The following is a 55,375-nucleotide window of genomic DNA, read 5'->3' on the forward strand; positions in this document are numbered from 1 at the left end:
TTCTCCCACAGTATCCTGTTAAGAATACAGACTACACCATCATAACATTATGTAGCACAAAATAATTGGCAAGTTTGAGAGAACGAGGTCCACGGTCACTTATTTCTTTCTGGCAAGAAATCACAGGCATAGGTTAGATATTTGATAGTTTTCACTCAAGTCTCCTAGAAACACAGCAATTGATATTTGAGCAATGAAAAGGTTCAAGTCAACCTACTGCAAATTTTTGAACTATGGAGCAAGGCAGTTGTCTTCCTCAGTAGGCTCAGAAATTTGAGACAACAGAAAACACCATCAATCACCTTTCCAGGCGAAAAAATGCAGCTACCCTCAAAATATCCTATTCAGTCTTGTAGTGAAATTAAACAAAAACAACACTATATCCTTCTCACAAGAGCATTCAATTTAAACTTGAAGCTCTTCACAGATGTAGAGTGCTACTTACATATCTCAATTATGCTCACTTTAGAGAGCCTAGATCCAATGCTCCCAAATTACATGTACCTAAACACTCTAATGTTACCACTCAAGAAACTGATTCTTCTTTACCCTTCCATGCATGCAATTTACTTATTTAGGATTAATACTAGCTTATTAGGAAGTGTCAAAGCTATTATAAATGTTACTCATCTTAGGGATTATGATACAGAACAGAAATGGTTTAAAGAAACTTAATTTGAGCTTACTTTAATTGATAAATAAAGATGACTACTGAAGTAGTAAATCTGAAAACAGGTAAAGATTACTATATTCTATGAATAGCCCTATGAAGCCAACTCATCTTGCTCTACAGTCCTGCTGAATGAGGGCAGGCAACCAGTTTACACCAGAATCCACAGAAACCAGCATACAAACAGCCTAACGGTGCTCCCACCTTCAATGCCCATCCTCACTAATGACCAATACTGAAGGCATAGTATCATTAGATGGCCTGAGATACAGATACCTGCCATGTAACTAAGTAGATAAAGACTCAGAAGCTAATGTAATGCCTTTCTGGTATTAACTAATGCACTACTTACAACATTTCTTATGACATGTGCAAGAAAGTGTTTAAGTCTACCTATGCGTGTAGAAGTACTTACTCAGAGGCAGACCAAAAAGCCTAATTCAACTAAAGCTTCATCACCAGTGAGTGACTAAACTTGCTTTCAAGGAATTTAAAGACCAACAAACCAATACACACCTGCCTTTAAGTTTAAAGAGCTACACAGTCCTGTTAAGATCCCAAAGGACTGAAAATTAACAGCACCACAATACTGACTTGCTTTATGCTCTACTTTTATACAGAAATGGGTTCTAGTATTGTACTCAAAATGAGCACTGAACTTGGTGGCCTTCTCCAAAATTTTCCCCCAATCCCATACATCAAACTAACCTGTAGCTGTCACAGGAACTTTCAGACCAAAATTTTGTTCCACAGTAAAACATGCATAATAGACTGTCTAGTTCCTCACACATTTGTTTCGTTGCCATTTCTCTACTGCTCTTATTTCACACAGCAATTAAACACTTAAAGCAGAACCATTCACTTCAGTGCTTCTACTGTAATTGCCACCTCAAACTAGATGGCCTCTTAAGTACCTTCAAATTTCCTGGTATGCACCAAAGTCAAAAAAGAAACTGTGCAAACCATGATCAGTTAGAACAACCACTAAGAGAAAACAGCAGCCACATCAATATAATGTCACTTGCATTTAGGGTGCTATCTAATGATTTATTAGAACTTTCAATAAACCATAGCTCCAGACTCATCTTTCTTGGAAGACACTACAACAGAAGCCACAGCAGAGACTGCCTTGTCACAAGAAGTACAAATACTTGCTGTGCAGATGGAGAAATAAAAGGACAAATCTAGTTGTCTAAAAGACAATTCACTGTACACATTTTATTTACAGTTTTGTACACTGTCTTAATATGAATGGGACCGCTTTTCTACTTGAGCCATTTTAACCAAAGCAAAATAACCTAAGTAATACAAAGTGTTAAAATACAGCATAAGATACAAAAACAGACATACTATTTCTAGTAAGGAATGTAAATTATGGTGTTACATTAAAAAAATCCACAATTATGTTTGGGAAGTCACACAAACAGATCACCAAATTTGACTGAAATGCATAAACCTGTATCAAAGCTTTGATGTTACAAAAAACAAAAAATTACCAAAGAATGCACAAAATTAATGTTTATTCCACCTTTGTCATATTCCCAGATTCTTCACCAATGTTACATGAGCAAAAACAACTGAAATCAATATATCACTAATGTTATCAAATAGGGAAAACAAATAAATTAATCTAGCAGCCATCAGCATAGGTTACAGCAAAGGTGATGCTGTATAAAAAAATTGCTAGAAAACTGTATGCACCATACTCTTTTCCAAACCAGCAAAATGTTACTGCATACAATGCAAATGTGAAACAGAGTAATTTCCTGCAGGTACAGAAATGCAACTTTTCTGAATACTGTGGATAAACAAATGTTTTTTTGTAATAGTAATGTTTCTACCAAGCTATTACAGAGTGGGCCAGGAAAACATTTATGACTCAGGGGGGTGTACTAAAATTCTGATTGGTAATGGTTACTTCAGCCAAAATAGGGAAAAAAAATGAACACAGAAGTACAAGACAAAGGCGAATCAGACTTCTCACAAATCTTAGCAACATTTAGATGGAAATTAAATTTAAATGTAGTCCACTCTGCTTTTGAAGAGGCTTTGGTTCAGCTCCCAATCTCGATTGCTTGACGCAGTCTCCTATGAAAGAATACTCAGAAGGTGTCTTCTTAAACAACAAACCTATTTTTAGTGGTGGAGCCGCTCTTAGTAGCTGTGTCTGCATGGGACTGATAACCAATCACTATCTTTGGAGGAAGTCCTAATCTTTCCTTGTATACTCTCCTGGAGAAGAGAAACAGAAAAATAATTTAAGCAAAGCCCTTCAAAAGGAGTAAGTAACAAGATAGTTGCATTTAAGATCTTCTTACATTTCCACAAAAATAGCTGCCTGTCTAGAAAGTTTCTCAGGTACAAGTAAGGGACTTTAAACACAAATTTTTCTAGCTTGTTGTACCAAAAAAAATCTGTGTAAAATTCTTGCTGTAAAAATAACATACACAACTGTAAAACACTGATTCTACTGCATTAACATGAATATCATCAACATCAAGCTGCATTCCCACATACAGAAGCAAAGAACTATCAAGAAGCCATCATCCACAGTTCCAGAACTGCAGAGATGGTAAAGTAACCTACATCAAATGAAAAAGTAGTCCCCTGGAATACAGCCAGCTTACTACCACACTTACCAGCTGAATTGACTTGCAGTTCCTTCTTTAAGAGCTCACAGAAAAAAGGACCCCACCACCCCCAGTTCATTACAGTACTGTCATGGACAGCTACCAAACCAAAGCTTTAGGAAAATCTCAGCTTGGATCTTTTGACATCAGAGATCAAGTCATTATTATCCCTCCCCTACACATACTACGCTGCTTAGTTAACAGTATAGGATGTAAGTTAGTGGCTCTACATTGCATTCTCTGACTAAGCCACAGTACAAGTCTTCTCAGCACTGCTAACATCATGAAGTTCATTATTCTAGTTTACCCTGATCATAATGGGACAGTTTACAGGATTATAGCTTACTCCAACTTTAACTGTTAGATAAAAGCTTGACATAGCGTATCTGAAATTAAGGTAACATGATGACAGGTAGTTTACTCTAGCTTTTGTCAGTTTCCAAAATCTCAACTTTTACAGGTAGTTCTTTAACAGAGGCACTTTAATCTGTAGCTAACTAAACAGCTAAAGTGCACTCAAATAACTTTACATCAAACCTAGCAGATATTTTCCACCCGCAGAAGATGTGTACCACAGTTATTTGTCTATTGTTAATCACCTTTCAAGTCTCAACAAGATCATACAGTAATTAGTCACTGTAAGTCTGACCTCACCAGATTCATAGAGGTCCAAGTGAGGCACACACTAAGAGCCATCCTGAAAGTTGCTATGCCTGACAGCTGAATATTGGCTTAAGACCAAAACTGGGACCAACCCATGTAAACCACTGTAAATATTCAAGAGGCCTTCAGTGACTGAATGAAACACCAGGTAACTCTGAAGCATAAACATGACAGCAAAAAGAATCCAGTGGCTTTAGCAATACTTGTTAAATATACTACATGTATTCTCCTTACTAGAAATAGCTACTGTCTTTTACCAAAAGAGAGGACTAGAATACACTATTATGTCAGATCCGCGAAATCCAGAATTCTATATATAAATAGATAAAAAGTAGAAAAATCATCTGTAGTTTGGCAATGCTTTACTATACAGCTCTTATCAAATACAAGGACATACTGGGGAGCTTCATCTCCCATTTCTAAGCATCCCTTCCCAAGAACAAGCTTAGCAATGCTCTATTGTTAGTAACTAACCAGCTTTACAAACTGGCAAGCTGCAACAGAATTTACACTATTTACAGAAACTACTTACAATACCTCATTATGAAACTAAAAGCTCCTGTCAAGGTCTGTGTTCAACTCTTGATTATTCCTATACTACAGCAAATACAGTACAGTAGTTCGATGAAGCCGCTGATGCGAGCCCACAAAAAGTACACAGCAAAGCAAACTACTTTATACTTTGTTACCTGAACTTGGGATGCAGCTCTGCTAAGGTTACATTTGCCAAAAGTGTTTTTTTTTAAATTAACTGGCTTTAAATGCATTGTTACACTTCACACTCATTTGAGAAACAAATCACATTACTCACCCTATATGCGTAACAGCATCCCTGTTTTCACATTCAGTTGTCCATATTGCTATTTTATCACCTTTAGTTCTAACATTAACAACAGCACCACATACATCATCGCTGTAGTCATCAAATGACTCCCCAATAAGGCACAGCAGCTACAAAATAAACATTAACAATTAAAGTAGCAGTTCAAAGTCAGTGTTTTGTCTGGATCAGGATTCTAAGAGCACAAAGGACTTTGAGGAATATTATGTTTTACTGCTAACAGCCACTAGCCATACACTAACAGTATTCTGACTATAGTAGTATCTCAAAGTTCCTAATGTTACATGTGATCATAAACTCAGTTGGCAGTAGCATCTTCCTCAAGTTTGTCTCTTCTATTTTGACAGATGCAAGCTCTGACAGATGATCACTTACATCTCCTTCTCAGTCCTCAATCCAAGTATGTACAAGAATTAAATAAATCTGTTATTCTTCATTAAGCACACTTAACACAGACAAATGGGAAATCTTAGTTTACATTCATTAACTGAAGGAACCTGTTAAAAACTATTTGAGCATCACCTCATAAGATGTAACTGACTCTGAAACGCATCAATTCAACAGCAAATCAAGTACTGCTTTCTAAGGTGCAATCCAATTAAGCACTTCCTATCAATATACTTAAACTTCAAAGTTCTTAAAAACTCTGAACTGGGAATCAATATTCTCAGCTGTTTGTAATGAGTACGAATAACACAAAGTTATCTCCCCAGATCTGTAATGGTGACATTTGGAAATGGCAAAGATAAATTCATCTGACGTTTCGAAGGAGTTACATCAATAACTGAAAGTGATACTCAAAATCTTCAACTTTGAACTTTGATAAGTTCAGCGTGGAGAATGATAACTACAAGAAGTATTCATCTCTAAATAGACCTTTTTTTTTTTGCTTCACTAACCACATTAAATTTTAAATATACTGGCCATTGTATTGGTTTTCTGGAGTCACTCAGAACGTTTGGAAATTCAACACATGCAAAATATTAAACAAAGCAGATCTTTCAGTGCTCCTGAGAGCTGCTGATTTCATCAATTAAATTAAAAGGACCAAGTGAGCTACTGAATACACTGGGTATAACTACACATAAACAAAATTACATCCAGCAGCAGGGTACACACACATCCACCAAGTTATGAAAGGGATAAAGATTTAAGGCTAAACCACACAAACATTCAAAAACACTGATGAACAGCAAATAAATAAGCAAAGATAACTACAATGCTCAATAAGAACCAGTCAAGCAAATTTTTCATGAATGCTACACAAGAGGAAAGTCTTCTCAAATTAAGTTTAATTTCCAGTTAAGAATAGTATTTTTAATAAAAACTTGTTCCAAAGGAGAGTGATAGACTGATTTTTAATGGAGATAGTAGGTTATAAATGATTAAGGGAATTGGATAGACAGAATCATTTTATAGCATGTCTAGGTCACCTGGCTATTTGGGCTGTGCCATCACTTGTTAGGAAACAGAAAGCAGAGTTTTCTATAGTCTTAAGCCTATATTGACTATGTGTTTTTAATCCACATGAAATGTCTCTCTGAGTCAGAAGGACCTACACATACGTTTAGATGGAGTGGTCAAACACACATATCAAGAGTTTTGTCTCCTTATGTAAAGCTATACTGCACAGCAGCATGATGTCTAGCCAGCCTTTCTTCAAATCACAGTTAGAGTGACCAGAATAATCTTAAATATTTTAGACACCTTAACTTTGATTCCAAAGGCCATTCTTATAAGAAGCAGAATACTTTCTTTTCAAACAGACAGAAAAGCTAGTTTGATTGATTTTGATGAAATTGCTTTGCATTATATTGCATATAATAGCTGCCCCTAAAAACTAGATCATATCATTTAGACTACTTCACTGGTTCCTACACAGCACAATAGTACTCTTTTCCACAATATACCTACTGCAACCCATAGTACCTCTAGAAGTACACTTCATGTTTAAAAAAATATATATCCCAAAACAGGTAACAGCAATGGGAAAAAAGCATTTGTTATAGTACACAGGAAGATTCTGCTATTCTATCCTTATTCTACTGTTAGGACAAGTATAGAAAGAAGAAAAACAGTTCTGAAACTTGTTTCAGTAAGATTGAAACCTAGGAACTATTCACCTCTAAGAGTATTTGTAAACAAATAATTACTGGTGAGCAGTTAAAATAAATTTGAAAGCTACATTCAAAACCAAGTATTACTCTGATAGCTGTGCAAATATGCCTAGAATGTCCTATGGGAAAAGGTTTGTATAACAGACAGCGATCAGGAAAATTCTAAGAAAATATTCAGTAGCATATAACTATGTCAAGCATCATTTTGAAAGTTTCAAATGCAGCTTGTCAATAAAACACAGCTGTGTGGGAACAGTATGTTTGTAGGAAACTAAGTCCAGAGTGGCACAAAGGAATAACACAGCAGTTCAAGTATTAAACACAAGTTTCTTCAGGTGCGACTTATGAGGCCATATTACTTACTGTCTCTAGCCAGAAGCGATCAAGGTCACTTCGTCTCTGCTGTTTGGTTAGTGTAATTAGCCATCGGCCTCCTCGCTTGTTTTTTTCATCTTCCCACATGGGTTCAATCCCATCCTGAAAAGAACAGTCAGAAGTTACACCAGACTTGGCTTGTATTTCTCCTTGGGTATAACCAAAAGACCAATGATAACTGAAACAGCACCAAGAAGTATAGCTTGAGATACATACTTATCTAAAAAACATGTCTGGACCAATACTAAAGCTCCAAAATGCTTAAGAAGTACTCCTTTTTTTGTGTTTTTTTTTTTTTAGTAGTTGTTTCCACGAGAGATTTTCAGCCCAAGCTGAAGCCTTAGCTACACAGTATAGCATAAAATACATGGCAAAGTCAAACATCCACTCTGCCCTCTCTGAAACCAGATAAAATTAGCAGCCACATTCTGGAGCCCTTATTTTAAGTCTTGGACTCAGCACAACACTGGCCAAGTACTCCACTTATGTGTGAAGATTACCTCGCTAAAAAACACCCTGGCAGTCTCCCTCTGACATCCTGCACACACAAGGGAGAAAATAAGAGGGTTCTAATCACTAGGGCCACAAAAAAAATAATAATAATCAGCAGACCGTTCAGGAATAAGTTAGGGTCTCATTCATGCATTACCAACGGCCCTGTATTACATTTAATGGCTCTGGATGCGTTGAACCAGCAAACAAGTCAGCTGCCACTCCCCTATCCACCAGCCACGATGAACTTCAGGAAAGAAGATCAGTCATTAAAAAAGCAGGTAATTGTCTGGATAGAGAAATTCAGACAAGAAATTGCTATTAAGAGAGCCACACTATAGAATTGCAGCTGCAAACTAATTAAATGTTCAACCTACAGGATGGAGCAGTGCCAGTTCACTTTCTCAAATTTAACACCCCCACTGGCAGCTGCAGAGCTCAAACTGCTTCATCACCTTTAAGAGGAACTCTTACGAGGTCGCATTTGAAGGACAACAGCAAGAGATCACTCAAGTCCACAACAGCTGACAACCCTATACCTGTTCCATATAGTTGGAAATTGAAGTTTCTGCTGATAACACGCAAATAGATGCACACAGACAGCTTTAGGATTCAGACAAAAATACAAGCATGGTCTGTATTTATCCTAAGATTTGAAGGGATCAGTTTCTTAACATTTACCATTAAAGTTTCTCACAACATAAATATTGTTACCTTCTCAAAACCAAGCATAACTACCTCTTCACTGCCCAAAGCTGCTGGGATTTACAATTTGCGTACAGCCTACTGAGGGTCCCAGCCAGGGTCTGTTTCATAAGCAAAGGAGAAGCCAGGCATCAGTACTTACAGGATTATTTAGGTATCTGAATCCAGAAAGGAAGCTGTATGTTAGAAGCACTTCGTAGAGGTTAGGAATTAATTTAGAGCTCCAAATCAGATGTCCACTCCAGACAAGAGGCAGGATTTCATGTATAATTTCTCCTTGACATTTTCTATTTGCTAACTTGAATGCTCAATTTTCTATTTCACGCCTAAGGAATATGGCACTTAAATGGCATAATAGAAATTAATTACAGGAGTGCTGTGCATCTGGCTAGCTGTGTTCATTCCGAATACTGGAGAACGTTGCAATTCTGCATAGGATTTAGCCATTTTAACTAATTCCACGTGACACAATGACAGAGCTGGAAAAATCTCCCATCATAAAATTCATACTTATTCAAACAAGTATCTAAAAGATAGAATGAAGATAAACATAGCTACAAGATTACAGTTCTGGATTTAAAATGCTAAAGGAATTACTTGCATTCTCAGAATCAGTAACTGTGATTTTCAGAACACATGTGTTTGAGACTTCCTAAAAATTAACACTTTTAGGACATCTCCAACTGTGCTCCCACATGTCTGAAATGAAATGTTCGGACAATGTCTTGCTTAGTTGGGAAACCACCGATCAACATCCACAACTGAAGAAAAATGGTTAGCAAGCATACCTTAAACAGCGAGTAGTCACAACCAGGCATTAAATTACTAGAGAGCTGGATATGGTTGTATAAACTATTGGAGGGAAAAACAGCAGGATTAAAAAATAAGCATTATTTTAAGGTACAAAATTCTTAAAAGAATTTAGGATGACTGAACAAACTATAAACAGCATTAAAGTTATTTCAGAAGCAACCCCAGTATCTAGTTTTTTGTTTTGTTTTTTTTTCACAAGTACAGAAGCATTAGCTGTAAGAAAATTCCAGCTTAGAGAAGCAGAATGGAAGCTGGTTTCATCAGAAGCTGGGTGCTTCCACCATAGTATTTTCCAGAAATACCTCTCCTCCTTTTAAACATAGTTCTCATAGTTATAGAAAACATAATTCATTGAACTTTCATGCAACAAAGGAAGTTTTATGCATGCGTATTCTCTACACATATGCATTGAATAACAATTTACACTCCTACAGTTATTCTCTCTGCAGAGAGAGATTTTAGAAGTATTCAATTTGGTTTTATTCACTACAGTACTATGTAGTTACTGAAGACTGTAGGCCAGATAATTCAAACTGAAATAAGAAGAACAGATGACAAGAAGAACAGAACAAAATACACGCAAAATTAAATTCACAACTACACAATTCAGAGTTAAAGTGAAGGCAGTATCTATAGCCTCCTAGCAAGGAGACAGGTACTACTCTTTCCTTCTCTGGTAAGGTGAGACTTCAGAAGATGGTCTGCATCTAACACTAAATTGTAGTCCAAGACCAACTAACATTCAAGCATGGTCCAGTACTAAAAAGTAAACTAATTCCTGTGACTGATTTTATAGCTTGACTAGAGACATCTGAACACTTAGTTTTCCACCACAGTCTTGATTATACAGCTCAAAAACTTTCCCATCATTAACTGCAGTGATAAGCTTCAAACAACTTATCACATATCCCACCAGGGGAATGCAAAAACTGGTTTCAAGAACAGAATCCTACTTCCCTCCCTCCAAAGACTGCACTGACAAATACTAGCTTTAAATCTTCAACATGTTTCTTCTCTGGTGATGCTACTTTCACTGATGAGTTTTATTATTCCATGCTTAAGAGACAATATTTCTCCCTTACTGACCTGAAAGAAGGCATGCAACAAAAGTCCTAAGGACCACAATCCTCAAAGTAGCACATAGCACCTAACTAAGATCAGATATATAATCATTCTTTTCCATTCTCGGTCTCATACTGCTCGGACAGAACACTTTTCCCCTCCACATTTCATTATTTCAGAAGGTAAAATCTTCCAGCAAGCAACATGAATTTAACTGGAGCATTTGAAAAGCACATGCCTCTCTTCAAAAGGCTTTCTGCTTGCTGTTTGTTTTTGCATACTGAAAACACGGAATGAAGGTATTTTCTTCTGTAATCTCTACAGATAGATGCCTCTAATTTTCATCAATCTTCCAAATACTATGCTTCAGGTACAAACATGCTTGCATATCTGAAGTAAGCCAGCTAACTGAGAATGTAACTATCTAGCAACATCTGGAGCTAAAAGACAAAAAGCTCCTCAGAGTTTACAGACTCACGTCAGCACAAAGCAGCTACTGCACAAATGCCATTTTCTCAATGAATGCTACGTATATATGACCATAAGCACTGCTAACAGTAAAAAATAGACAGTGCATTTAAAATATGAAGAACTGTCCAATTGCAGGTAATTCAAAGATTACATTCTACCTTTCATCCTAGCAAATTCTGAAGAATGAATTAGACCAGGCTTTCAGTTTTGTAAGTATTTCAAGTTATATCCGAAGAGTTGTGGTTAATAAAATACTGTATGTTTTCTGATTTTGGCATTAACTTTGCCAACACATATCAGCATTGCGCAGATTGAAACATTTACTTACGCCCAAAAATCTTCAACAGTATCAAACTTTGAGATCAGACGAAGATTTGCTTGCCAAGTTTTGCTCTTGTCGTTTTTAAAAAACCAGAGCGCCCATCTAAAGGAAAACCAAATACAGAATAATAGCATCTAGAATTAAAGCACATTAAAAACAAAATTCAGTATTGATTATATACCAAGTAATCACAAACCTCAAGAGATTATTAGCATGGAAGGCAGTTTTCATTAACAGGCAACATGAAAAACTCATTTCTAAAACCTAATTCTGCAATATGTACCTTAGAGTTACAACAGCCAATGGAGACTTGACCATTTCGTTGAGGTAATTACTTCAAATACCTTTGGGGCATCTCCAAGACTAAACTTCTAAGCCTCAGATGTTTCCCCTTTTTGCCACTGGTAAACTGCAACCAGTAACAACCTACCACCAGTAACAATTATGGTTTGAAGCACCGTCAGCTTGCCCAATCAGGATCCCAGCTGCCTTTCCTGTAATTTCTCTGTAAGTTGTAACCTTAGAATGCTAGAATTAGCTTTTGCATATGAACATCTCCCCAGCACTCACGTACCCTGAGAACAAAGTAAAGAGTAACACTAACTCATTTTTATAAAACTACCAGCTTGAACTTCACTTAATGACTTAAGCTTTTATATCTGTATACTTGAATACTTAATTAAATTTTCCACCCTAATGTCTTAAACATCTCAACTGAGATCTCCAATACAAATTATAAAATAAAAATCAATCTTTATACTCAAAGATATTCCTTAGGAATATGAAGAATACTGTCTAAAATGCTGGAAGGGGAAACCTGAGGAAGCATTTAAAAGAACAGGTTTATTTCTTGTTTTGACCACTTTGGGAGTATTGAGCTGACTGAAGTCAACACTAGAGTAGATTTACTTTCCCACAGTATTCCTGAAGTCACCTGGTGTCCATTTGCTGAGACCTTCCCTGATGACTATTTCAAACCTTGCTTTACAAGTTAATTATTTTCTACAAAAAGCCCCACACCACTCATAGAAAAGTGTCAGCAAGAATTTAAGCAAAGCGTTTACAGGAAAAAGGACAGAAACAGACAGGAGAGAATGAGGGGAAAAGATGAAACATGCAGGACAGTTCTCATTTGCTCAAAATAGAAGAGTAAGGGGCCAGCCATACAGCAATATGTTCTCTTTAGGGCAGTATGTAACAGCAACTCCACAGCAGCTCATTAGCTGAGGAAATTAATTTCCAGCTGCTCTATTTCAGGTATATGTATTCTGCTGCAGTCATTATGTAGATTTAACCAAATTCAACCTGTAAGCTTAAAACTTCACTGCAGAAAGTTAGTCCATGTGCTGCTTTATCAAGAAACTAAACTTGAGATCTTGCTGTCTCTGCAGCAGTCAGAAAGCAATAGTAGCTTACTAATTTAAGAAGTACCTATTTCTGCACGCTAAACGTAGAATTTAGTTAGGATGGCTTGGATTGTTCAGTGCCTCTTCTTCAGATTTCCAACTGCAGCTCCATGCTTTTTTGATAAAAGTAAAAAATTCTGGTGCCCAGCAGCGTTCTCTCTTAACAAGACATTAATACAAGCATATGCATTAGCTCTTCACAGTGTTTCTTCTGCTGTGATGACAGTATTACTGTTGAAGCCAACTATTCCAGATGTTTCAAGTCTAACAAGCAGTACAGCTGAATAAGACAGCATCACAGATTTTTCTTATTTGAAGGAGTGATGCTACGTAAAAAAATAAGAATGAATTCTGTCACTGGCACCTCAATTGCCAGTACAAGGCAGAAATAGAAGGACTGCCAGATCTGTTTAGCAGCAACTCCATCTCAGACACCTTAAAATGTACTGTACAACAGAAGCAACAACAGTTCTTCTTTCTTCCAACTGAAGCAAAAAGCTTGTGCTTTCCCCATTACCTGTCTGCAGAAGTTCCTGGCAGCAATACGAAAATTAGAGAAGACTTCCACATCTGGAATTATCACTCTGAAAAGGCTTTATTTCCTCTACAGCCTCATTCATTTATAAGGACTGTTAACAAAAGATAATACTGAGAAATTTTGAAATGCTGCTAGAAAACCAATAAGTTAAACAAGACGTCTGGAAAGCCACAGACATTTTTCTGTTGTTGGCCAGATTCTAACCATGCTTCCATACGTGCTACTCACCTGTTTTGTAGTGGATGCTTAATATACTGTTCAGGGCTGGCAACCTCCTGAGTAGGTGCTGGCTCGGTTTTCTCCTCTTCTGAAGGTTGAGTGTTGGGAGTGGTTTCCTGTTTGAAGAAAGGAGTTATTAGTAAGTTCCATCTCAATTTTTATTGATGTACTTCAGCTCTTCCAAAGTAACTTTTAAGACCGCAGAGCCTTAGAATTCCTCTAACTCAAATTGGACTGGGAGGAGGGGGTGAAAAGTCACATCACAGAAGCACAATTTGTATCCCTTTATCCTCCACCATCTGAACAGGCCCTATAATACTCGCTGCAGGTGTTCACGTTGAGCTGATCATTGACTTGCTGCCTCCGTCATTTGTTCCCAGCTCTCCTCACTGAAAAAGTTTGCCTTCAACTAAGATGCTGACTAGTTATTTCAGAAATATACAATGTAGTACTTCACCTAGAATAGGCACCTCTATTCCCAGAACAGCAACACCTTCAGAATGAGAATATGATGATTTTTGGGTAACACAAAGCATCATTGGAAACAGTAACAAAGCCCTTGCTTATTTAGAAAAATGTGTTATTATAAGACTGAAACATGTCCAGAACTCCTCAATGTAAAATTCACTACAACAGGCAGGGAGAAACTAAACTGGTAAGTAGGTATCTTTATTTGCAATAGCACTACTAACAAAAGCTTCAGGCACGGAGTAACATAATTTAAACATGTATTAGTTCTCAAAAATCAAACTGAAATTTAACTCCACGTGGAACTGGTCAAACCTGTGGTAAATAGTGTCCGTCCATCCCCCTCCAAATCTCTACAGAGTGTTAGATATCAAAAATTTTAACACAAAAAAAAGAAAGAACATTCCCTCTGCATGTGATACCCCCACCAAGCTCATCATCTGAGAAACCCACTGTGTCAAGTTAGCAATTCTAATGGCATACCTTCAGAGAAGGAATACAAAGCTTTATTGTGAGGCCAAATGCCCTCTCCAGTTACCATCATCTCTCCCTAATCTGCAATTGATGCTAGAATATTTCAAAGAGACAAGAAATGAGCAATAGAATTCATTAGCTCCAGTTAACCCAGAAAAAGCACTTCAGAAATATAAACAAATATGAATTACAGCAAACCCAATGACCTCAGTCATTCCTAAATGCAGCAATGCAGAAGTAGTATGTTAATTGAGCTTAATCTTTGCTGTCTCAAAAGAATAAAGTAACGTTGGAGTAGATTAAGTATATCAGTGGATTAAGTCAGTCATCTAATGAAGGGAACAATTTTCAGGTTACTCAGTTCATCATGACCAGAGCTGCTGAAAAGCAGAATGGACCTGAAGTGATAACAAGCAGCACTTAACCCTCATAGGACCAGCTGACATATTCTTCTGGCAACATCTAGCGACCCAGCTTAATACAACAAGCACAGCAGTACAATTCACTGCAGAGAAACTACAACTTCAAAATAAACATTTTTTCCCCCAAAACTTAAAAGTCTATCTATCAAAGACTTCAGTTCAAAAGCTAAACATAATTTATACCACATTTAAGAAGGCTTTTATACACTCCCTGTGCTCAGACTGAGATGAGAAGATCTCACTCAGAAGCGAAAATTAGGGTACTACTTCGATTTACACACTACCAGGGGTAGGCAGTACAATCCCCCACCTTTTTTAAGAGAATAAATGTTTTTTGAAGAGTCTCTAACAAAGGCCATCACTGCTTAACACTGCTTCTGTGGGACTGTCAATCTGTCCAATTTCCTCCAGTGAAATATTCTAACAGACTGAACATTTCTTCCAGAATTAAATAGAGCACCAGTGAGTGTTTCAAACCTTATCTAGGGTAAGATTTCCAGTGTTAGGCCCATCTATTTTTAAACTGATGGGATTAGATCCACACCCTTCCCTTTAATTTCTTCTCTGGGACTCCTGTGTGTGATTAAGATGGTCAGTGCACAGAGGCTACTGAATACACCAAAGCAGCATTTCAGCAGCTCCACTGAGCTACAGCTTGTAGTATACTACACGACATCAAGGGGTACACAGAATGCCCTGACAGATTTAATTCACAGAGCTCAAGAAATAGATGTGCAAATGCATTAAAAAAATAACAAAAATAAAAAAAGGAAAGATGTCATTGGTATTGGGGAAACAGACTAAGCACAAGGGGCTGTGCTAATACTTGCTTTCGTTTACATTACTCTACAGTTGTGAATCAGTTGCAAATAGTGCTAGCCAAGTGCTATCACACTGAAGACATTCAACAGTATCTTGACTAATGTGACTAAGGCAGAGTACTTTCCAAAAAGTCCTTTCAGTTGATAACCTCATTTATATTTGCCCAGCAAAGAGCTTTCAACATACAAAGAGCAGATCCTAGTATCTCTCAGGTCACTATTCCAGAAACATAACAATTATAAGTGGAAGAATCAATACAAAACAGAGCACATGCAGGACTACCATATAAATGCAATTTCTTGTTTTTAATTCAAGACAATGTCAGAAAGGCTTAAGGTAGCACCTGCAGACAATGCAAAAACACAAAGAGCCTCATTACCTGCCCTATACACCAAGGGTCACTCCTGACAGGGTAACCACATGAAAGTTCATTTTGGAACAAATGGAGACATATGACTCCGCACAAATGTTTTTAAGTTACCATAATAATAAGCCTCCTAAGTTGTTTTGAAAGCTGTGTAACTTTAATGAAACTCAGACTACCCATCCTTTCAAGCTCTTGCCTAAAGCAGCACATGACAACTCGTATCTAATACTTGGCTATGGTCTCAGCTCAGGAACACACAGATCCCCTCGAGCATGATCCCAGCCTGAGGAGGACTTCACCAAGGATGGACACAGCTGCACACACCACAGTAAACTTGGAAACAGGTGTAAAGTTGGAAACAGAGCTTTCTATCACAAAACTTTTCTGCTTAATCTCAGGCAGAAGCTTAAAGCATCTTACCTGCACTCTTTTATTTCCCAGCACTATCCATCAAAATAAAAAGCACTTTCATTTTTAGTCAGCTAACCATACCAGCTCCATTTTCTTTTCATCTCATTTATCTCACCATTCTAACCAAACAGTAGTGTTTGTATAGCAAAGTATTTCCCATTAATCAAACACAAAGCACGTCAGTTCAGTAACCAGCAGAGTCCCTTTCTTGCGCCCAATCTCTTTCCAGTTACTGAAATCCTACAGCAAACCACAAGCATGCACCCAACACTGCCTTTACATGATTCTATAAATACAGCATGAATTAAAGTTATGTTTTGTGTGTTTTACCAGTTCACACCTTGAGGTCTTGCAAATGCTGTGCCATTAACTTAAAGCCAGATCATCTCCACCCACAGTTTCTGGGCCTCTAGACTTGCATTCATTTACAGTATTCTACTACTGCTCATAACTAATGCCTCCTTTAACCTAAAATTGACACTGCGTCTACTATTAAACCATCACTGCGTTCGTTGCTTTTAAAACAGATGTAATAAAAGAAGGTAGCACTACCAGCCAGACTGGAAAGCTTCATATGGCCAATCCTACTCCTCAAAGCAATACAGCACATAATTAAGAGTGACATTTGCTACCCACATGCTTTTTGAAGTAGGAATCAGCTTGCAGAAGTCTATGAAACATTCACCTACTCAGCATTTAGTGACTGTGCCTCTCTGCACATCACCTGGATTCTGACATTTGTGGACTTAATTGGTATTACTCATTCCTTCTCCACAGCACGTAATGACCAGCGTACGAAAGGAAGGTGTGCATGTCACTGGGACAGGAAATGGGTGCTGCTCCTTGCTAGAACTGCATAGTCAGGTTTGTCTATTTAGAAGAAGCAACCCGCTCAACTAGGTTCCACCCAGGGTTTGGAGATACCGCCCAGACCACATCCATGATTTAATAATCTACAGAAGTTGTTTAGGAAGTCCAGTTAGAAGAGCGACATGCAAGATTGCATTCTTCTGGGACATACAGCACTATGCATTCTTGGTGATACTTCAAAGAATTCAGCTTACAGGAGAAGCTCGTGCAGTTTCTCTGAATTAAACCAAACTAAGATACATCTCAGAGGTTCCACCTCCTTTCTTCAGGTTTCTGAAAGAAGAAAAACATGTGATCCAGTTCACAGATGTCTGGGCTAAAAGCACGTCCTGGTGCTTGTAGATACCTGCTACTGCACACAGTTCGGACAACAATTCACAAGGTACAAACATCAAGAGCTATTTATCTCAAATACACTAGACAAGAAAGGATTTAAGCCCACTCATAAGCCAATACTATGTGCTGCAAGAAAACAGAAAACAAAGGTGGCATTCTTCAGATCAGCAGGACTGATGTTCAACCCTGAGGAATGACTACACAGAGGTAAAAACCACATGGAGTATGTGTACTACCAACTGGACTAAAGGTACCAGTAGCATCCTACAGCAATCCAGCAATGTAAAATGGCTCTCCTACCACCAAAAAAAGCTCTAGGTGTAACATAACCAAGGCCTAACAGGGAGCAACTAGCCTGACAGCATATGTTACAACTTAGAACACCACAGACTTCTAGAAGGCATTCACCATTAGAAAACAAACACGGGTCACAAATTTAAGTGAGCAATACCCCAACAAATTTGGAGAGAAATGCAACTTGAGTATAGGAGGACAGGAACAAGAGATTGAATTAGTAGTGCCACATCTCACACCAGTTTGTGCTCTGCTGCTGCCCGTGCTACTGGAATATGAAACCTGCAGGTGAGAAAAGATACTTAACACTAAATCCTAAAAATCCTTCCACCAAAATTGTTGAGAAAAGCTCAGAAAACTCAAGGAAAAAAGTTATGTGTAACATCTCTCATTTCCACAACCAACACCTCTACACAACAAAGAAGTATCCAAATTGCTGGAAGTACATAGAGCCATTCTTGCAACCAGGGCTAGAACTGCACACTATCAGCTGAAAAGTTAAGATATTCAGTTTTCTGAAATAAACTTTAAGATGTAACAGCATATGGATGCTCGGGTCACTCCTCAAACACAGAGACCAAACTGATACAGACAAATAAAGCGGACAACAGACACAAGTTAGTGGGACAAACAGCACTAGATGCAAGAAAAACTGAGTGCTGATTAAAAGTTTACTCATTTAAACAACTCTTCTGGACATTTAGAAAAAACTTAAACAGTTAAAATTTTATTGCCTTACATCCACTACATAAAAATCAAGGACAAGTGTCATTTTCAGGCAGTTAACAAAACAATACATAGCACATAAATCTACAAACAACACTTCTAATGCCTTCACAATATGGACAATTGAGAAAAATACTGATTTTAGAATATAAGAAATTTCCCTCTTATACTTCATGCTGTCTACCAGCATCACTCATTTGATTCTCCACCCTGTCCACTCAAAGCTCACACTGATCTTTACAGAGCTACCAAGGGGTCATATTTTATCATCAACATTTCTTATGTACCCCTACACCTGCAGGTTGAATCAGCAGAAGCAACACAACACACTCATACTACTTTTAATGCATTAGCTTGAAATAAGTTGGAAATCCTATATGCTCTGTGAAATTTCTGTTCTTAAATTGCTTTCAGAAATATGTTTATCTCAGTTACAAGATGTCCAACAAGTTCCTTCTCTTAAAATAACACAGGAGGCTTTCTATTGCCTGAAATGTAATTTACAGGGAGGAAGTCAACTTGTGCTAGAAGCTTTCAATTATTCAGCAACACACAAGATACATTTATGTTCACTGTACTACAACTGAGAACTGTACAGATTTCAGCCAGAGCTGGACATAGTTATAGCTAAAATATCTAATAATAACAGCAAATCTAAAGCTGAACCTGGCCTGCACTTAATGTACACGCTAGCTTTTTGTCACTAATACCTCTCAGCACACTTTGTTTTTGAAGAGCTATTTTAACTTTCCAGAGCTTCAAAACCCTATACCATCATGTTTATATCCCCTAAGGAGTAATACCATTTAATATAAAGAAAGATTAGCTCAGTTCCGAATCCTACCTATTGACAACTTTGCCTAAACGAGCATTTCTCAGGTTATATGCCTTGACTTTACTCTTGAAATGTAAAGTTAGATACTTAAGAACTACATTTGACCAAGTGTAAAAGTAGCTGTCACAAATCAAATCAAGAACCATGATGTTGTTTCCAATCTGAGCAATAAGGGATCAACTGCTCCCACATACGTTACTTCCACACAACTAATCCTACTTGCATGTTAGTTTCTCAAAGGCTACATTCTAAAGTCACCTTTGGTAAACTACTGTTTACTAAAGCATTACTATTGGTTTTGCTGTTGACTTTGTGGGCTTTTGCAGTGTCATCTGATCACATTTAATCCTCAAAGGCTACAGAGGGACAAACTAATAGCACAAGCTCTGGTGTATTCTGACAAATTAATCTAGAACAGTCTTAGAAGAGCAATCATCTGAGATAGCACAAGATAAAGAACTGATAGTTCCTACTTTTCGATTTTGCAGAGGATCACAATTTCTCTGCAGTGGAAGTATAAGCCACTGTACAACAGACTTCCACATATATAGAATAATCTTGCTCTTCTTAGCAGCTTCCAATGGACTCTGTGCAGCACCCCAGCCTCAAGTCTCAATATTCCTAGATAGTTTCAGTGATTTTTTTCCAGCCCCTTAACAAGATATACAAGTTCTGAATATGTTATGTAATAGAGAACATGCATCGCTGATTTTAGCAGGACCTTGCTAAACCTCAGAACAGATTTAGAAGGTCTACAAGAAAAGAGGCTCCCTGTGATCACAAGGTACACAAGGTAATCAAATTCCTAACATCTCCATAAAATTAATTTGTTCAGTGGAAAATTATGCAGTATTTATGCAACATTAAGCATTTAAGATCTCTGTTACAATATAGGTTTGAATCAATGCTTAGGAAGAAGCATGAGCCACCGAGAAGAATAATAAACAAAGCCTTAATTATTTAAAGACATTTAAAAATAAACAAGCATAGCTGACAGTTGTTCCTTCAAGGCAAGCATATTTCATCACAAGCAGACCCTTCAGCAGCAACCCTGCTTAGAATGGTTTTAAGTGTTGCTCCATCCTCCGCCCTCACTGGGACAGCACAACTGTTCATCACTGCACTGGATCTGGGGAACCAATCTCACTGGAAAATGGCGTGACAAAAGCCATTGTTTGCATCTGGCTAAATCCAGCCTCAGATCTAGTTCGGTATGTGATCACATACTTGTGAAAAAACTGATGGAGAGAACATTTGAGAGATGGTCTGGCTCATGCCAGCAGCACAGCTAAGGGAGTTACAAAGCCATGCTCATCCTGTAGCTCCTGTTCCCAGTGGCCATCAATATGACACATTGTTTATCCCAACACCTGCCAAGCCCAGCAACCATTACAAAGCACTGAGCTGACACAAAGCTTTCACCTCTGAAAATGTGGCTATAGCTCAGAAAGATCAAGCATGGGATGCCAAACGCAGCGCTTAACACTACAGCTTGCTGTCCTAACAGCTGTTCTGCCTTCCCAGAACTAGGAAACCTTGTGAATAAAGGGTTTTTTTCATTCATGAAAGAAAACTGCAAGAAGAGAGCCAACATCCTTCACAAAAGGGCATAGGACCATTACTCTGACAAACTACAATTAATCCTTATTTTAAAACAGGGAAGCGATTATTGGATTTAAAGTGCTACAAAGGAGGAACCGGCTACCCAGAGTCGGTGAGCAGCATCCGGAAAGGACCCTTCCTTCAGCCCGTCCTCCTCGTGCCGCAGCCAGGCGGTCACCCAGGGCCCATGAAGCGTATGGGATCACGGCAACGACGGGCCCGGGCCAGCTCCAGTTCTTCGGGATAACGCAGGCAAGAGCGGCGCTTCTAAGAGCGCAGTATCACAAGCACACGTAGGAAACAGGAACGACGTTCGCAGTTATCGAGAAGTCCGCACAAAGCTTCCACCGAAGCGCTGTGAGGCGGAGAGGCGCCGTTCCCGGCACGGACCGCCCGCTCCGCCCTCCACCGCTCTCCCGGCCGCCCGGGCCCGTTAGTGCCGCCCTTAGCGCCGGCCCGGCAACATGGCCACCCCCGCGCGCCGCACGCGGCGGCGCCGCCCGCCTCCTCCTCCTCCTTCTCCAGCCTTCGCCGCTCACCTCCCGGCGGCTCCCGCCCGCCCCGGGCCCGGCACAAAGAGTAGCCCCGCAGCCCCACTGCCGCAGCCCCACTGCCGCCGCAGCCCCACTGCCGCCGCCGCCTCCCGCGCCGCGCTCCGCTCCCCTCCCCCCGGCGCCGTGCGTGCGTGCGCGCGCCTCCGCGCCGGCCCCGCCGCCCTGCCCACTCCCGCACCGGCACCGCGCGGCCCGGTCGGGGAACGGCGGCGGAGGGAATTAGGGGCGGCGGAGGGAAAGGAGGGGGCGGCGAGGCGGGAGGAAGAGGAGCTGGGCGAGCGGGAACGAGGCACTCACCGGTTCCACGGTCGCCATCTTAGCTCGGTCTGGCCGCACCAACGCCGCGGGAGGGGAAGGGGCGGATGGAAAAAAAACGAAAAAAAAAAAACGGCTGCAAACCCGGTTGGTCGCGAGACGGTCACGTGGGCCCGGCGGCCGTTTGGGAAGGGGGAGGGCGGCTGCAGGCCGTCGGGTGCCGGGCGCGGCGCGGCGGATGTCGGGAGCCGTAGTCCCCGGCGCGGGGCAGGCCGGGAGCGCGCGGGCACGCGGCGCCGCCACGCGGGGAATCCGCGCCGGGCCCTCTGGCGGCCGCTGCCTCCGCGCGGGGAAGCCGGGCGCGCCCGCGGCCTCACGCACGCCGCGTTAAGAGCGGAGGTAGATCCAGCCCGAGGACGGCATCATGCTTGTCGGAACGGGATGCCAAGGCGGCGGAGCTCGTTGTAGGTCTGCCGGAGAGCCCACGAATTAGACAGGCTGGACCTTGAAAGGTGCTAAACTTTTAAAGGTTGCGAGTGAACAAACCTGAGGCCATTGGGTTTGCTCAGCCTGGAGCAGAGGAGGCTGAAGGTGGAGGCCTCTGCGGCTGCAGCGACAGGGCCCGAGCGAACGGCAAGGAGCTGCCAGGGCAGGGGCAGCTCGGGGTTAGGGACGGGGTCTCCAGCGGGCACGGCCCAGAGCTGCTGGCACTCGAGGAGCGTTTGGGCAGTGTCATATGGCCTGATAGTTGGGTGCTGCTGTGTGGAGCCAGGGGTTGCACTCCCTGATGTTCGTGTGTCCCTTCTAACGCAGGATATTGTATGATTCTAAATTGGCAAGCACACGGTCCGGTCTAGATTGGGAGTCTGATTGAAGTGTGCTGTATATCCCTCCTAGCTTGTGTGCCCCGATTTCCCTCTTACTTCTTAGGGAGCAGAAGCAGATCACAGAACAGCCACATCTGCTCCCAGCAGAGAGCTTTGGTTGTTGGCAAATGAAACACAGAGATTCTCCACTGTTAGACGTGTCTGTCTGGCACAAAACGCTCTCCCCAGTAATTCACTGCCAGGACTCGTAGATCTCTCTGCAGCCGTGCCTGTGCAAGGGCTGCATGGGTACTGCACTGCCGGGCCACAGAACATTTCAGTTTTAAGCTGCAGTCATGCTTGCACACAAGCCGCTGTGCAGATGTGTCACATTTCCTTGGTTGGGAAGCGTCTGAAACTACAGAGGCAAGCTTACATCAAACATCTGGAAGCCTATAACAACTCTAAAGCTGGATTACTAAAGAGTTATGCTTCTGGGAGATGGTTCATGTTTTATCCTTTATCAGAAAGTAATATTTTTAAACACAGGATCCTAAGAGGTGGGGGCCTCTTAAAGAGAGATGACAGGTGAAAGAGCTGTCATTTAAAAAACAAAAGGTCTTAACACTTGATGTTTTACTCCAGAGTTTTAGCTGACTTTGCCCCACCACCAGCTAGAAGTGTATCTCTAAACAACTATAGGGGTTGCAGCAGCTGTATTTTCCCACCCCTTGGCCCTTGATTAAATAGATTACAAGTCCTGAGAAATGTATCCCAGCCAAGATGGAAGAAAACTACTGCTTTGCAGTGTGCAAATAACAGGGTGCAGGGAATCAAGCACAAAATGAGACCTACAACAGCTCAGACTGTTGATGGTTTCAGAGGCGATCGAAAGAAGTGAAAGCTGCAGCACCCCTAATTTACAAGAACAGTCCAGAAATTAAATGGAGCTATTTTCAGAAATAATATCCTTGTGCAGTATAGTGGAGCCCACATTTTAGACTGCTATTCATGATCAAAAATGACACCTGCTCTAGATGAACAGTAAAAACCCAGCAGTATGAGAGGGATAATAATATGTTTCAGCTCTATGTTGGTTCAATGGAAAAAGGCCATAGGAGCGCAGAGTGCCTCCACAGAGAGGCGTTTCATTTTCCTTCCAAAATGTTCCTGTCACGGAAAGTCTGGTCTAGGCTCTGCACTCATCCATTCTACTTTACCTGCTATTTATTAGCAAGCAGGGTATTTTCTGGCTTTGAGCATAGGTCCATTCATGTACATTCTTGCAGCATCCCTTCCATCTCAGGGAGACTTAAAAGTGGAGGACTCGTGTTTGGAACTATAGTGTTAGAATGCTTTCCAGTCCCCCTAGAAATTTACCTTTTAAAGCTCTTCCCCTTGAAATCACTTTCCAGAGCCTAAACAGTATTGCTCATCTCATAAAAGAAAGGAAGTATGATGTTACAGTCCTGAGGGAGGGGTAAGCTAGGGAAGGTCACAGAGGGACTGAGCTGCATTGTACTCAGCACAAAGTCCTAAGAGAAACAGGTATTTCAGGAGGGTGTTGGGAAGAGGTGAGACAAGCAGCTGTTTAGATGTTAAGCAATGTGAAATTGGAAATAAAGCTTCCAGATACTTCAGCTAGGCTTGCATTCCTTGATCTGCTCCAGGCAGATAAATGCAATGAGGCCATACAAGCCACTGCTTTCAACATGCCGGCTGACTCGTCATGGAATTCAGTACATTTGTGAGGCAGAATTTCCTCCTACAAAACTCATCTCATCAAAATAAATAATATTTATCCAGCTGTCTACTAGTTCTGGAGAATAAGCAGAATTCCTGGCCCAGCCTGTCAGGCTCCCTATCTTCCAGGCTACTCTTTCTAGAATTTGGCATCAAGTATGCAATCCTGCAGACGCTGCTAGTAACTTTCTTCCGTTCCCAATTGTTTCTTACTGCTCATGCTATCAGTTGTAGCAATTTCCACTAGATATCTACTGGTGAGTCTCCCATAAATGTTTCCACTTTCTTTCACTGTGAAAATTGACACAAATTGTTTGTAAACTTCTCTGGTTATCAGCGACACTACTGGTCTGGAAGGCTTCCTGTTACTGAGGTTTGAGAAAAGATGTATTAGTAGTACTGATTTCTTTTGGAAGGAGCCAATCTTATTGTTCTCCTACATTTTATCTGCAGGAATCTGCGTTTCTTTCTATTACTTTCCACCTTGGAGTATTACTGCACCTTTTCTAAAGATGCTTCCTTGTTTCTAGTACCCTTCCTTAGCCCCTGTGCTGTCTTTCCTTTTGCCTATTCTTGGACCTTGCTTAATTGTGCAAATATGTACAGAGCTTTTGTTTCCCATGTATCTTAAAATAGCTTCCCTAATATTTGTAATGACTTGATAGTTGTAGCTGTGCCTTTTAGTTACTTTTTAACAAACTGTTCCATTTACATAGTTCCTCCTTTCAAAATTGAGGATACAATTTGTGATTTTTTTGGCTGTTGGTGATCCTGTAATGACATTGTATCAAAGTAAGGTAAGGTCATTGCCACAGAATGATTCTCCAAATATGAGATTTCAAGCCACATCCTGATTGTTACTCCAGAAGTCAGAACTGTCCTGTGGGCTTTCTAGCTAGCTGTGCCATGAAAAAGACAATGAAAATGTCTAAAAAGTCTGACTCACTGTATTGTCTAAACATAACATTGTACCATCTACATACAAGCAATGAAGTGTCCTGCTCCTGTTGTATCTTCTATCCTCGCAGAACAACTTGATATGTGTTGCCGTTTCATTATCAGTAAAATGAACCCAATATTGGATCAGAACGTGTCAGCAATTATTTCTGCTCTTCTACAATCTCTCTCTTTAAGCTGGATGCTAGTCCCTGCAGATACTATTTGATTTCAAATAATAAATTTGTTAATTGAATTGATTGAAAGAGCTGCTTTTCCAAAACCAAATTGTTTTTAAGGGGAGATGAACTTCTTATTGCTCAAATAAATAAATGCCTACCTCTGTAAGTGCTTTGTCGGCAGTGGTACTGGGAGACTGTGGGTTGGAAAAATGCTCATAGAGGTGCAAGTAAATCCCCATGTACAGATACTTTTCTGCTGGCACAGTGTACCAGGAAGAGTTACGGTATTCAGGCAACTAACTTAGCTTCAGGACTTCAGGATTTTCTTGATAGAACTCAAGATGAGTGACATACATAGGAAAGTTTTATTAAAAAGTATATATCACTGACAAAATAAATCTGAACACAATCCCAAAGAGAAGCCAAGCCAGAAGGGTGGCTTAGGGTATTCTGTTTCATTGCGTCTTTACTACTAGGACATGCAATAAAGCTGCATTATGCCACATTTGTTTGTAGATCACTGAAGCATCATTGGTTATCACCAGAATATCTTGTAATGGTAAGTTTCTGCTGTATTCTTTCTGCCACTTAATTTACATAAGTGTTACGGTTTTTATTTATCAAAGAGATAAGGTTTAAAGAAGTAATATGTTATCAGCCACCCGGTGTCTCTAAATAAAAACACAGCAATAATATATTGAAGTTCCTAACCTTTTATAATACTGTTATAAAAATAAATGCCGAGAAAGACTCACAAGAAAATAAGTTGGACGTGTCTCCTCAGTGATAACACAGAAATTGAGTAAGAAAAGAATTCTCCATTTGCAGTAGAAAGTTAAATCTTTAATTTGAACACTCAGAAGGTATGTCGATACATTCAGAAGTGTTATTTTTTTGTGCTGTGACACACTCTTTGATTTTATCTTTTTCATAATATTTGGTTTCTAGTAATTGTTTACAGACTGTTTAATGAGAATACAGTAATTAATGAGTCTCCCTATTTATTTGCCTAAAGTGCTGCCAGATGGATCTGATATTCCATTTTACTTGTTTGGCAACTGTGCACATGCTTTGACTGCCTGTTTTAATCCTGCCTTTGAGCCTCTTAATATAGATGATCCATCCAGAATCCGCTTCCTCGCTGATCATTTTCTCTCCCGCTTATTTTGTGTTTAACTTTGTATTCTCATTCTTAATGAACCAAGTGTACAGAACTACGTTTTAAAGCCTTAAATGTTGTTTTACTGAAGAGAAATGTGAATGCATGCTAATAATCAAATGATACTGAATGGCATGTAGTATTTGTCTGCATTCTCATTTTCCTATGCCATACAGTGGTAACTGTATGAAGTCTCCGATAAGACAGGTACGCTTACTAACAGTCTTTAATGAGACAGACAAATATAGTGCAACCTATCTTACTTCCAGTCAAAGAGGAATGTATGGTGATTTGTTACATGTTTCATTTTGATTTTTCGGTTAAAGTGGCCCAAAGCCTCTAAAGATGACATCAGACGTTATCTAGCAACTTATAACAGCAATGAGAGGATTATGAATTACAGTAATCTTTTCTTTAAATCACTGGCATATGCAAGTAAGATCTTCTCAAGTGATGTGGCTACCTTGTGTAGTGACATCACCTTCAAACTAAAAGGAAAATCAAAATAGAAGTCAAAAAGACATAAAGGATACATCCACAAAACTGTACCTTTGGGCATTACAGTAAAAGAAAAATTCTGAAGTAAAGAAGTGTTAAATGCTTCTTCCTCAGTAATCTTTGCACACTCCATCAATTTTCAGCAGTTATTAGGAACATCTTCCATTCTTCAATGTGTGGTATCAAAGTCAGAGTCACACAGGTAGAATCTAATTGATCTGCACACCTGTACCTCAGGTTTGAGAGGAAATGTAGCATAGCAGATTACTCACATCAAAGATCTCATCATCTTAGTTTGATTTTGAAACCTAAAAGTAGAGAGAATTTTTAATTTTGGTGAAATACAGGTCAGTATAACATTCCCACTGAATTAACTGGACCAGAACTTCATGACTTTTCTTATGCTACTATAATTTTTAAAAAAAAGGCTTTTATTGTCTCAAGAAACATCCACAGATTCTTGCAAATATCACATGCAGTGGACTTCTTTGTAACTTGGTGGTTAAATGGGAATGTTTTCAATAAAATATCCTTTTGTTTAAAAAGATATAGCTTGGTTTCCTTTGTTCTTGTTCCATTAGAAGCAGACATTTTCATACGCATATACTGAAAAATGCTAAGATTATTGGATACCAGAAGAACGTTCTTGAATCGAGAGAGAATCACAGCAGAAATTTTGATCCACTGTATCAACTTCGCAAGAGTTAGCACTGCTTAATTAAGTAAAACAAAACAGAAGGACATGCAGAATCTTCCTTTCCTCCTCTGCTACAGGAAGGTGCTCTTGGATCTGGCTTTGAACAAACCTGCTCCATTCTGAACTGTGGCTGTAATGTCCTTTCAGTAATTAGGTTTGCAGCACCACTAGTGGGAGGAACAAGACTGATTCAGGGGCTTACGCTATATTTCAGCCTCTTTTGTCCTTCTGGCCCACAGAATTAGACAGACTTTGAAATCCCACATCATTTTTCTTTAAAGAGGAAAAATGGACACGTCTTTTTTAACATAAATCTGTTGATTTACAAAGAATGTTTATGATTTTTTATTTTTATTTATTTAAATACACCTAGACTCAGACCATTTGCTTTGACCACAGGTTTGTCTTTTTCTCTGGATGTTGTATCCTACAAAGGCTAATTTTCAGTCATGCTTAAGATCACGCTACACGTTTCTTAGTGGTTCTTTCAGATAACTGTTTTCCTATGCACTTGTGATGGTTTTGCTGTTTCCCATTCTTACATGCACATACAGATGCATGCAATCAGTGTAACTGTGGCATTTGCTATGGGAATCCCAGTAAATTCCTGTATCATATGGCCAAGTTATAGTTCCTATTTGCATGTGTTCTAGTGCTCGGGTGGTATTTTTTCATTGTTTCAGCTATCACCCAGCAAAGTCATTTAAGTGGGTCTTCAGTGAGTCTGAACAGAGGACAGCTATACCCAAGAGCTTCAGTTGCAAAGTGCAATTATTCAATCTCCTCTACTGCAATGTATAGAAGCAAAGAAAGCTAAAGCACTCTTGTAATTAAGTAATGCCAAATTCAGAGGCCATTTTCTTCCTAACTAGCAGCTGTCCCATTTGACAGCTGTGCTTGCTTTTTGTAGCAACTATCTGACCCATGAGATATTGCTGACCCCTCCTGCCCTTGTTTGCTACCCTCACTCACTCAGTCTTGAATCCCTTTTGGAGGAGTTCTGAGGATGGCAGGAATACAGCATTGTCATAAGTCAAGGATCGTGAATGGGCTGTAAGATTTCTGACTCACATGCGCTTCTATGTGTTTGTCTGTGACACAGAGGGACAGGCAGCTAGAAAGCAACGAGAAAAGTGTGACAGAGAAAAAAGAGCTCTACTCAAGTAAGGTCACAGCAAAGATCAATGAGCTTCCCTGCTGAGAAAGACTGTACCACCAGATAATGGGAAATGGCAGCAAGATACCAAAAGGCATGAATCAGTTCACTTATCAAAAAGTGAAGTCAGTGTCAAATTGGGAAAATAAAAGCAGTGAAATACCACATAATCTTTGTATGGGGATGATAATATAGGGCTGTTTAAAAAGTAAAAGACGTCCCAACAAAAAAAGTCTTGGGTCAAATCTTTCAGTTTGCTATTCTATTTTGATGCACAAATACAGTTTGTGTCCTCTTCCAACGCAGAAGAGGACAAATAAGCAACTTCCATCAATTCCTCAACTGGGGAGTTCACTGTTCAAATTACATGCATTTAAAAAATATTTTGTTAATGTATGTATCACTAGCTTCTCAAAGTAAGCAGTCAAACAGTATGCTTTTATTTGGCACTTCAGAAAAGCAGCAAATAAGCAAAATTAATGAACAGAAGGAGCCCTCTATGTACTTGTTATAATGGGAGACCTCTTTTGTCCCTCCCCAATTTATACCATTGTCAGCTGCTACAAAATTAGCCCAAACCCAAAGCAACATTGTACCAGCAAGGCTACTGACAATTCATTCCCATGTGTTACACTCAGCCATGAAATTAAATGTGATTAAAATACTCATAAAATTTAGCAAAGTATCCAAAATTACTGATGATGATTAAACTTAGATCTCATCGAGGAGTAGATGACATCCAGTGGACAGCTACTTTTACCTGACAAAGAAAATCAGAGGTGTAATCTTCATACCTTGAGAGCATCCTATAAATGTTTACTAATTCACCCTACAGAAACCAGGCTGATAGAATATGATTGATGTTAGAGAAATGAAGGCAAAAATTGCCAGAAGTATTCATAGATAGGTGTCTACCTGCAATTATGCTTCAGTAACAACATGGTATCAAATTCCTTTCGTTGCTTAACTATACTAGAGAAAGTGTTAATCATACAACAAACGAGAACTGCATCCTTCTTTATCTGTCCCTTGGTCCTGTAATCAGCTGGGCTACACAGCCTCTTGACATAAGAAAGCAAGTACATCTATGTGAATACACTTACTATGATAAAAGAATAGGATGCATGCTTTGTTGTTCTGGAGTTAGTAAGCAGAAATTTACACTTCTATGCCTAAGAAACATTTTATTATTATTATTAGTTAGTACTAAAAATTGGTCCCAGGACACCAAAGGGAACTGAACACGATATAATTGCAGAAAAAGCTGCAGTTCAAGTTTGGATTTTGAGTTGCACTCTCTGGGGAGTTTTCTGGAGGAAGGGAGAATATTTTGCGTAACAAGATCAGAATATAAATGGGTGCAGTTCCATTGAACTTGCTGAAACTGAAGCAGGCTTCGCTACAGCAAGAGAGAATCTGATCCTGCAATGTTTTGACTGAAATAACAGGCTATGCCTGCTAGCTAGTGGGAAGACAATAGAGATTTAGGCAAGGAGTGGGATCCCAGCACTAATGACTGGATCTAGCAAATGTGCTCTGATTTCTCTGCAGATATTCTCCTACACAAGAGGTATTCTGCTGTGTTCCTTTCAAAAAGCAACTTCCTCTTGACATACAAATCAGTGAGAAGTGTCTTGCATGATGCTGGATGAAAAATGTTTTAGTACATACTGAGAATAGTTTTAGACATCAGTGTTCAGAGAACGCACGAGCACAATGAGCTTTAGCAGCACAGATGGTATCTTTATCGAGATTAACTCACGTGAATGCGAGAAATGTAACATGTATTAGTCACATGTTTTCATGAGATGGAAACAGATTAGTTATGTCTGGTGTTTCTCTTTGCAGGAAGAAAAACAGCAGCTTTCAGTGACATTGGCACTGCGAGGCAGACTGCTTTTCTAACGTTAGTTACCACCTTACTGAATGTGACAGCTTTTCCTAACTAATGAGCTAAAAATAGAACTATTGTAAGCCACATAGTCCTACATACCAGCATCACGCGCCGTAATTTGAAGTGTAGGAAGAGATGACCTAAAAATCAAACGCTGTCTCCCGGTCTCCTCAGAGCACGCTTCAGGAGCCCTGGGGCAGCCCGGCCGCGGCTCCGTTCCAACCGCCGCCCGCTGCCGCCGTTACCTCACGCACCCATCACCCGTCCCGCCGCCGTTACCTCACGCACCCCTCGCCCGTCCCGCCGCCGCTAGCCGCCACTCGGCGTCTGCGCGGACGGCGAGCGGGAAGAACGGAAGGGCAGGGCAGGGAAGGGAAGGGCAGGGCGGTGCGGTGGCTCGGCCCGGCCCAGCCCAGCCGGCGACTCCTCCCCCGCCGCTCGCCGCGCCGCGCCGCGCCTGTGGCAGCCCGGCAGCATGGCGGCCGTGGAGACCCGTGTCTGCGAGACGGCGGGTTGCAGCAGTGAGGCCAAGCTGCAGTGCCCCACCTGCCTCAAGCTGGGCATCCAGGGCTCCTACTTCTGCTCTCAGGTGAGGCCCCGGAGCCGCCGCTCTCGCCTCCTCGCCTCGCTTCCTCCCTGCTTCCCGCTCTCCCTGCCGGCTCCGAGGGCTGCCCGCCCGGTGCCCGCTGCGGGCCGGCCCTCCCTCACGGCGCCGGGGAAGCTGTGAGGCGCCGGCAGCAGTTGGTGGGTTGTGGGGGTACGACGCCGCCGCGGTGAGGTTTCCAGCCGGCGGACGAGACCGGTGCGCGAGTGCCGGCGGCGGGCTGCTCCCCGCCCCGCGTGCCTCGCCCCGGCCTGGGCTCGGCTCCCGGCGGAAAGGGCCCCGAGGGGGTGCGCAGTGCCCTGTGAGCGGTGCCCCCCTTCCCGAGCACGGCCTTAGCGAGCGCAATGAGCCGTGCTCGTCAGGTTCCGGCGTGTGCGCCTCTGCCTCTGCATCAGCTCCGGCTCCGGAGTTGCGTGGCTTTACCGAGCACAGGGGACTTGTTGCTCCGCTGGCAGTGTTGCTTCGTTTAACTAGAGAAGAGCTTTGGGGGAACGATTTGGTCCTCTGCTTTTTTTTTTTTTAATTCTAAGTGTCTGTGAATATTTTTCTTCCAGGCTACAGGTTGGTTCAGGTTGAGCCAGTTCCCATGCAGGCCTCGGCTCTCCTCACATCTTGCCGTGGTCCTTATATGCTTAGTGTCCTTTAGTTCAACAGAAAGGACCGCCTGATGATTGTGTGGTGGCTTGGTTTGTTGTATGTGTATTTTTTAATAACTTGGAAATGCTTGGTAAAATATGTGGCTGAACACTTTGAGCTTTTGTATGTGCCATTCCTGTTAGGGTCAAGCGAGGAAATACAATTCACGTGCCTCTGGTGGAGTTCACGCAAGAAAGTCATTGAAATTCTGTTGATAAACTTCACAAAAGCTTTTAGCCACCTCAGCTAGATTAATGTACCAATTGAGCAACGTGGTTACTTCTGAGTCAGGATATAAGCTGGTAGTTATTGTTGGCACAGGGCTCAAGGAGAATTCCCCACGTGAACGTAACGTATCCACTGCTCTGTGTGCTGCTTCCCACAAAGCCTCTGGGCCAGGTGCTGGGAGCCAGTGCTAAGTTACGTGGTCTGCAACTCAGAGCTGTTGTGACAATTTGGTGCATTTAGCTCCAGTGGGGTGCTTGAAGGTGGCTTGTAGCATTTTCCCTGTGTTTTAGAACCCATTTTGACATGTCTGATGTAAAGCTCATCATAAATTTGTCTTCAGCATGTGCCACTACTAGCTGATGATGACAATACCATTTTTTTAACTGATAAGCAGGCTCGTGAGCAAATATCTTTGCTCTCCTCTGTCCCTGACTCTGTTAAGTTTAAATAGGTTGCAGTTTAAATATTCTTGTCAATGTGTTAGGTTTAATTATTTTTAAATGGCTGCTAGTGCTGTAAGGCCAAATTATCATATTTACTGGCTTATTAAAATAGACTGCTAGACAACTGCATGCTGCCTTGCCTAGGTGATAAAACACTGGGCTGGAAATCCCTCTGTTAGTTCTGAGTGACCACGGTTGTGTTGTTTCTCCTTGGTCAGTCAAGTAGGTAAACATAGCTGTTTCCCATATGAAGGGTGCTTTGAAAATTCGAGGTGAAACATATCACGGAAAAGATGAGGGAATTAACAGCAGGCTGCTTTTGAGATATGCAAAAATGTTATGCACTGGGAGATTTAGTGTTCAGTCTGCAGGGAGGAGCATCGGGCCCACCACAGTCCTCTGTGTTGTCTGATGTGTGCCTTGGAGGAGGTGGAGACTCAAGAGCATCCTGCGAGCACCTAATGCTGTCAGGAAGGTAGGCGAGATGCTGCTGAGAACCCGGCAGTCCGTTTGTACAGGCATGGAGAGTCTTAATGTCGCTGCTCGAAGGGATCTTCAAAGCCAGAATGTTTACTCTGAGCTCTCAGCAAGTTTCTGCCAATAGTGCTGGGGTGGTCAGCATCTGTGCAACTTTTCCTAAGGTTTCTTCTAAGTGATTTCCTTTCCATTGTGGCATTACGTGAATAAGTAACTTTTTAATAAGCTGATAAGTGAAACTAGGGCGTTATTCTACCTTGTCTATTCCCTCCCTCTGAGGTTGCAGGTTTCAACCTCTTCCATTGAGCCAGTCCTGATTCTTTGGTGAGCCACTTCTGGTGTTTTAGGACTTTCTTTTAACGGAGGAACAGCATTTGCATCGTGTTTGCTGTTAATTCAGCTTCATGAAACTTGGCTAGGTCAGAAAGCATGAGTGCTTCAGGAGCTTGAGAGCAGACTTGTCCTTTGTGCCCTGTCTGGCCCAGCTCCAAAGTTTGTCTGTTCTTACTGAGTGCACGTGCAATCTCCTGCTCTGGGCCCAGTGCAGGGCTGGAGTGGCAAGCAACCTGACATCTCTGTGCAGGCACACGTGCTGGGTTAATCAATCTGCTTGAAGCCTGCAGTAACTTTTTCATTCTGCCAAAGCTCCAGTAAGAGCTGAAATCACATTTGCAGGAGTGTGTTTTCTCTGGTGCTGAGATTAAGCAATAGAAAACTATGGACTGCTCTAAAAGGTAACAGATATGGAGTAATGTGTTTAGATTATAAATTGTGATCTGTGCTTTGTTAAGTCAAATGAATGCAGGTAGCATAGGGCTGAGAATCTCAGTGTGGTGAAAACGTAACCCTGGGACTTACTAAACATCATTTTTTCATCATCACACACACAGAATTGAAGCGAGTTTTTCAGGTAAGCTGTATCAAGCCAGTGATTTCCCCAGTGAATTTGCAGGTTCTGTTTCTCTTTCCTTTGATAAAGGGCATTATTGTAGTGCCTGTTCCCCTTCTGTATCAAAAAAAGGACATCTCAACAATGTGCCCTGAAAATGCTTACTCTGAAGTAATTTGGCATCCTTGAAAATGTCTTTGAGACAACAGTTTCATCTCTGGGTGTTTGTACCTCATAGGCTGGATATGCTTCTGATGGGTGTGCTGGTGGTGGGTCGTGAGTGGAAATGGCAGGTCTGCCAAGGTAGCTGGGCACCAGCCTCACCTGGGGTAATGCAGGCAGGGTGTAGGCAGCTGGAACATATACCAGTTGAACCCTGGCAGTATTTTTTTTTTCTTTTAGTCCAATGTATAATGAGAGAGCATATTCTGCTGAGGGATTCTGCCTGCTGTTAACATTTGGTGTCTCATTTATCCTAGCCAGTCATGTCCCGTCACTGCTAGCTGTCTTTCACTGTCTTGTTTTCTCTTTTGTAGAGACTTCCTGCAGCATTCTGTGGATTTATCAGCATAGACTCCATTACTCTGTGACCCAAAGTAATAGCAAACACCCAGCATTCCATATCCAGTGTGTTGTTTCTCTTACTGAGATAAATTTGTGATTTTAAAATCTGTCTTTATAGACACATGTCACTTCCATGTAAGTTATATGTATTGTACCTATTCAGTTGGTGTTTAGTTGCCCAATTGGTATTTTTATATGGCTTCCACATGCTGTTGAATTATAGACATGAGAAGTAGTAACTGCTTTTGAGATTTTCTGTTACCACTTTTGTACGAAATTCTAATGATGATTTGGTCTTTTACCAATCATTTTGCATTACTTTGCTGAACACTTCCTCTCTCATGCTGTTCGTATCTATATAAGTGTCTCAGACTGGACAGAGCTGTCTGAGATGTTCTGTGGTATGGACTGCGTACTGGTGTGGGGTCATTTCCCTGCCAAATTCGGAAGGGTCTATTTCTAGGCACATCATGGAAGCCTTCTCATTATCAATTCAGTGGCCTGCACTGCCCGTTTATTTCTCTCTGATATTTGAAAGCCACAGATGGCATCTCTGAACTGTGTGCTGTGCAGTTTCTCTCTGACAGGGGTGGATGCCTGCTGATGGGGCTCCTTCCATTTGGGGTGGGTTTTTAAATTCCCCTGAGGAAGAGGTGCTGCTGTTTTCTTGGTGACTATACTGATGTACCTCCTTTTTGGGAGGTATGTTTTCTCTGCTATTCACATCTGATTTACTCCCAGATCTAGGCGCTTGATAGCTTTGAGTGCTCAAGGTCACAGTAATTTATTAAAAACTGGGATCTCGAAGAGAGCAGTGGTGTCCCCACGACCCTGTCGCCAGCATCACACACCTTGCTGTTTCCTTTCACCTTCAGTGTGTTGGGTGTCGGGAGCAGTGGGCCCAGAGGAGACTATTTTTTGTCCTCTGTCTTGTCAAACCACAGGACATAAGTGCTGTATTTCATTCTTGGTGAGCTGTTCTTTGCTGTGCCTAAAATAGGCTACAACCTACTACTTGGATCCAGCTGCAGCAGTTACATGGCTTTCTTTTGATATAAATGGCATGCTGCAGATAGCTCTCTTCTAGGTCTTTTGACAGATTCCATGGGTAAGGAAGTTGACATTTTTAATTGCCTATAAATCCCCATGCCTGTGGTAAGTGTCCAGCTATTGTTGAGACGCAAATGAAAAGTACACATAACTTTCTGAAAGCAAAGCTTTGGTCTGCCAGGCAGGCTTCCCGAACTGGTGCTCTGTGTACCAAGGGGCTGGTCCAGCTTGCAGTTATCTTAGAAACATAGTATCATTAGAGTTGAAAGGAGCCTTTAAAGGTCGTTTGTTCCAACTCCCCTGCAATGAACACGGACACCTGCAGCTCATTGGGGTTGCTCAGGTTGCTCTGAGCCCTGTCCTACTTGGCCTCGTGTGTCTCCAGGGATGTGGCAACAACCACATCTCTGGGCAACCTGTTCTTTGTTGGTTGTTTCTTTGCCACTCTCAAAAGTCCCTTGTATATCTCTGTAAATCTGATAGAGAGCTGCAAATCTGGTAGTGTTCTTTCTTCAAAAAAGGGCTCCTTCCAGGCGTCAGGCTTTGCTGATACTAAGATATTACATGTAAGTGCTTCCCTTGAATCTGCAAGCATATATTTACTTCATCTGAAAAGCTGACAGGTCGGCTGTGCCGCTCAGGTTGTTCTGTGTATTTTGCAGTGAGTTTTTTAGGCCAACAGCTGTGTCTTCTGGGCATTTTCAGCACCTCAAAGAATATCGAGTTTGATGTGGTAAAAGGCAACTGTTTTATTCTAACATCAAATGTATTAAGTTGTATTCCCTAAGTCACTTACATTTATGGATAAAATGTAAGGTTAGTCTGTGTTAGATATACATCACTGATAATGTACTCTTTTTCATAAACTTAATGCCATACTTTATTTATCTATTGATTGATTGTTAGTTTTGATGTGTATGTATGCTGTAAAGGTGGTTTGGTTAAACTCCAGTTCTCATTTAATAAAATATCACATTATCTCAAATTAAGCCTAAGACAATTTACGTTCCAGAGGACGCTTTAAAAATTATTTTAAAAATTGCTCAGAATATTTTTAAATACAGTGTACTGCTTGGCACTGTTTCCTAGACGTTTCCCTGACTATTACATCTCAGGGCATAATGACATGCAAGAGCGCCAGCCGGTCTGTCCCCACAGTCTCAATTCCAGCTGTCTCTTTTTTCTTTTTTTTTTTTTTTTTGCTGTAGAACATGTATTTTTTTGGAAATTCAGCTCTGTGGATCTAACTGGCGAGCATCGTGGATAGGGAGAGGTGCTTCTGTGGAAGCCAGATGCGAGCTGGAGCTCCTGCCAGCTGCCCATGCCAGGATTTGGGCAGTGCCTGCACACCTGCCAATGCATGTGATGTCCAGGTCCAGGCTGCATAGAGCAGCTGTACCCAAAGGGGAAGAAGAGCCTGCAGAAAGCTATGACAGCCCCAGGGCTGATGGCAGAGTGCACTAGAGAGGAGCTGCTGTCTTGCACTAGTTGTTCAGAAAAGCATGCAAATAGGTATGTCTTGAATTCTGCACTGCCTACACAGCTTCCTGTACTTGAGTAATTTATTTAAAGCTAGTTTGGGTATGTCTGTGATATACAGAGGTTTGCAGTGTAAATATAGCCTAGTCTTGTTTCATTTAGCCCCTTTTTCTCCTCTGGCATTTGGCATAGTTATGCTTTGCTACCATTTAATCCCCCTCTATTGAGAATGAGCCACTTTTCTTCTATTACCGTAAAAATGATAGTTAAGAGAAAAATCTTTGCAGAGTTGATCGCTTATTCTTTGTTGTTGTTTTTCCAATGGCTGATTTAGAAGAAAAAACAAAACAAACATATTTGATAGTGAACTCTGTATGCATGTTGAAGTGCCCTCTACTGTAAAACAAATTCTGCCAAGCTGCACAAGGCTGTAAATATTTTAACCAGCAGATGCTGGGCTAAGTCCTTCAGGTGGTAGTAATTTAGAGAAATAACTTGGCATCTGTCAGCTGTTCCAATAGGAGTCTTTGCAGCTTGTGATGGTGATAGTGTCTTTAGTTACCTTTTGGTAAATATACAGGTCCTGGTGAACATTGTATTAAACTTGACTCTATGCACAGAATCAGTGGGATTGGTTTCAGAATGGCTTGAGGCTGGAATTGTTATTAAAGTTTTATGTATATTAATGGTGTCTAGCAAAAACAGTTGTATTTTTTGTCCTAACAGAATAGGAAAATTCAGGAAGTCTTCCAAGAAGCTTGAAACCAAAATTATATTATCCCTCTGTGCTTTCCCTCTGAAGGTAGTTAATTTTTTTCAAATGAAGCCATGCAAAGGCTTGTGTTCCTTTCATTAAAATATATATATATGTGTGTATATATATATATATATATATATATATATATATATGTATATATATATATATATATATATATATATATATACACATATATATGTATATATATATATATATATATATATATATATATATATATATATACACACATATATATATATGAAAAGAACCTTGTTCACTTTTTCATTTTATTTTTGAAATTCACCCTGGGTCTTTTTCCTGGATTTTGTTTATTTAATTGCTATAAATGTTCTATCCTGATCTGTATGTGACATAGGAACATAGAAGAATCATTAGAGGCAGGAATGATAACAGGAAGGTTGAAGTAAATGTCTCAGCAGGAGGCTGAGAGGAGGTTCAGCAGAGAAGACTTATCAAAGTGCAGGATTTTGTCCAGGAAATGCTCTGCAAAGTGGCCCAGATAGAGTGAAAGATTGGCTTTCTTCCATGGCTTGTCAGAAGACTGCTGTGCAGAAGGTGAGGGTGTCTGAAGTGCTCAGAGGTATGTCAGTAGCGCTTCGTAGCCACAGCTGTGATCCTCCAACCTGTGAGGTAACAGCTGCTGGATTGTCTGAAATTGCCAAGGCAGAGCTATGCAGATGCACCCAACATAGTGCTTGTGCAGTAAGTTGTTGGATGCAAATGGTTCGTTTGTACCTGGTAAGTCCAGTGCTTACGGGATGCATGTGACTGAGCCTATGCAAAGCAGATGGGTTGTTGGGGGATGCACAGTGTATCCTCTGTGTGCCTTCCAGAAGTGTCAGGCCAGCACAGGGGTATTCACTGATGATAGACTGTGCATCGAATACCCTGTGCTTGCACAAATGTTTTGGACTCACTGTGTGTAGTTGTTGCCATTGATTGATGTGTGTATAGGGTGCCAGTCTGGGATGCTCAGCTATACAGCAGCTCACCTGGAGCTGTGCAGCAGCAGTTGACTGAGCTGCTGTTCTTTTGGAAATAGAGGACAAGTGAAATCAGGGAAACATGTTAGGGAGATCTCAGACACATGGCAGCCTTATGCAGGATCCTCTTACATTGATAGCAGCTTTGTGATAGCATTGTTTGCAGCTGCCAGAAATAAAAAGCTAACACAGAGACCGTCAGGTTATAGCATTGGCAGCAGCATGGTGCTTGCATGGCGTTTGCTGGTTATGAGCCACCAAAAAGAAAAGGTCTCAGAGAAGGGAACAGGGCTTGAGAATATCTCTCAAATTTTCATGGGGAAAGAAAAATTCAATTACAGCCAGTAATTACTGCAGTGGATGGATGTGTTCATTCCCCAGTGCTCTCAAGAAGTGGATTCTAGATTTGTAGACCTAGCTCCCCATAGTCACTGCTGTAAATTGTGTAATCCTCCTTCCTTCTTTCACACATCAGGTCTCTGTTCTGAAGTATAAGGAGATTAAAAGCATATTGGCCCTTCTAGAGTTCTTGAAATAGAGCTTTTAGCCTTTTTCTGTAAGTGTGTGTGTCTTAAGATAGACCTCAGTTAAAAACTACTCCTTTTCCCTCAGCTTTCCAGCAGAAAATAGACAGTAATGCAGCACAAAGGTCTGCATGTGTAGCAGGTTATACAAGCATGACAGTAAGACCTACTGCTGCTTGTTCACCAGGACATCCTTCCATGTAAGGTGGTGCTTTCAAAGTGTCTTGTTATCTGGTCCACCGTGTAGCACCATGGCACACTGAGTGCCCATCTGGAGACAGTGGAGGCTTCAAGTGTGGTGCAAAACAGGACGACAAATAACTGGTGTTGGCAATGAGGGCAGCAGTGTCTTTTTGGACATAAACACAGTTGTGCACCACTTTACCTTGGCCTTGTGGGTACAACTTGATAGCCACTGTTTGCAGAGAAGATGGGAAGAAGATGGCATTGCACGAGCAGTTATGTAGGTGCAGTAGCAGCTGTAAAGCAGGGACAGAATCTCACTCACAGGGCTTAGCTTGTAGCTCTGTTGTCTTGCATTGGTTTAGAGTTGTGTATGTTAGTTTGAAACAGTTGCTGGCTCCAGGCAGTAGTTCTATGATGATGATTCAGCATTAGTATTGTCTTTCCTTATAAAGAAAAGCAGTTAGCTTCATGCCTTTTTCCTTAGAAATTCAGCAGTTATTGTAAATAACTGGAATTAGCTGTTTTCTACCAGTTGGCTTCAGAGCTTTATTTACTCAAAGCAAGCGATTTTTTAATTAGAACTGTAGAGGATTGTCTCAAAATGCTTCAGCATTTTTTTTTACTTCCACCTCTCCTTTTTTCCCCATGTCTTTACCTCACCTTAATCTTTCTGTGCTCTTCTCCAACGGCCAGGCATTTCCTCTGCTCCTTTGCTGATTCATCACATGAAGTGCTCTATTTGTGCTTGGGAGAAAGAGAAAAGTTATAAACTCCTTCACACGCACTCTTTCCTTGTTTTTCATCTCAATTTCATTTATTATTATTATTTGCATTTCCTATTTGTATTCAGTAGCTCAGTCTTTTTCTCCACATTAATCTCTTTAATTTGCTCCCTTATGATTATGCTGGTTGGCCTCTGTTGCTTCCTTATGCTGGGGAAGGAGGCTGAAGGGCTGCAGATAGCAGGAGCCGGGGGATGATCACCCTGCTTGCTGCAGTGTTCCAGCATTAAGTGTGGAGATGGACCGAATGAAGGCTTACCTCTGTGCTTCCTGGAACAGTGCAATGTTTCAGTCAACACAGAGTAACCATGGTGTTTAATTATTCTTTAAAATGATGAGATGATATTTAGTGGTAGCGTTAGATCAATGTTCTTCATTGTGATGAGTGCATCTGTTTGGCTATTCTTTGTGACTATTCTGAATAGTAAGCAGTTGAACACTGTATTTTCTAGTGCTAAGACTGTCAGTTACAGTATCTTTTACTGCAAGTTGCTACATGGTTTAATACACTCCATCTTCTAGTATTTTAAAGCACAATTGCTTCTCAATTTTTGTGGGAATGGCATGTCTGTCCAGGATAAAGCTACTTAAAAGTGTAATTTTTGTTTTCTTTGCAATTCTAGGAATGCTTTAAGGGAAGCTGGGCTACTCACAAATTATTACACAAGAAAGCAAGTAAGTTTTCTACCCATATTAAAATTCTGTTTTGAATGTGCATGTGGAAATCCCAGTGGTGCATTTGCCTCCCCTTTTCCCCAAGTAGTGCATTATTTTGTTAAATATAGTTTCAAAATAAAGTGTGGGGTTGGGGAGGATGTTGGTGATTAAGTCGTATAGTGCAATTTGCCTCATATCGTTCCACACATTAAGTGTGCAGCTACACCAGGAGTGCCATACTCAGTCTTGGGCTTCCTAGTACATGAGAGACTTGGCTACTCTGGTGAGAGTCCAGCAAATAGCCAGAAGACAATGAAGGAACTGGAACCTCTTATGAGGAGAGGCTGACAGTTAGGGCTGTTCAGCATAGAGAAGACTCAGATCTCATTGTGTACAAGTAACTAGAGGGAAAGTGCAAAGAGGACAAAGCGAGGCTCTTTCCAGTGATGTCCAGTGCCAGGACAAGAGGCTGTGGTCACAAACTGAAGTACAAGAGGTTCCATCTAAACACCAGGCAGTGCTTCAAAGCTTTGCAGGTGGTGGAGCACTGGCACAGACTGGCCAGAGTGGAGATGCGCTAAAGCCACCTGGATGTGATCCTGAGCACCCTGCTCTTGGTGGCCCTTCTGGAGCACGGGCTGGAGCAGATGGACCCTGAAATGCCAACCCCAACCGTTCTGTGATCCTTTGTCAAAGAATGGTATGGATTTTTCCAAAATATCTGTATTCCACATATCTGAAATTACATTCAGTTCCTAGTAATCTATGGGTTAGATAAATTTCTGTAGAAATTTAAGATTTCAGAGACTGTGGAACACAAATCTGTTTCTGTTCCTTTTTTCCTGAAATATTCCTTGAGCTGAACTGCTAGGTATATGAACAGAGAAAGATACTGAAATAGAGGGCAAGGTGACTAATAAATCATAAGTCATTGCCAAGATTGTACCATCAATAGCGTTTTGATTCTTGTAGAAGAAGGCAGTAGGGTGATGAAGGTTTTTGTGAAGTCTTTGTGATTCCGCTCTTGTTGAAATGTAAGGAAGCCAGTAGGAGTGCAGCCATCCTGTATGTTTTCCACTCTGGGGGGGAAAGAAACCCAACAAAAATATCATTGTGCAATGATGCAGCTACTGTCAGGAGGATGTATTGTAGGTAGGATTTTGCCCGTCTTAGTTGAAGGTGATAGGGATATCTGTATGTCTAAGCTACAGATGGTAAATCTGGTAGAGAAATACTGGTAGACTTGTAGATGCTCCCTTATCTGGAAGCTAAGATAACTTACAAGTTTACAACCAGCCTTTAAAAGGAGAAAGTAGACCCCAGTTCTGCACCTGCCTTCCCCAGCCCAACCAACCATCAACCCTCACTTAAAATGGAGTTGGGGTTATAAAATGGTATGACAGAAAGCCAAATCCTCATGTCACTTTCCTCTTCCTTTCCTAAAACCCCATAAAACTCTTTTTTTTTTCCCCATGATAAATAATAATAGCTGGAAATAGCACAATTACAAATGTTCTCTCTGCTTTCTCACTTGTTGAGTTCTCATAGTTCACACTTGCGTTCTGTGTCCTTTTTGTACCTACAGGAATATAAAATTATTTTCATTTTCAATATAATTAATATAGTAATCCTCTAATGTACTCCTCTAATGCTGTTTATCTGACAGTAACTTTTTGATCATACCACTAAATCCACGATTTTTCTGCCTTCCTGGGTAACTGTTGAGCCCAGGATGGTTGAGCCCAGGACTTGGTTCTGGTAGCCCTCAAATCATTGATGTCAGAAACTGCTGAAGCATCCCTAAGGAATCTGGAATTTGGCTTGATTATAACTTGTTTTTTAAGTTATTGTTTCTCAGTGGTTCATCTAAACTAGTGTTACATGGACAGATGGTTCAGATTTCAACCATGGGGACTGAGAAACTCGTGTTAGGGTGTGCTGTGGTATGACTCTTGCCAATTCTTCATTCTTGTGAGATGTGAAAAGGGAGAACAAACTTAACCTACCAGGTTATCAGTTAAAGATGAATGCTGCCAGATCTGTGTACTTCTGGGTTGTCCTTGCACCCCGGAACTCTTATTCTCAGTTGGAATAATTTTGCTGCTGAATTTATTTATTTATTTATTTTGTCTTTTCAGAAGATGAAAAAGCTAAACGGGAAGTATCCTCTTGGACCCTGGAAGGTGACGTCAACACAAATCCCTGGTCTGGTTATCGATATACTGGCAAACTCAGGCCACATTATCCTCTGGTAAGTAACAAGTGCCACTGTACTCCAGCAGTGGTGGGAAAAGCACATTACATTCTGTAGCAACTAATGGACCAGAAGTCCTGTCCCTATTGCCTCCCACAATTTAGGTGAGGGAGGAAAGCTTCTTTTACAATCTTAACTTTATGGCAAAGATGTATGTGACTGTGCCATTATTGTGTATATTTTGATTCAACTTGGTCTCTTGGTATATTTAAAAGGAAGGAAAAGCCTATGAAGGAGCATGCACCAGAAATACGTTTCAATTCATATCTTTCTGCTTTATATTCTGAGATTTATTCTGCAGAATGCTGTTGCTAATTAAGATAATGTCATCTTCTAGCTTTTTGCTGCTCTTAGCAGTAATGGAGCAGTCTGGTTTGAAAAAGTCAAGGATAATTTAGAATTTAAATAAACAGCCTTATATGATTGTATGTAAATGGTTTGAAAGAACTTAGTGAATATGCTGGTAAACAGCTCTGCTGAAGGAACAAAGAATGTAGCACTAGAATGCTATATTCTCCAGCTCTAGAATAATGAAGGATAACTGAAGACAGGAACACCTTCAGCTGTGAAAAGTGGATTTAGAAAACAACCTCAGTATATCTGTGTTTTTGAATTGGTAGAAGTTTGTATGTGGAATAAACTGAAACAGAATTAATGACATTTTATTTACAGATGTCTTTTCGAATTGTTGTATACTAGAAATTATTCTTGTGACATCATCTCTGTAGTATCTATTACAGAAAACAGATTAGCATGCCTGAGCATGTGTGTGTTAGTGTCTTTGGAGAAATGACTTTTTCTTAGAGGAGACAAAAAAGCAAATGCTCAGCAGAAACACTAGTAAATTATTAGTGACATATAAAAAAAATCCTAATAAATAGGATGATGATAAAAAATAAGTCTTACCGATATACACTAATAACCAGGGAGAGGAAGGATGTGTCTGGAATGAGTGCATTTATTGTCTGGGAAGTGCCTGAGTAAACGCTGCAATACATTATGAAGCCAATTTTAGTTATGTGACACTTTGATGGTTTATTTGAAGACTGGTTTTACAAAGCTATGAAGTTTACTATTAGAGGTTGTATAACAGAAAAGCAATTTAGTACAACAGGAGATTATTTGAGAAGTAGATATTTTGGACTGTTCACAAGTTTTGCATCTTTTTTTTTTAATATGGAATTAACCAAGTTTCAGTGTATATGATTTTGCTGTGTGGGACTCTGCTTTTGTGACTGTTAGATGAATTCTTGCAATCTAATCATCTTTGTCTATAATTTATTTAGACACCAACGAGACCTGTGCCAAGTTATATTCAGAGACCAGATTATGCTGATCATCCACTAGGTAACTTCAAACAAATCACATTTATGGAGTACTGTATTAACTTTTTCTTTTCTTCGATTGGGAAAGCGTGTAGAACACGAAGGACATGCTGGAAATGGGAATTTTTGTGTATGTGTGTCTGTGTGTGCGTTATTTTCACTCTACTTCTTTTACCCCACCCCCTCTTAACTTATAATGGTAAGTAAAAGTATGGATAAAAGTAGCTAAAAGGTTGTATTTTATTTTGTTGTGCTTTTCGAGTCCAAAGTTTGTAATGAGTTATGTTTCAGAAGTGTTCAAGGAAGAGAAGGCAAAAACATGAAAAATATATTCTTCTGATTAACTTCATAACAAGTAGCAAACATAGCAAAAGCTTGACATAGAAGAAATTTGGTAAGCCATTCTCAATGACATGTTGGAAATGAGTTAAAACATCAACAGAGAAAATTCCAGTCATCAACACCTGGAAGAAAACTATTAAATGACTTTCAGCTATCTTTAGACACAGAAAGGATAGATTCAAAATTACTTGCTTATTTTCCACTTTCAACTGTAACTTTGGACTTTTATGTTTCCCAAAAAGCTGGTTAGAAGTCTGTTGGAATTATTTCTGTATTTTCAATGAGTCTTTGATTATTCTTTACAGAACATAAATATTTAAACAGCATAAAATGCTGGTTTAAAGAGGTCATTCATCTAATAAAACTCAGCTTGCACAGAATCTGATAGGAAAAACTTAGTTGTATTTATCAGTTGGCTATTACAGTAGTTTAACTAGAGATAGCCATTAAAGGATTATATGAGTTTGTGACTATTTTAGATTTTTTATCTCCAAAGTAGCTTAAGATACTTTAATAAAATACTTCCCTTAAAATTTTGCTTTTATAGTTCTGTTTTGAGAATGTTTTGTGTGGTGTGTTTCCTACTTTAGCTTGTGGCGAGAAGGTACATATTTTTACTACCATTGGTAAGCCAATTAATTTCCTCGATTGGTCATGTGTAGCAATAAGTCCTCCATATAATGTGTTTTGTTTGTTTTAGCTCATCTGTTCTCCTCTCCTTTTTTTTTTCTTTTCCCCTCTCCAGGAATGTCTGAATCAGAGCAGGCTTTAAAAGGAACCTCTCAAATAAAAGTACTCTCACCGGAGGATATAGAAGGGATGCGAGTAGTGTGTAGGGTAAGGAAGGCTGGATTTTCACTATAAAACACTTTTATACTTTAAAAACATACAGTAAAATAACCAATTAGTGACAACTCATTTGAGAGTACAGATTTCAAACTACTTTTGAGCACTGAAAAATTGTATTTTTCTCTCCTGATGACTTCAATTTGCAGTGAATTATTTTGTAAACAGGAAAATGGCTTTTATCCATTTTCTGGCTTTGTCATTATTTGTGAGAAATACACTGTGGCTGAAATATTGTTACTGTTAAAAATGTATTTTATAGCACAAGTGAGATCAGCATATTTTCCTTTCCTCCAGTTAGAGCCAAGTTAAAACTAAAGAGCAAAACCAAAACAATACTGCATCAGTTAATAGTTTATTAAAAAGAGCTGTTCATAGAATCATTTGAGTTGGGTACATCCTGTTCAATTGTAATTGATTCTTTGTCCGTAAAATTGAACTTTGAAATATGTGTAGATAGTCTGTTTTATGCTTGTGGTAGTTGAGGAAATTGTGATCCGGTGTCTAGGCATGGCCCTGGGCAACCTGCTCTCAGTGGCCCTTCTATACAGAGAGTTAGGACCAGAAGACCTCCAGAGGTCCCTTCCCACCTCAGTGATTCTGTGAAATCTAAGTTGGGTTATTTTCAAATGAAGTATTTGCAATTGGAGTGTCAAAATATTCTCAAATGTCACTGAGGTGACTTTGTAATACAAGCTGAAGAAATCTTGAGGACTTCCTGGAGTCCCAGTCTACCCAGCGTTGTTATCAGCCTCAGTGTAGCTGTCTGTAGAAAATGGGTTGGTAACTTTCCAAGGATTAGCTCTGGTCTCATTTTTAAATCAGTATTTTTTTGTTTCCTCATTTGCAGCTTGCTAGAGAAGTATTGGATGTTGCTGCCATGATGGTGAAAGCAGGTGTAACTACTGAAGAAATTGATCACGCTGTCCATTTAGTAAGGTTATTTTATTGTTTTTATGGTGTTTTTAATTGCTTTATTCTCTCTCTCTATTTAGGAATTAGTATTGTGGTGTTTTCATTGTTGTTGCATAAATTCTTCCTTTATTTTGAACTATTTCCCATTTTGAAGCTAGTAGGTAGTGCAGATGTTAGAAACATATAGCACAATAATAGATTCAAAATAAGCCCCAAATTAGGAAATCCTGTGACTCTAAATCAGCTTCTTAGATATTTTCAGCTTCAGACTGCCTCTGAATTTCCTCACCTGTTTTCCTTGTTAACATCACACAGTTTCATTTCTTTTAAGTCCTTTGAGTTCCACAGAGATACCACTGTATGAAGAGCATCATATTTAGTCCAAGGACCTTTGTGCTCAGTGTTGTTAGTTAAGATGCACAGAGAAGGAAGTTTGTTTATTTATGATTGGGAGTCAGAACTTGGGATGTCTGAGATAGAATTGAAAAGAAGCAGCTTAAGGTTTTAGAGGTGGGGAGTAAAAAAGTGGTGCAAAATGTTGTTTGGTCTAGTGGCTTTTTCAAAACTATGAAAAATTTTAGACCTGGTACTTAAAAATTCATTGAAAATAGCTCATTTTCACTGAATTTAAACATTTTCATGCATTGTTTTGCACCTGAATGTTTCAGCATTCATAGTTGAACATAAAAAAATAAATAAAAGCAAAATGAAGACAGTTTTGCTGTCTTCCTGTTTAAATAATGCAAAGCATAGCAGAATACCATCGTGCAACAAAAGTGCTTGTAGGATCTTATTTTTAGGAGTCACAGCATTTCAAAATATTCTTACTGGGAAGCAGTTGTGCTTATGTTTTTTCTTTCATGAAAATGTGCTAATACAGAGTATATTTTCTCAATTAGGCTTGTATTGCCAGGAATTGCTATCCTTCTCCTCTGAATTATTATAATTTCCCTAAGTCATGTTGTACATCAGTGAATGAAGTGATCTGTCATGGAATTCCTGACAGGAGGCCGTTACAGGAGGGAGACATCGTTAATGGTAAGGGCTATGAGAATTAACTTTCACATTTCTAATTTTCAACACTTGTACTTTATATCCAGTTAAACCATTCAGTAAGTTAAAGTTTATCTAGCAGGCAACATGATTGGAATAGCTTCTTAATAGAAGCTTTTATTCTCATTTACTAGTTAACATCTCTCTGCATATTTAAATTAATGATGCTAAAACAATTTCCAAAGTACTTTAAGAGCTTTATGATTCTTCTACTCTGGTATTTTATAGCATTACTGTAGTGCCTGAGTGTTCCTGTTACTGAATATTTAAGTTATTTCATTCAAGATAAAAAAGTTTTAAGCCATCTGGTGTATTTTTTTTCCTTAGGACTGATACTGGAAAGTTTCTATGTATTTAATGTTCACCATGAGACTTTACTTTTTTGGCTGGAAGTGATGGGTTTTGGCATTTCAATTTTTGCAAAAATGTGACTCATTATTTTAAACTAGCATAGGAATAGCTGAAGTTAAAATATGGCTTGTAACCTGATCATATACCTACTTAAATTTAGTTTTGTCCTGTTAGTGCTGGAGTTGATTCTCAGGAAATATTTTAACCAGGTAGATCACCATGGAGTAACATGCTTCGCTTTTGTGTTTTTATATTTTACCTAGAAAACCAATCGTAAACTTTTCATGGCTGTGTTGCACAGATGTTGGTTTTTTTAACCATTTTATTTTTTCTTAAATAATTGACGAGTGAAACACTTATCAGTAGGATAAAATCAATAAGATATTATAGAATTAGTGTAAGAATTTATTCTGCTGGAATAGTTTACATCAGGAATTCTTCTGAAGTGTTCTTGTATCTTCACAATTACTATACTATATTTTATGTGGTTTTGTCCTTTTGGTAATCAGGAGACAAAGAAATACAGAGATAGTATTATTTATGTGCTTGGTATTCTTTGCAGTGGATATTACTGTCTATCGTAATGGCTACCATGGTGATCTAAATGAGACATTTTATGTTGGAGAAGTTGATGAGAGTGCAAAGAGGCTTGTCCAAACGACGTATGAGTGCCTAATGCAAGCCATCGATGCAGGTAAACCCTCTTGCTGCAGCCTGAGGTATTATGGTTTGGGCTCTCAAACATAAGTGCTCATGTTTGATATTGCCTGGGACTGACTTTTGTTGCAGAATAAAAAAGTGTTAGTGTGCATTACTAACAGATGACATCTATTATATAATTATATAATTGATTATTTTTAAAGGTACACTTCTGTATGTGGTGGTTGAATGTCTGATTTTTAAATGTGGGTTTACAATTAGAATGTAAGTGATGCTGAGTTGAATCACGTATGATGATGTTTACATGGAGACAACTTTATTGGACAATTACGTGAGTAAAACATCCTTAATCTGAATTGTGTAGGGTATGTGAAGAGCCAGATTGGTTTTAGAAAACCAGTATGGCTTTCTACTTCTCTAATTTACCAGGCACTGTAGCGTGAACCAATAATGCAAAACATTGTTTGAGGACTTAAACACCACATCTCGTTGCCCCCACAAACTTAATTTGTTCAGTGTTACACTCACTTACGTAGCTGGTGAATTAAGTGATCATAGTGGAGGGAGGAAGTTGCTTACTGGAACAGATGAGCACTCAAACCACGAGCGTTATAGAGGTGCTGTTAGCCTGGATGGTGTTAGATGATTTGTTTTGTGAAATAAAGCTCTATAAACATGTATCTTTTAAATTTTGCAGTAAAACCTGGTGTTCGGTATAGAGAACTAGGAAACATTATTCAGAAACATGCTCAAGCAAATGGATTCTCAGTTGTTCGGAGCTACTGTGGGCATGGAATCCATAAACTCTTCCATACAGCCCCTAATGTGCCACACTATGCCAGTGAGTATTCCTTTTGTGCTGTCCTACAGATAAGACATGCTTTGCAATGAATGCACCTGGTTTAATTATTGCTCATATTTTAATAAAGCAGCACATTGCCCAACAGTCGTCAAGTCAGCATTTGTACACTTGTGAAATAATTTTTTTTTGAAGTTGGGATCATAAAGTGCTTTATGAAACTAAGTAAGGTGGAAACATAATGTACTGAGTCAGTCTGTGTCTACACAATGACTAGCATTAACCTGAATTAGGTAAGTGGTCAATTTTTTAATAGCATTTTCCAATGAATTCTTCAGATATCAATCATCATCTGGCATGAGTAGGTCAGCATTTCCAGTCAGAAGATGAAAGTGAAAACTTAGTCACTTCCTGATGTTTATAAACGTAGGGTGGTTTGTTTTGTTTCATTTTTGTTGAATGATGTAGAAAGGTGATGGATCCTGTTTCAATTCCCTTTTCTCCATTTCAGTGTCATGGTGTCACATCTTGCAGTGTGGCAGAGAAGGGATCTACCCTCCCTTCTCCCTCCCACCTCCCTGGTGTTCTCAAGCTTCAGTTTTTGAAAATGGCAGTATCCTTATGACTTTCTTTGCAGGACTAAGGGACAGCATGCACAGAGGCAGTAGAGAGAAGCTTAATGACAAGCATACAACTAAGGACAGGAAAAATACCACAAAGCAGTGATAAAGAATTGACACCCACTTCAGCTGCATAGCTCTCCTGATAGGACCTTTATTTCCTCAGGTCTGATGGATACCTCTGTCTCCACTTATCCTGAAAAGCTCTAACAGAGGATATACTTGTATCATGGGAATCCAACCTTTTGGCTTGCATGGGCCACACTGAGTGAAAAGGAATTGTATTAGGCCATGTATAAAATATATAACGTAGCTAGTGTATATAGATAACAAAACTACTCTTCTAATACATAGATGTATTTTTAATTAAAATATTTTCAAAGGCAACTAAAGCATAAAACTAATGGGTTGGATGCTTATGTTGTACATCATAATTCAGCGATCCCTGACTTTTTGTCTGGTCACTTCTGTAAAGTGATTTTTCAGAGAATAGAGAAAACCTGTTAGTCACCAGGTAGAAGGATATCAATTCCTAATATTTCAATTTTGTAATGTCCAATGAAGAGAATAGGCTGCCTGGAGTAGTTTTTGAGGCTAGGTTAGATGGACCTTCGGGCAGCCTGGTCTAGTGGAAGGCGTCCCTGCCCACAGAAGGGGGTTTGGATATGGGTGATCTTTTAGGTCCCTTCCAACTCAAATCCATTTCAGTTTCCAAAAGGATCTGAATTCTGGACATGAAGAGACATTTTATATAAAACTAAACATAATATGAGAAAATTTGTTTTTCCAGGCCAGCTTTTTTTTTGTTGTTGTTTTGACTGAGCCAAAGTGTCTGTTGCCAAGAGTAAATGATAATGGGTTTTCCTTTTTTTTTTTTTCTGTTTCTTTTTCTGTTTTTTTTTGTTTGATTTTATTTTATTTTTTAAACACAGATTGGCAACAAATGCAAAGTGGAAAAACTTGAAGCCTTTTGAATAAGAGAAAATGAAAGCTGCTGCTAATTTGTGGCTTAATTTGAGCAAAATTTTTAAAAGCAAAAAGCTTATTTTATAACCTTTTAAATTATTTGTCAAAAATCATGAAAATTTTGAGGGCAGAAAATAGGATAAAACTTGTGCAGATGCAGAAAGCTAGAAACTGAAATGTTAGTGTGGAGTGCAAGAAGTACCAGCAGATGATAAGGATAGAGGGAAGACTCTTTTAAGTAAATGAAGTATCCTGTATGCTGTTGGCCCTCTCAATGTCTGAAGTTTTTAAGGCATCCAGGTGATGTAGACATTTTAATAGATTTCTACAGCTAGAGAAGTCCAGGGATGGTGAATCTATATGTAAGAGTTGATGTGAATTTTCTACCACAGTGGAGTGGTTGAACTTAGCAGTTCATGTGCAATACTGGCATTTGTTCGAGCTCTCACATGCTAGGCACACTTACATCTGAGCTGCACTGCCATTAGAGGTAAAACGGTGAAGGGAGAGGGCTGAAGACTTTCTTCAAAGTGCAGTCCTAAGTGGATGCTGTGCATCATCTCATGAACCTCCAGATAAAAACCTAAGGCTTATCTAACATCAGAAAGTTCCAATTCTAGAAATTCTAGCTTTTTTTTTTTTTTTTCCAATGTTACCTAAAGAAATACCTCATTATCATCCTGGTGCTACTATGTCCTCTTTAGTATTCCAGAAGAATGAGGGGGACAGTGTCTTTCAGAAATGGATTCGTGGGATTACTAGACTGTTAGTTTGTTTCAAAAGTTATTGGAGATTCAGTGGAACTGAATTTAAGAAGTCTCCAAGCCTTCCCTGAATATCTTAAATGCACATTTTTACTGCATTTTTTAATTGATGTGTTTTATCATAAAAGTTTGCAGAACTTTTTTGTTTTTATATAATTGGAGTTAGATAGCAGTTAGTTTCTAACTCCTTGAGTAAATATTGCAGGGTTGGAGGAAGGAGAGAAAGGGTTAAAGGAAATTTTAATGTAAGATTAAAAATGAATGGAAGTGAATGGGTCATCGCTAAAGGGCTTTTCTGATTTCCCCATATTCTTACTATCTTCTAGGACAAGGATTCATTTATTACCTAAGGTGGCTTCAATTTTCTAACTTGAATGTTTATTTTATTGCAGAAAATAAGGCGGTTGGAGTCATGAAGCCAGGTCATGTGTTTACAATTGAACCAATGATCTGTGAAGGTGAGCAGTTTGGCAAAAGACCCAAATCACTAAACTAAACTGATTCTGCATAATGCTTGAATAGAGACTACAATGGTTAACTTCATCTTTATTATGAAGAAGTGATGAAATAGGAAGCTGGTCCTATTCTGTGATAGATTTCTTTCAGTTCTTTGTTGGTGGGGGGAGGTGCTGATACCTGGTATATAAATTATGAATTTTTGTCTGCTTTTACGTTTTTAGGTGGTTGGCAAGATGAAACATGGCCTGATGGCTGGACTGCAGTAACAAGAGATGGAAAGCGATCTGCTCAGTTCGAACATACTCTTCTGGTTACCGATACAGGCTGTGAGATCCTAACCCGGCGGCTGGATAGTATTTGTCCCCATTTCATGTCCCAGTGAATAGTCTAGACTGAGCAGGTGGATCTTAACAATACTTATTTGTCTCTGTACTATGCATTTTTTTAAGAGTACAGAATATAGAGGAATTTCATCATTTACTGTGTTCTCAATGATTATAGATAAGAGAGGAATTAATTGAAGAACCCGACACAATGTCTGGTAAAGCAGAGAATAATTTAAAGAATTTTCTGCTTTCCTCCTGCCTGTATTTTTTCTTTTTTTTCTGCAATTATCTCTTTTGCACCTTTCTTCCAATTAGACCTGCAGTTGCTTCTGTTGCTGCCATATTAGCTAGAAAAGTGTGGGTAACCTTTCCCACCTGGACTTGTTATTCTGGGATCCAGTTTTCTTTTCACTTCATCTTGCCCTGTTTCTCTTGGTGTATGAGCAGCACCTGAGATTTTATGCGTTTCTAGTTCCAAAGACCTGTTCCTGCTTCTGCAGATCCTGTTCTAATGGGCTGGGCCTCATTTGTTTATCAGCTGAGAAACAGTTGAAGGGATGTGCATGTTGCCAAGAATAGACGACCCTTACCTTTACTTCTGTTCCCATCTTTCTGCTGATGACCTCTGTGGTAATTGTGACAGGTGACATATGATATTAATGCAGGACTTACTTCTTTTGCTAGAGATGGATAAAATGGGCTTCCTACAGGGAAATCGCTAAATTCTGTCTTAACTGCAGCTCTCTGCAACAAGCCACCTCTCTGTGGAGCAGTGTTGGCAGGCAGTCTCCTGCTCCAAAAGCTTGGTGAAAATGATGCATCAGTTGTGGCTACAGAAAAGATTAAAAAAAGAACCAAAAAGATCCCACGATTCGTAGGATCCCTGTGTGGGTCAGCTGTGGGACATTTGTTACAGGTACGTCCACAGTAGCTGTGGGGGACTGGATTTGCAAGACTTACAGCGAGATGAGTATATATCTCAAAAGTCCGAGTATGAGAAGACAAAGCATTAATGCTGTATTTTTATTTTATTTTTGGTAGTTCTAAAACAGCTGTTTCTCCCTCATCAAACAGTTGTGTGAATTTCATGGTTTTGTAAAGTCTTAGGGGGACGTAGGAAAAATGATCTTTTCCCTCAGACTCTGTAGAATGGGCAGTCTTAATACATACACCTTTTTTTTCTTGTCTAGCTGTGGATCACAATCAGCTGGTGACTGTCATCTTAAGAGAGTGTAGATTAAGCCTCTGTCTTCTCTGTACCCTTTCTTTTCCCCTGCTCATTTCTTTATCATTATCTTTGGTGTCTTTGCTGAGGGAACTTATTTTTTCCTTTCTGAATTGTAGTGAATTTTTTTTCAGACCCCATTGCAGACTTTAAAGTCTTACACCATTGTAATGCAGGAAGTAATCAAACCAATGCAGACATTAAATTGTCCAATTGTGGGCATAAATCACACCTTTAAACAAGGTATCTTGTGAATTTGTTGTCATGTTAGATCCAAACATGAGGTGGATGCCCTTGGCATTGCAGAATTGAGATAGTTTAAAGTGTTAGTGCTTCACATAACTGGATTGACACATATTCTACCAAATACCACGTTTACCAGAAAATGTCTTCTCTGCCCTGAGTGCCTCAGACCTCTGTTGCTGTAAGAATATCATGGCAATGTTTTCATTACCTTTATTATTATTTTTTAATTATGCAGTAAAGTGACCCAAAATGATGCAGTGTGTGTGTGTGTGTGTGTGTGTGTATAAGTGTGTATAGATTTTAACAAAACAGACTGTAGTACCTTGAGTGGAATTACCTTTGTTGAATGAAATGTATTGAGGAGATGACTATCTTGGAAGTTTGCTCACCATCTCACTCATGTGAATGGTTACAGTGGTCTTGCTTTTGTGTGTGTGTGTGTGTGTGAGAGAGAGAGAGAGAGAGAGATGCAGGGGCCTCATTTTTGTTCTATAAAATAAAAATCGCAGCTGCTTTTAACAGAAATCACATTTTTTTGTGATCCAAAACTAGATATAGCATTCTCGAGGTTTCTCCAGGTTTGCTTGCACCAGTGCAAGCCTATACTCATAGATGCATGCAGACAGTTAAAAATGACACTTAAACCTGTGCATGTGTAATGTGGATACCTCTTTGCTGTTGCACAAATAGAACCAAATTTAGCACTGCAAGTTTACACCACAGGTAATCTACGATGCTATGCATTCATATCTATAAATTGAAATTGCAGTAAGAAAACTGTTTTTACTGAGTTCATACTGTTGCAGTATTTTTAAATAAGTGAAAAGTTTGGACAGCATCTACACCTGTTCTTTGAACACAAGACAGGTAATATGTCATCCTGGAGAACAGAATTATTTAATAAAAATGTTGTGAAAGACCTTTTTCACCTATCCAGCTGTAGCTTTGCTTGAATGTTATGTATTACGCTTGTGCTTACTAGATTTGGGAAATTATCTATTTTTAATTCTTACAGAAGTTGCTACCCACTACAAAATACAACACACACACACACAAAAAAAAAATCAGTTACCTGATTGTTTTCAGAAATTCTTGCCAAAAATACAACCGTGC

At 39.8% G+C, this 55,375-nt stretch overlaps 2 protein-coding genes across 2 annotated transcripts; one reads left to right on the forward strand and one right to left on the reverse strand.

Moving 5' to 3' along the window:
- Positions 1-358: 358 nt before the first annotated feature.
- EIF4E (eukaryotic translation initiation factor 4E) lies at positions 359-21,855 on the reverse strand. The gene is made up of 7 exons (XM_065736971.1): positions 21,803-21,855; positions 13,334-13,440; positions 11,168-11,263; positions 9,282-9,345; positions 7,285-7,398; positions 4,775-4,914; positions 359-2,902 (listed from the first exon to the last, which is right to left on the reverse strand). The coding sequence occupies exons 1-7, from the start codon at positions 21,818-21,820 to the stop codon at positions 2,788-2,790; spliced, it is 654 nt and encodes a 217-aa protein (XP_065593043.1). The 5' UTR covers positions 21,821-21,855; the 3' UTR covers positions 359-2,787.
- Positions 21,856-31,275: 9,420 nt separating this feature from the next.
- Positions 31,276-53,046, forward strand: METAP1 (methionyl aminopeptidase 1). The gene is made up of 11 exons (XM_065736914.1): positions 31,276-31,420; positions 41,078-41,129; positions 43,250-43,362; positions 44,652-44,712; positions 45,778-45,869; positions 46,729-46,812; positions 47,693-47,831; positions 48,760-48,891; positions 49,555-49,698; positions 52,399-52,464; positions 52,687-53,046. The coding sequence occupies exons 1-11, from the start codon at positions 31,307-31,309 to the stop codon at positions 52,845-52,847; spliced, it is 1,158 nt and encodes a 385-aa protein (XP_065592986.1). The 5' UTR covers positions 31,276-31,306; the 3' UTR covers positions 52,848-53,046.
- Positions 53,047-55,375: the final 2,329 nt, after the last annotated feature.

The sequence above is a fragment of the Cyrtonyx montezumae genome, unplaced genomic scaffold, assembly GCF_038088225.1.
Source record: "Cyrtonyx montezumae isolate F1298 unplaced genomic scaffold, pur_monq_1.0 scaffold_2, whole genome shotgun sequence".
Classification (NCBI taxonomy): Eukaryota; Metazoa; Chordata; class Aves; order Galliformes; family Odontophoridae; genus Cyrtonyx; species Cyrtonyx montezumae.

What these genes read in the sequence shown, in the direction of transcription:
- EIF4E (XM_065736971.1), bottom strand. An exon ending in ACTGTTGAAGATTTTTGGGC is followed by an intron (nt 9,346 to 11,167) that starts GTAAGTAAATGT and finishes TCCCTCCAATAG; the next exon opens with TTTATACAACCATATCCAGC. An exon ending in ATCGCTTCTGGCTAGAGACA is followed by an intron (nt 4,915 to 7,284) that starts GTAAGTAATATG and finishes TTTATTTTGTAG; the next exon opens with CTGCTGTGCCTTATTGGGGA.
- METAP1 (XM_065736914.1), top strand. Translation starts at nt 31,307, where the DNA reads ATGGCGGCCGTGGAGACCCGTGTCTGCGAGACGGCGGGTTGCAGCAGT. An exon ending in TTGATCACGCTGTCCATTTA is followed by an intron (nt 46,813 to 47,692) that starts GTAAGGTTATTT and finishes TTTCTCAATTAG; the next exon opens with GCTTGTATTGCCAGGAATTG. An exon ending in GGAGGGAGACATCGTTAATG is followed by an intron (nt 47,832 to 48,759) that starts GTAAGGGCTATG and finishes TATTCTTTGCAG; the next exon opens with TGGATATTACTGTCTATCGT.